The sequence below is a fragment of the Ambystoma mexicanum genome, chromosome 1q (genome assembly GCF_040938575.1).
Source record: "Ambystoma mexicanum isolate Mex_15411 chromosome 1q, UKY_AmexF1_1, whole genome shotgun sequence".
Classification (NCBI taxonomy): Eukaryota; Metazoa; Chordata; class Amphibia; order Caudata; family Ambystomatidae; genus Ambystoma; species Ambystoma mexicanum.
In genome coordinates this window covers 713,838,635-713,910,723 of record NC_090922.1, presented here as the reverse complement: position 1 = coordinate 713,910,723, position 72,089 = coordinate 713,838,635, and positions in this window count along the sequence as shown.

Sequence of the window (72,089 nt, the reverse complement as noted above, 5' to 3'; positions counted from 1 at the left end):
CATACACAGATTCCATATTTTATGCAATATCTGTTTATCAAAATCCCACAGCATTTTGTTCATTTCTTCATGAAAACAATTTCCAACCTTTCTCCAAATTTCCACCAATATATGTGTTTACCATAGGGATTGATGTGAACAGTATAACAATTCTGGCATAAATACAGTTCCCATTAAATCACATATATCGCCATTCCTGTTCAGAATATGCTACACAGTTCCACCACATTTTGAAATGTAGTACCAAAATTTAGACTAACAAATCTGCTCTTTTGATATTTTTCACCATTTCTGATAACAAGTTATGAGTCTATAGCAATTGTTTATTACATGTTCTTAGCAGCAAATGGTACGCCTTTTGTCTCTCCCTGGAGCTCCAGAAGTAGCCCCCATGTTTGGGAACCTTCTGCAAGCCAAGTTTACAACCTCTTCACACGTCCATTTCCTGGCCTGGAGAATCTGCCATTGTTCAGTATCTTCAGGCTGCAGACAAAAGTCTGTCCTACCACACAATTATCATATGTCAGTGAGTATCTGCTGAGAAGAATGCCCTCCCCTTGGGTGGAAAAACCTGTTTTTCAAGTTCTGGCAGGACCGGCCAGCCTAATTTATTCTTGATTTCTTGACTTAAAATCCAGCAGAATACAAACTTGTTGCATCAAATGACATACATTTCTTTCTTATATTTAAACCCGTGTGATCAAAAACAACTGAAATTTGTGTTTCTTTCAGCAACAATCCTTTTATATTTACTAATCTGGCAGACCTTTAGTTTAAATAACTTTAAAACTTAATCAGGAGAGCCCATTTGACAGGAACAGTCATTCAGAGGTAGCCCAGTGTGCTGCACTCAGATTTTTGACAGGAACTGTCATTCACACGCAATCCAGTTTTACTGAAAAATATTTTGCTCTTAAGATTTCGGGACTTTGTACATTTCCAGTGCTTCTTTACGTTAGATGGATTTTAGCGGCAAGCAAGATTTTGAGTGTTGAGAAGTGTTGTTTACAGGCATTTTGGAGTTTTAGCAGCAAAGTAAATGTCATTTACAATCGAATATTGGAGTTTCACTTGCAAAGTGCTGTTTTTCCCTCTGCACTCTTTGTTTATTTGTCACGGAGCCCAATGCAACTTTTTCTGCAGCATGTGCTCTATTCCATCACACATGCACCATGGGTGGCAGGTTGTGCAGCCATCTTTTTGTGTGTTGAAAACGCGGTTTTGGAGGTTTTGGCGCGCACAAGAGTTTTGCCGCCATTTTTGCTGTTTCTTGCACCATAGATAGCAGAGTGATACCGCATAGTATATCAGAGTGGGTCAATACATCCCACAAATCTCCCCTCATGACTTAATTTTGACTTCCAATCGAGATGGAGTTGGGCGATTGGGATGTTCTTTTCTGTCGATGTGGAGAAATTCAGTTGCTTCTCCCATCAGTGATTGAGGCGACTTGCTCTCCTCTCCGCTCCAGGTTGGGATGGGACGATACTCCGGACTCCTTGGGTTTTCCCTCCCGGGCCCCGAGTGGTCCTCCTTGGTGATTCTTGGGATTTAGTGCCAATCCTAGAAAACAGAATATAACACGGTTATGACATTTTTCCCACTCAGTGGAGTAACTTTGCTGAAAATTTTGGGGGGGGCATGACATCTGAAGAAAAGGTGCCCCAGCCAAATGAATGGGGCAAAATAGTGTGCCATGAAAGTTGGGGGGGACAAACACCCCCGTACCCCCCTAAAATTACGCCTATGTTCCCACTACTGTGCCCACATATCTTCGGGGGATCTCAGCAGTGGCAAAGACACTTGCAGTCCCCAACAAATGGCAATATTCCCCATCTATTGTTCATTGATCATTTACTCATTTTCTTAGGTGTAATCCCTGAATATTTAATCATTTTTCTAGCTGTCCGGATTTTTCCCCTCTGGGTTTCCGGTAAGCCCTTCTTTCTTCCGCAAAGTATGCCTGGGGTTGCAACTCTTTAGCTTGTTTATTTGGACCCACTTTACTTCCCCTTCTGTCAAACTGCCCTTGGGCATGCAGATTCCGTAGGCGACTGGTGAGATTATGTCCACAATTTCAAAAGGACCGCGCCAAGTTGGAAGGAATTTGCGCTCTTTAGCTTGGTTCCTTTGGAAATTGTACAAGTAGACCAGTCTCCTACTTGATATTCCTTTTTAGTTGTCTTAAGGTCATAGTGGGTCTTCATACTGTCTGCAGATCATTCTAAATTCCGCTGAGCATGCGCAAAAGCATGTTGAAGGTGTTTTTTCAGATTCTCAACATACTCATGAGTTGTGGAGCCATTTATCAAGGTCTGCTCTTGGGTTCTGTAGAGCAGATGCTGGGGTAACACCATCTTTCGTCCAGTCATCAGCTCAAATGGAGACATTTTTGTTGCAGACCAAGGGTTAGATCAAATGGACATCAGGACAAGGCGTAATCGAATGTCCCAACTTGGCCCAGAATCTGCCACAAACTTTTTTAATATGCTCACAATAGTTTTATTGTACCTCTCAGCTCCATCACTAGAGGACTGCCGGTAGGCAATATGTAGTTTCCTTTTTATCCCAAGTATCTCCCACATCTTTGTCATCACTTTGCTAGTGAAGTGGCTACCTCGGTCTGACTCGATCCTTTGGGGTAGTCTAAAACGCGAGAAGATGTGATTGATCATCAGAGCAGCTGCTGTTTCTGCCTTGCAATTTGGGGCCAGGAGACTTTCCACCCATTTAGTAAACAAGCATGTTACGGACAACATTTACTTGTTCCCCATAGAGGAGCGAATCACGGGCCCAATCAAATTGACTTGCAAATCGGACCAAGGCAGTGCCATCCCCCTCTTTTGGAGGGGAGCACGGTGTGTGAGTGATGTTGGATGAAACTGTGCACACACAAGACACCCCTTCAAGTATTGGTAGAGGTCCTGTCCCATGTGTGCCAGTATGCAACCTCTCGTAAGATTTCTAATGTTATATGAAAACCCCGATGACCGGCTGTGGCTGCATCATGGGCATGACTTAGCATCAGGCTTCGGAATGAGGTGGGGACCACCCATTGGTTATGGCCAGATATGGATCTCCTCACCAACAAACCTTCCTGGATTCAGAACATTTCTGGACATTTCAGCAACACTCTGAGGTCCTCTTTCCCAATGTAATCAGTATCCATCAGGGCAAAGTTCTCAGGGTCCTCAATGTGTTGATAAAACTTACCAATTATTGGATCCCCTTTTTGAGCCGTAGTCAACCAGCATCTGGGGTCTCCTTACTCCATTGGGCAGTTGAGAGTTCATTGTGAGCATTTGTCTGGGACCTAGTGATAGCAGTGACCTGGATTTCCTCCAACAGGGACTTGATCTCCAGTAGATCCCCTTGGATGGCTCCAGTTTTGGCCAGTTGATCAGCTAGGTAATTTCCAGTTTTGTCTGGTCCCTCTACTTTAGAATGACCCTTGATCTTTTTCCAGTAGATGGTCATCCCATTCGAGGTGACCAGATCATCAATATTTTGTATTAATATTTCATGTTTTAATGGTTTATTATTAGCACATAGCATGCCTCTGGTTTTCCAGTTAACCAGGTGCTCCACAAACCCGTTCCATACATAATCTGAATCAGTGATTATGACCAGTTTGTGGAGTTGGTGTTGGACAGCAGTGAGGATGGCTTGATGCACAGCCATCAGCTCTGCCACTTGACTACTATGGGGACCGATTTTGTACCCAGCGGAGGGTTAGAGGGTTCTGGGGCATCATTCGCTCATGCATTCCCCACGCCGACCACAAGTTCCTTTTCCCTGTTGTTGTCAACATGGTAGGAGCACCCATGCACATAGACAGTTGGCATTCCCTCACACTGGTCTTCTTCATAGACTTTGTGTGGGGAATTATGATATGCCTCCATGTTGTCCTTCATTTTAAGACTTTTGTCCCCGAGACAGTTTTCTCTGGCACAATCATGCAAGTCAGCTAGACTTTGCGCGAGGGGACTCTTCTTGTTTTGGCCATATCTGACCTCCACAGGAAAGCCTTGCATTGACAGAATCCAGGAAGCAATTTGGGAATTACTCACATTTCCTGCCCGGATTCTGTAACTTTGAAGATATTGCAGAGGCTGGTGTGCAGTCTCCACTATGATGTGTTCCCCCTGGATGAACGGGTGGTAATTATTCAATGCCCACACCGTTGCCAGGAGTGCCTTTTCACAGTCGTTGAAAGTGTTCCCTCCACAGAGGATAAAGTCTTACTTGCATAGAAGATGACTTTATTGACCTTGTCATGCTTTTGGTATAATACTGCAGTGAAGCATGTATTTGAGAACCCTGTCTCCAAGAAGAACTACTTGTTTTTAACAGGGTAAGCTAGGCAACGCGCTTTTGAGAGGCTTATTTTGATTTGTCTTACTGCCTCGGCTTGTTCTGGACCCCTCTCCCACTTGACCCCCCTTTCAACAGATGGATCAGCGGTCTTGTAATCTCTGCGTAATCCTCAATGAACTGTCTGCTGTAATTAGTCAGTCCAAGGAGGCTCCTAAACTCACACAGAGTTGTGGGGTCTTTTAGCTTCTAAAGTGCTTCTACTTTCTTTTCCTGGATACAGAGACCCTCAGGAGTTATATCATGCCCCAAGAAATTGACACGGGTCCTGTACCACTGTGCCTTTTGGAAAGAGAGTTTTGCTCCAGCAGCCCTCTACTTTGTCAGTACATAACAGATCTCCGCTATGTGTTCCTCCACAGTTGAGCTTTTGATTATAACATCATCTACATAGGCCGAGTTGATGTATCCGAAGGAAGTCCGGTCCAAGTGTACTGCTGCCCCCGAACGTAAAGGCCAGTTTGTATTGTACTGACAGGTACAGTCCAGTACCCATTGGTCAGGTCAATGGCAGTGGATACCTTTGAACACTAGATCAGGGCCAGCCCTTGGTCAATATAGGTAGGGAAGAGGCCATTGGGAAGTATGGACTCGATTGTTGAGCTCCCTTAGGTCAGCACAGAGTCTCCACTGGCCGTTTGGTTTCAAAATCCCCAGCACTGGATTATTGAAGGTGCTGTGGACTGGACGGATTATAGCAGGGACTCAAGGTCCTTAATTATTTCTGTGAGGGACTCAATTAATGTGAGAGGCAAGCGATAATGCTTCACAAACACTGGAGTCATGCCAGGGTCCATGGGAATTGTTGTTGTGTGGATTTCGGTGCGACCACAGTCATATGAGCCCACACGCAAAGAGATCTTGAAAATCTAAGAAAACTTGTTTCAATGTTTGCCTTTGCTCCAGAGACTCACAGGCATCAGCTAGGTTGACTCTCTCTTCAACCATCTCCCTGAAGCCCGGAAAGACTTCTGGGTCGGCCATCTCAATAGCCTCCTGGGTCTAGAAGTCCCTAGTTACAGTACTGACTTGGACTGATGGCTTCAGGTGGGGAAGGCAGTCCTGGTGGACTTGAAAGATCACCTCATCCCTCCTGAAGTCACAGGTCACATTTTCCTTACCATAAGGACTTGAAGAGTACACCAGGAAATTCCCCCATGTCGGGTGAAGATCCTGTCTGATGTTGTGTCGTTGTCGCTATCAGAGTCAAAACAGTCATTGAGGATTGGTCCTACCAGTTCATTACCTAAATCTATGGAAAAATGTCAGTCATCAACCGCCATTCCAATAATGGTGCCTGTGCCCATAGTGATACTCGTAAGGTCACTGTTATCCACCACTACTGGAATGGTGTTGTGTTCTGTATTGACTAGTGGTGTTGGGTTTAACCCCAACCCTTGCTGTTGGAAATGGGCATTGTAGTGAACATATGTGTCAGGATTTCGCAGTTTCTGTCCTCTCATAATTTTTACTTTAAGTGCGAACTGTCGGGTTTGTTCTGGGATGGTGACTTCCTCTCCAATCTGAATTTCAACTGCATATGGCAGCAATTGAACTGATCAAAATGCTTTCTCTGGGTCATCAAAGTCGATGGGATTACCTGCTAATCGGGAACAGACTTTGAAGTTTATTAGGTCCAAACTAATGGCAAAGCGATTGAAAATGTCACTGCCTAAATAAAATGCAGCAGGCACATCTCGCACTACCCAACAATTATGGACTATGTTGTTTATTTGTCAAGGAGCCCACTGGCACTTTTTCTGCAGCGTGTGCTCTATTCCATCACACATGCACCATGGGTGGCAGGTTGTGCAGCCATCTTTTTGTGTGTTCAAAACGCGGTTTTGGAGGTTTTGGCACGCACAAGAGTTTTGCCACCATTTTTGCAGTTTCTTGCACCATAGATAGCAGAGTGATACCTCATAGTATATCAGAGTGGGTCAATTCATCCCACAAATGATTCCCAAGATGAAAAGCCATATATTCTCAGACTAATTAAGAGCACAACCAGCCTCTGCAAGCCAGGTGAAGGACAACCATAAGCCAAAAGACTCCATGAAGAATAACTCAACAGTGTCCCCAGTGGTAAGTGAAAACATAACACTCACATTAATATGACTTACATTCCCAATAAATGAATGGTGAAATAACTCCAAACACAGTTGAATTACACATGACCTTTAGTTTGAAAAACACTGTCTATTCATTAGCAACAAACACAGATGGGACACCTGTCTTACTCACGCGTATCCCCAGACACAAGACTCCAAATCAGGTCAAATACAAAGAGATCACCATGGCTCATGGCATTTAAATGAGGGATGGTATCTTCTTTAATTGAAAGGAAAGCAGGCTATGGACCTTCTCTCCCTACTCCCGTTTGGCTCATGTCTTGATGACCTGGCAGTTGTCGAAGGTTCGTTAGTAAGAAACAAAACAATTAAAGCCTGCAATGTTATGCAGCCAATGAAGCAAGGTCCCAGCCAATTACATATTGTAGAAATGATGTCTTTTTACTATTATCAATGTAGAGGTAGTCGCAAGGGGGAGCCATCAGACAAGTGTTACGTTTTAGAAATGTAACCCCTATAGAATGTATATGTAATCACCATTATTAGCCAATCATCGTACCTTGTAGGGTTTGGTAACTAAGATTACAGTATGATGTCAGCTATTGTTTTTGATAAGCATGTCAAAAGCACCAAGACCTTTATGCTTGTACGCTGTCCCTGCTTTATTTTTATGATAATGCAGCTGGGTTTTGCCTTGCACTTTGTCCATTTCCGTTATTGAGCCGGGTTTGAAATGGCTCCAGAACCCCTTGTAAAATTCCAGGACGTGTTAACACCCTTGTCCTTTTCCACTACCTCCATTGGCTTCTCATACCAGAGCCCAGCTTCTTAATCGATTCCTTCAATCCACAGCTTCTGTGTCCTCCCCGACAATGTCATGTCTCCTTCTCTCCAAACCCCATGTCACCCTTCTATCCTAATCACATTCTTTCTAGCTAAGCTCTCAACTCCTGAGAGCTAAAGATCCTCTAGTTCTCCTTCTCATCCATCTCCAAATTACCTCCTACTCAGAACTCCCTCTAACAACTCAGTGGTGTCGGATTTTTTTATCTACAGACCTCTACAATCTCATTTGCTGTTTTATGTGTTTCTCTGATTTCTCACGTGGAGATCAGCTCATTGCAAAATGTATCTTTTTATTTGGGGCTCTGACCAGCACTTTGCAGAGGTATACAACAATACAGATGCATGACAGGTTGCTTTTCAGAGATAACAACACCACCAGGCCTAGTATTGTGCTGGTCACTCTAAACTTGATCCAGCTTTTGCAGTTATTTTTGCACCCAATTCCACTCAAAATATATTACAAAATAAACATATCACACAATAACCAGCCTTCTGCAGCTTTTGTTATTCTGTAAACCATTTTATAGATAAAAAAGAAAACATAGAAAGAGACACGAAGTGTGATAAATGGGCACATGTACCATTGAAAACAAGCTAAGAAAAAAGAAACATGTTCCAGCGTATCTATTCTTTCACAATCTGTAAATCATGGTGCAAAGCATTTATGGCAAAAGCAAAAAGCTCTCCTTCGTATACAGCAACATAGACTTTGTTATGCAAATTTGGCAGAGCACGCACATTTTTTTTATATCAATCTTGAGCTGTTACAGCTTTGGTAGTGTGACAAATAAATCTGCTCACCAGCAAATGAAGACCAAAGGGGTTCTCCTGGTGTCTAATCTTTCTTTTCACTAACAAGTGTAAATGTATATAACACATGTCAGAATCTCTCTTAATTTGTCACTTTTATGATTAACCGAAATTCTAGAAGAACTCTGTCTCTGCCAAGTGACAGAAACCCCTTTTTGATGCACATCGGTGCTCTCTCTCTCAGCGACTCTTTCTGCCCAGTGAAGCTCTGCAGCCTTGCAGCTCCCCCCCCTTCTTTCAGCACAGCACACATGCAGCTCAGCAGAGCACCCCAAACTCTCTGATCTTTTCTTTTGTATCTCTCCTCTCCTCTTGCTTCCCGTCCTCTTCATCAAAAAGCCCTTGGCTTCTCCTTATCAGCCTTTTAAGTCCTCTTATGCTTCCCTCCTCTTGACCTATGGTTCCCTTTTGAAAACATATCATATTCCACCCCTGGCTGCGATGTCATCCCTCAATCACACTTGTGCCTGGAGTGAACTCCCTGTAATTTTCCACAAGGCTAACACATGCTCCTTCATCCTTACCTTGGAACAGAGTTCAGCTCAATAAGTCCAGATGGCTAGTTTAAACAGTTTCATCATGCCTTCCTGTGTTGAAGCACTGACAATGACTACTTTGGGCAGCATGATCTTGCAAATTCCTCATGCTCTGATCTTTATGTCCCCATCGCAAAAACAGTTTCCATTCATGCATTTTATTTTCGAAGCAACCTCACAGACTCTGTCTACAGTCTGTATACACAACCCCGGTTTGCACCCTAAGTTTGCACCATTTGCTGTGGACTAAGGTGTCCCATTCTAATCACTAATTATATTAGTGGGTTAGGGGTTAGAGGTTATTTGTTAGCATGTTAGTAGTGAATAGTGTTAATCCCTATGCCACACTGCAATGCAGTCCTAGTGTATGCTATGCTATGCAATTGTATTCAATCAATTCAAGCTACCGTATGTTGCTATATAATGCTAAATCCCAAGTCACTATTTCTTTGGTTTGCATGCATTTCCATCAGTGTCTCACATCAATGCTAAGCCACATTCACACTCATGCAATACCATCATCATTTATACACTGGCAAACCCCTTCTATAGGAGTCTGAGTTGTCACCAAAATTCCATATTGGCTAAAATTCGGACTGGTTATCCTACATAACTCCCACCTTTTGTTTCTGAAAGGTTGCAAAATCTAAGGGCCTCTGCAGAGAAAAAAAATAAATATCCTGGCTACACCTTTATCAATACATGTGATCTTGGGCGCATTTGTGAGAACATCAGCGTTTCTGCTTAAAAATCATAATTTATGGTTTACAGTGTCAAATATTCATGAATGTGTATGTCATTAATTAGGTAACAATGTGTTTTGCATATGATTTTTATTTTTACGATCTGCACCTTTTCTCCCATTAATTCGATGTTCACTTCTTTTGTTGTTTATCAAAAAATTACCAATACACCAACAATACCAAGTCCTTCTTTGAGTTCTTCTGCTAAAATAAATCATTAGAAACACGTAACATGTGTACATTTAGCTACTAAATATTGTTTGGAATAACACCTGGAAATAAACTGAAACCAATGTCTGTAGCTTGAAAGAAATAGCTTACATCCACAAAAAAATCATATTGAATGTTCATGATTCAAAAACGAATAAAGATTGAACGAATGGTTTGTCCTGGAAATATTGTTCAGTATTAAAAGTAAATAAAGGTTCCTTTAAGCAACATGGCAAATCCCTCATAATATATAGAGTTGGGCCAGCAGCCTTGCACAATGTGAATGTTTACTAGGGATGCCCATGTTCATGCCACTGTTTTCCTTGACTTGGAAGCAAGTTTTCATTCTCTATATGTGTGTTTCTTTCATGCTCATTAGTCGCACATCCTCTTCTCCCCTTTCCGGATTACGGGGTCTTGTGTCCTATGGACTCGTGTTCATCTGAGGCCTTCCTCCATCGACACTTGGCTCCAGAGGTGCTGGTGAAGAAAATCAGTTAACGTCTAAATTAAAGAAGAAACAGACAGTTTATATAGCCAGGAAAATAAAATGCATCTTTTTTTTTTGTTTACCCGCAATTTACCTTGAAAAGAAACCCTGTGGACTAAGCAACATAAAATATACAACCTTTGCAAGAATATTTGTAATATTTATGAAGTTTTTATAATGACCTGGAAATAAACATGTGGGTTAAACACTATAGCAATATAGAACAGTAACATTTTTTTTCCAACTTGCTGGAAATGAACATCTGGGTTACACATTTTAGCAATATTGTATGAAATATTTTCCTTTGCAACCTTTTAGAATGACCAAGTGAATTAAACAACAATTTGGAACATCTATCTACCTGGAAGTCTAATCTTTCTTCTACTCTTTGCTTTCGTCTTTTATCCACACACCTTGCATTCATATTCTCATGTACACATACTCACCCGTTTTATCCCCCCTTTGCAACTTAAATTAAGAATTCAATTCACACCTACTCACCTGCTAAAGTGCATCTACTTACCTGTTATGTCAAATCCCTCCAAAGTAGATTCCACATATTTGTTTATACAACTGTACCTTTCATTCACTACCAGTTTCTCCAGATGGCTCTAGCCTTGTCACGACATGTTTCTGGTGAAATGGCTTTATTTGATTAACATGGACAAATTGTTCCATGGTTAGTTCTCCTTCTTTTATTACAATTCCATAGACAACAGGTGAAACCTTGTCCGCAATTGTGTATGGGCTGTGGCAGGATGCTAGAAATTTGGCATTCTTGTGTTTACCTTCTGTAAAATGACTTGGCACTGTCAGCTCTCTCAGGTTTTCCACATGTTCATGAATTTTGGCTGCATTTACCAAAACCTGTTTCTTTGGTCCGGTATAGTAAATGTTGTGGCAAAACCATGTTTGTGTCTGTCGTATTTCTGTGTGGACTGAGGTTTGTGGATTTTGACGGTGTTGACCTAAAAGCCATCGGCACCAGAGGGAGTTGCACATCTCAACTAGATGCTGCTTCAGCTACACATTCAATTATAACATATCAATGATTGGTCTATTGCAATGTTCCACACCTTCAGAAGAAGAAGGGCAATATGAAATGTGCAGTGTCCTTTTCACCCCCAAAATATGGCACAGCTTTGTCATCATTGCACTGGTGAAATGGTAAAATGACTTTTATGCTCTGATTCTATTCTTTGGGGCAAACCAAACCTAGAGAAAATATGATTTACTAGCAATGTGGCTGCTGTTTGCTTACTGCAATCGGGTGCTGGCATGCATTTCAACCATTTGCACATTTATCAGGTGACTGTCAGCTTATATTTGTTTCCCCATGCTGATCTTTGGACAGGACCAATAATGTCCATTTGCAAATCTGACCATGGGAGGGTGGTTTCTGTACTCCTGCTCTCTATATAGCAGAGTAGAGGCAGAGAACATCCCAGCCAAGAGTCTCTATTTGATAAATGTGGACAAGCAATCAAGGCATAAACTCTCAGGAGGTGATGTGGGCTGGTTCCTAAGTACAGTGTAGTCCCCAATCCCACACCAAGGAATATCCACACACTATGTTAGTGATTACACAGTTCTTTATATAAATAACACACTTTATGCTCAGGCAATACCATCATGATAAATGTACAATTTCTATGTGGTACCACAATTACTCTATACTCCATTAAAATGTATCAACTGCTGACAGTTTCAAATGTCATACTAATCAATAGCAAAAGGTATCACCCATAGACTTTTGGAAGGATAACAAATGGTTAAACAATTGGCAGAATACTGGGCCCGTACCACCAGCCACAGCTCTGTGAGAGGATCCCCCCCACCTGGGCAACTTGTAAATAATATAATGTTACGACCCTCAGCCCTGATCCCCACTGGCAAGCCCATTGGCCAGGTGGAATCACGGCTCGGATTACTAATAAGGCCTGGCATCCACTTCTCAGGCCCTCTTGGGGCCAGTCCTCGCACCTTTGGCGCCAAGCTCATCAGTAAGAAAAGACATCTGCTTGAGGAACTACTTTATTTAGGCTTTCAGCCAACATGGAGGCATCCACATAGCTTGATTCCTAGAACCAAGCTATGCGGTCTAGTGTTTTTGGTGTGGTGGCCTAGGGACTACTTTACCTGGACTACTTTACAGTGGGTATTTAAACCACACCCGAACAAGACAACACGCTTCACGTTACTTTGCTTCTAGCAAAGTGATGCTCACTGTGTCCAGCTTTCTCACGGGCCTGGTGAATTCTGGACCTGCAGAAAAACCAAGAAAATCGTTAGCAGCAGAATTTTACCTGCATTCATCATCCTTCACTGCTCGCAGTCCCTGAGCAGCTCTGTTGGTGGAGTTCATCGCCCGGATCGAAGGACCTGAGAAAAGGAGGAAGACATCATTAAAGGAGGTAGTGGAGACATTACAACCACAAAGTGCTTAAAGACTCACCTGGTTGGTTGCTTTTCGGCCGGCATAGCTCCAGAACTCCATCTGCGCTGGGAACTCACTGTGACCTACGAAAAGAGAAAAGCACAGGTCAGTGAGGACAAGACATCGCTGTGCTACGCAAAGCGCCTCCTAACCACATCATAGCGCTATAGCGCGCCATCATCTCCTGGTGAGAACCAGCATATCCAGTTCTCCAAGCGGACACTCCGCGCTCTTAGGGAGATAAAAAAAGAGACATTTAGAACAGAGAAAAGGCATGCAAGAATTATGAAGCCATCAATCGCAATAAGACCTACCTGAAAGACACTACAAGGGCAGCAGTCAGTGAAGTAACTGGACTGCCCACGCCCACAAAAGACAACGCGCCCCTGCCCAGAGAGCAGGACGGAGAGCCCACCGATTCCGACAACCAGGTGAGAAGAGAACCTGGAGGGGCTGGAAACACAAGGGAGGTGGGGGAAAACTTACCTTGGTCGCCCAGTCCTAATATAGTCTTCATTTTCAGGCGGAATCCCATCGACACGAGACCACACCAGGGAATCATTGGGAAGGGCACCAACGACCAACTGGCTGGGTGGCGTCCCCGTGGATACCAGGTGAGCGTAACATATAATAAACAAGCCCAACCATATATTTTTCAGCAGCGTCTTATTTCCATCTACAAATGTTCTACTACCCCAATGTACATGGTTTAGCAAAGTTCAATGCTGGGTCGTCGACGGAGCCTTCTTGAGTGAACTCCCTTTAAGGCAGGAGCCACGGATTGTTGAGATCCCTCGAAGAAAAGAGTGAACAATGGCATCGAGGCAGCAGCTTCAGTCCTGACGTCCTGCGAAGATGAGCCATGCAGTGCACCTTGACGACAATAGTTAGTTGCCGCAAAGAGTCAATAAAGAACATAGGCCCAGCAAGGGCGTTGGGTCGTCGGTGTCTTTGTGGACTTTGGGTGGCGGGAAACCCACCAGCAGATTCTCCTCCGAACCTCCGTGACCTTGACTTTCTCCGGCGGGACAAAGCGGTCGACGGTGGTGAGCAAGGGAGTCTTTGATTCAAAGCCTTCTTAGGCAATGGAGTGTTGAAGCTCCAGTCATCGGCGGCACAGCATCAAGCTGTCCCTGCTTCTAGGCAACACGGCTTCAACGGGCCTCCAGCAGTTAAGGCGATCCTCCAAACCCTGGTTGACGCTGATGGACTTCGATGGCCTCGTTGTCTGGGTGCTGCGCTTTGAGAATCCTCGGCAGTCCCCATCTCCAGTGGGCAGCCTTTTTGCGGACTGACTTCCATGGAGCCTTTGCGAAGGTTAGCTGGTGCACGATGGTCCCTCGTAGCACGGGAAGAGGCCTCCTAGCCAGGTCCTCTCTTGGATCATTTTCTTGAAGGCACAGCAGCTTTCAGATTGCATCAAAGTGAAACAGCAGTTAACCTTGTTCTTCCGGCTCGGCTTCGAGATCAAGCATCAAGTTTCTACTTCAGCTTCTAGACAATTTCCATCAGTGAGCGGTCCCTAGATATACTGTTTGGTCTCTCATTCACTCTGCTGGGTCACATTCAGGCAACCAATCATTCAGAAAGGAATTCAGACAAGCAGGCAGCCAATCAGGCTTGCATTATATTTAGGCCATTCTTCTCCCTCCAGACACTGACAACAAGGAATGTGGATTGGGACAAGTGCCCAGCCATTCAGCACTCCACACTGCATTCATACCAGTTCCGGGCAGGGACTGGTATGAAGGTGTGGACATTCCTTTGTGGGGGCTTGGGGACTACACTGTACTGAAGAAATAGCCCACATCACCTCCTTAGAGCTTAGGCGTTGGTTGCTCCTCCATGTTTAACAAATAGAGAATCTTGACTGGGATGCTCTGCGCTTCCACTCTGTCATATAGAGGGCAGGAGTACACAAACCCCCTGCAGCCTTTACACTGGTGGCAGCGGTGGCATGCTTATGGTTTTAAGAATCAATGTGTAACCTTGCCACTTACAAATTATCCACACTATGTGAAATTGAGGTTTTGTTGTGTACTAGATAACTACATTACAAGCAACAGAATCTATTGCAAATTGTAAATTGACTAGGATGAGCTTAGAGGCTCTCAGGAGTGTGTGTGAATCCAGGGATTTAGACTTTGATGATAACTCTAGGGCTGAGCTGATAGCAGCCGTGGTGGACTACGAGACTGATTGTGAATCTCTTAATGAAGGGGGGATGCAACCACTGAGGACCCTGCACAAGGGGTTGATGCTGAATCTGTTTCTGGGAGTGCCACCACTCCTGCTGCCTCTATTTGGAATCCCAGCAGTGTTACTTCAAGGAATCACTTGAAACTGGAATTATTGAGTATTAAATTGGCCTTTGAATATAAAAAGTTGGAAACAGAAGCTGAACTTAAGAACAGCAAGCGATACACAAAAATAAGGATCTTGAACTCAAAGACAGAGACCTTGAACTTAAAAACAAGGCCACTGAATGTCAGAGAATCCAGCTAGAGAAAGCTTGAGCGGAGACTTCAGCAAAACCAGTTGAGAGTGTCAGGTCCCTTGCCACCAAGTTTATAAAAGATTTGGTTGGTTTGTATGTAGACGGTTCTGATATCCTCCAATGGATTGAAGCATTTGAAATGGCTTATGGAATCCATGATGTGGATAAAAAGAGATTGGGCTAAGTGTTTGTTAAGCAGAGTGCCTCAGACTGGTTATTAATGTATTCTGAAACTGAGTGTGGAAGAAAGGTGTCAGTATGAGTGCATGAAATCTGCTTTGATTTCCAAGTTTGGCAAGACACCTTCCCAATACCTTAAAAGGTTCAGGGAATATAATAAAATAGAGAATGTGTCTTGGATTGAATGGGTGAGTGCTGCACATATGAACATGATGGGATGGATTGATGGTCACAAAGTGAAAACCTTTGTTGAATTGTTCCACCTTTAGTTTTTTAGCATTTTTCTGAAGCCTGTTCACCGGAGCTTTGTCAGTATGTTGCTGACCAGAACAGGCTGGCTGACAAGTGGGTCTCCCACTGGGTGTACCCAAAGGAACCCAGTGGGATGGACAACGACAAAGAAAAGGGAGCCTCTCAGAAGTCTGAGGAGTCCCAAAAGCCGTCACAATCGGGACAACTAAACCTACCTCTCCTAAGACCCATAAATCTAGTTGGGATACGTCCTATGTGGGTGGGAATAAGAGTAGTGGTCCTCCTGCTGCAACACAGTCTCCCAGTGGCTCCAGTACCATACCTCGTATTCCTGGCACTTGTTGGGACAGTGGAGATCTGGACCAAAAGAAGGGCGACCCCAAGTGTAAAGCCTGACCTACCCTTGCTCCATGTCTGAGGTGCAGGCCACTGTGCTCCCCTCCTCTACAGGAATCACATTCAGTGCTCCTGTAGAGACGTACTTAGTTTCCCATGGGGCCTGGGACCAGTACGCAGAAGTACTGGATACAATCCCACAGAACACCGGTAGGTTTTTGAGAAGTTTCCTCCTGAATGACCAGCTTCTACTGGTTTGAGAGACACTGGGCAAGTATGACAGTGGTGGACAGGATCCTGCTCATGCCAGGGGACAATGTAGGTGCTCCTCTGAGAAGTACCAGGTTAGCTGGTGGGCCTCCCAAATTATCTCCTGTTGCCCTAGTCACATTCACAATTGGAGACAAGAAAGCAAAGCTTTCTGTACTGGTTCAGGACAATGTACCTGCTAACATTTTGTTAGGCAATGATCTAGTGGAGTTGGGGTTGATCTCTGATGGTCTCCCCTGACTGCTGCTGCAGTCACTAGGTCACAGGTAACACCAGGTCTGACTGGCAGTCAGGTACCCAAGCCAAAAGGGAAATCCAAGGCAAGAGTAAGAAGGCCACCTCTGTGAAGGGGGCTCCTTCTGTTCCTACTGCTTGAGCAGCACCCACTGGGATTCATGCTCAGGATGGGCTGGCTCCAGTGGTAAACCCAGACTCAACTCCTGAGGGAGAAGAGCCAGAAGACCCTCCTGTGGGAGAGGTGCTCAACCCAGAGGATCACCCCGACTTTCAATGCCTGCTGGCTGAATGGGGGCCCTCTAGGGGAGACTTCTGTAAGGGTCAGAGAGAGTGCCACTCTCTCGAGGGTCTGAGGAAACAGGCCCATGCACAAGGTGAAGTGCCTAGGTCTTTCCAGATTTATTGGGAGGGTGAGCTTCTTTGCAGTGAGCCCACTAAGCCTGAACCTGGTGCCCTCAAAGGGTTGGTGGCACCCCAGGTTTACAGGCCCTTTGTGTTGCAGTTGGCACATGAGGTGCCCTTAGCTGGTCATCTTGGGACCAAGAAGGCTCTCTGCCCATTTCTACTGAACCCAGATGGGAGTAGAAGAGGAGTCCCACTGCAGGACCTGCCCCACTTGTCAGTTGTCTGGCAAGACTGGAATCAGTGTCACTTTCCCACTGCAGCCGTTGCCAGTGGTTGGCACACAATTTGAGAGGGTTGGCATCGACATTGTCAGTCCCCTTGACCCTCCTACGTCAGGTGGACATCGGTTCATCCTGGTCTTGGTAGATCATGCCACTGGGTACCCTGAGGCTATACCCCTTCGGACTGTAAGTGCCAAGGTGGTTACCAGGGCTCTCCTGGGCATGTTTACCAGGGTTGCATTCACTAAGGAGGTTGTCTCTGACAGAGGATCCAACTTCATGTAGAGTGCGGCGTAACCTACAAGTTCTCCACCTCCTATCATCCCCAGACCAATGGTCTGTTGGAGAGATTTAATAAAACTCTCAAGGGCATGCTGGATGCTTTGATGCTTTGGAAGAACCCCCAAGGAGGAAATGGGATCTCCTCCTGCTATGCCTGCTGTTAACTGACAGAGAGGTACCTCAAGGGGGTGTTGGTTTCCACCCCTTTGAGTTGCTCTTTGGACATCCTGTGAGTTGGCCCCTTGCATTGATCAGAGAAGGTTTGGAAGCCACCCCTCCAGGTACTGACAAGCAAGTGGGGGGACTATGTGTTAGTCCTCAGACGGAGGATGACACAGATGATAGGCCAGGTGAAAGCGAACCTTAAGGCATGACAGGAATTGAACACATACTGGCATGACCTTAAAGCATCACAAGTAGATTGGATTCCAGGACATGAGATCCTTATGATGGAGCCTACCAAGCCTAGAGCTTTGGCAGATAAGTGGACTGGACCCTTCAGGATAATCCCCAAGATGGGCAAAGTCAATTATATGGTTGACATGGGAGTCCCTGGGGTAGCCCCTCAGGTATTCCACGGCAACAGGCTCAAGCCTTTCCATAGTGCAGCAAAAGTCTCATGTCTTTTGCTAGCTTAAGAGCAAGAAGAGGATGAGAGAGAGCCCTGTCCTGATTTGCTGCATAGCAACCCTCAGGATGGCTCAGTGGAGGGAGGGCATCTCTCTTCATATCTGACCCCAGAGCAGCAGAGGGCCTGCAGGGCTTCGCTTCAGCAGTAAGCCCCTCTCTTCTCACTGACACCAGGCCTCACCCCGTGGTGCAGGCACAGAATTGACACTGGTAACAGTGTTCCTGTCAAAAGCAGGTGCTACCGAATGTCAGACGCGCTAAGAACCACATCCAGGCTGAGGTTGCCAAGATGTTGGATCTGCGTGTTATTGAACCCTCAACCAGTCCCTGGTCCAGTCCAGTGGTCCTTGTCCCCAAGGCAAGTCCCCAGGCAGGGACAAAGGATTGGCAGTTCAGTGTGGATTACAGAGGGGTCAATGATGTCACCAAAACTGACGCGCACCCACTGCCAGGTCTGATGAGCTTGTGGACACCCTAGGTGCTGCCAAAATTGTGAGCAGCTTTGACCTTACCACAGGCTATTGTGCTCAGGCAATAACATAATGATGCATGTAAAATGTCTATGTAGTACCACAATTGCTCTTTGACTCCATTAAAATGCACCAAGTGCTAACAGTTTCAAAGGCATACTAATCAATAGCAAAAGGTATCACCCATAGAATTTTGGAAGGAAAAAAAATGGTTAAACAATTAGCAGAATACTGGGCCCCTACCTCCAGGCACAGTTCTGTGTGAGGATTCCCCCCCTGGGCAACCTGTAAATAATATAATACACAATCCCTGTCCATATATTTTTCAGCAGAGTCTTATTTCCCTCTACAAATGTTGTACTACCCCAATGTACCTGGTTTAGCAGAGTTTTACATTGGGTCGTCGATGGATCCTTCTTGAGTGAACTCCCTTTAAAGAGGAGCCATGGATCAACGAGATCCCTTGAAGACAAGGGTGAACAATTGCATAGAGGCAGCAGCTTTGGTCCTGGCGGTGCTTGTCGATGATAGGTCATAGACATCCTGCGAAGATGAGGTGTGTGGTACACCTCGACAATGATAGTTTGTTGCCACAAAGAGTCAATGAAGAACGTAGGCCCAGCAAGGGTGTTGGGTCGTCATTGTCTTTGTGGACTTTGGGTGGCAGGAAACCCACCAGCAGATTCTCCTCCGAACCTCTGCGACCTTGACTTTCTCCGGCGGGACAATGCGGTCGATGGTGGTGAGCAAGGGAGTCTTTGATTCAAAGTCTTCTTAGGCAATGGAGTGTTGAGGCTCCAGTCATCGGCGGCACAGCATCAAGCTGTCCCTGCTTCTGGGCACCACAGCTTCGACGGACCTCCAGTGGTTACAGTGATTCTCCGAACCCTGCTGATCTCCGATGACGGACTTCGATAGCCTCGTTGTCTGGGTGCTGCGATTCAAGATTCCTCAGCAGTCCCCATCTCCAGTCGGCAGCCTTTCGAGGACTGACTTCCAGGGAGCCTTGGCGAAGGTTAGCTGGTGCACAATGGTCCCTCGTAGCTCAGGAAGAGGTCTCCTAGCAAGGTCCTCTCTTAGATCAGTTTCTTGATGGCACAGCAACTTTCAAATTGCGTTGAAGGGAAACAGCAGTTAACCTTCTTCTTCCGGCTCAGCTTCGAGATCAAGCATCAAGTTTCGACATCAGCTTCTGAAAAATGTCCATCAGTGAGCGGTCCCCAGATATACTGTTTGGTCTCTCATTCACTCTGCTGGGTCAAACTAAGACAACCAATCATTCAGAAGGGCATTCAAGCAGGCAGGCAGCCAATCAGGCTCACAGTGCATCAGGCCATTCTTTTCCGTCCAAACACTCACAACAAGGAATGTGGTTTGGGACAAGTGCCCAGCCATTCAGCATTCCACACTGCATTCATACCAATTCTTCGGAGGGCTGTCTCAGTCTTTGTGTCACATACCAGAAACCAGCCACCTAAAACATGAAATGCATATTGGTCACACACTCCATTCACCCAGGTCCCACCCCAAGGGTGTACCCACAACATACAGTCATTGGGAAGACTTCAGCTAGTCTGACCTGTACTTCCCTACAATACCATATATGGAACTTCCACCCAACAGCCAGTCAGGGGAAGGGACAGAGGCAGGGCTTCCCAGGACTTTGGGAAAGCAAGGTAACAGGCAATAGAAATCAAGAGGCCACAGAGGGAATCTTGTCTTCTATCAGGAATCAACTGATTCCAATTGCAGGGCCTGGGTATCAAAAAATGGAGGATACTCAGAGCACCTGTCAAATTCAGTATGGAGCTGCCCAAGCCCATACAATGCTCTGTGGGCCACATACAGGTGCCCAAAAACATACACTAGGGATACAGGGTTGTATCCCCACCCATTGGTGCCATAAGGGTATCACATGGGCCTGTACATCAAACCAAAAAAGGGGAAGAGCTGCACTACCAGGAGTCACACATGGACTCCTGAGCAGAAAATAACACAGAACACACATGATAAACGGAGTACAGGACAAGGACATGGAGGCCCTGTCCCTCCAATGCATTTGCAGCATCACAGAGTGTCAGACGTCTTTTCATTAATGGTGACCTGTGAGTTGGAGATGTATGTTAAAACTGTGCACACACCAGACATCCCCTAGTATACATCTCTAGATCTTGGGACGTATGTGTGCAATAAGCATATTCTTTTAAAATGTCCATTTTTTTCAGTGAACCCCTGTGTCCTGCTGTTGTAGCATCATTAACATGATGTAGCATCAACCCCCGAAATGACACAGGTTCCAGCCACTGGATTTGGCCTGACACGGACTCCGGAACCATAAGCCCATCTTGTAATCAAATTATCTTTCTATATTTCAATAACACTCTCAATTTTTCTCTCCCTTTACAGTGTTCCTCAGACAAAGGATGTTGCTCTGCATCTAGTAAATGGTTATAGAGTATACCCAAAATGGGATATTATTGTTGTGCCTTGAGCAAGTGCTGATCAGGGGTATCGAAACCCCACTGTACCGCAGGTAGTCAACTGTTCCCTGAGATTTGGAGCGTGTTGTTGCATCCACCTGGATTTCACCAAGTAGGTGCCCTATGGGAACTAATTCCCCCATCAATTCTGCATTATTGGCTAAGTGATCTGCCTTGTCATTGTCTTCTTTGTCTTCCCCTGGGGTTTTCAAATGGCCTCGTACTTTCCTCCAGTGAATGATCACGTCATTCTCTGACACAAGCTTATCTATGGCTTGAATCGTTTTGTCATGTTAAAGTGGCTTCTTGTTATATGTGACCATTGCACTCAATTTCCACCCTGGTTAATAGTCCAGAACACTATTCCAGGAATAACCAGAATCAGTAACTAAAACTATTTCTTTCAATTTGCTGTGGATAGTGCTTTATAGACGGCAGCCAATTCTGCAACTTGACTCCTTTTGGAACCTAACTGTATGCTTATTCTTGGAATGCCATTACACTTCACCCACAAATTCCCTATTCATGCCACCAATTATTTTTCAGAATCAACCCCTACGTGACATGCACATCCTTCTACATACATGGTTGGGTGATACCTAAATGTCTCTTCAATGAATGCCTTGTGTGGAGATTGTTCACATTTGATTACAATCATTTCTAATTCTGTGTCATCTGAGGCACAGACAGCTGCACTATCATGTAAATCTGCCAGCCCCAGGACAACTGGGCTCATTTTATTCTGTCCATATCTCACTTCCACTGGGAAACCCTGCAGTGCCAATGTCTAAGATGTGATTCTTGACTGAGCTAAATTCCCTGATCTGATTATTTTACTATGTAAACATTGCATAGGCTGATGATGTGTTTCAACAATCACTCACTCCCCCTGAATAATGGGACAGAAATGTTGTAATGCCCAGACAGTGTTCAATAGTGCCTTTTCACAGTCACTACATTTTGTTTCTACTCATTACAAAGCTTTACTGGCATATGCAATGATTTTGCTATTTGCATCATGTTTTTGGTATAAGACTGGGGGCATACACTGATCTGTGAATCATATTTCTATGAAGAAATCCTGGTTCTTCATTAAATAACCTAAACATGGGGATTTTATCAAACAGTTTTTTTTTTAACTTGGCTACTGCCTCACTCTGCTCCTTTCCCCATTTCCAGGGTATGCCCTGCTTCAGTAATTTAGTCAATGGCTGTGTATTTTCTGTATAACCTTGAGTACATTTTCTGTTGTAACTTGTCATCCCTAACACACTTTAGGCCATTCAGATTGGTGGGATCCTTTCATTTCTGAATAGCTCCAATCTTTTTCATTTGTGGGTTTAACCTATGCTCTGTTACTTCATGCCCCAAGACTTTTACCCTCCCCTCTTTCTACACCACTGTGCTTTCTGTAATGATGCCTTTGTCCCAGCCTTTTGTAATGGACTAAGTACATGACTAATTTCATTAGAATGGCTTTGTAAGTCTTTAATCTTGATCGGGACATCACCCACATATATCTCCGTGTCTTTCTCAGAAATATCCCAAACTCACTCCCACTATTGATATATCCAAAAGGGGTATGATTCTGTGCATACTGCAATCAATTAAACTTAAATTCAAATACATTTTGAATATCTTTAGCTATCGGCAGACACCAGTATCAGCATAGCTCAGAGGCAACGCGCTCGCCTTGGAAGCAAGACAACATGGAGCAACACAGGTTTGATCCACGGGTCCGCGCGTAGTCTCTTCCGGGTATTAAAGATTATAAATAAACAATTATATATATTAATATTATTATAAGATCCAAAGTGGTAAATCCCTTTGACCCTTGAACCTGTGCAAGGCCTTGATCAATAAACGGAAGTGGCTACCTTGACATAGGTACCCTCTTGTTTAACTCTCTCGAGTCTGCACTCAAGCACCCTTGACCATTGGACTTTAGCACACCCAATATGGGAGTATTTGAAGTACTGTCGATAGGCCTAATGATACCTCTGAATTTTAAATGTTTAATTGTTTCTGCTAAGGAACTCTAGACAGGCCAAGGGTAACCTTTAGTGTTGCACAAATACAGGTTCTCTGCCATATCCTTCTGTTCAGCAACATGCAAATCAGTAAGTCCACAATCATAGGCATGTTTAGAAAATAACTTGTTGAACTCCATGAATATTTTCCTCAACTGATCTATTTCATCTTCATTTGTGCAAGCATCTGAAGCTTGAATGTGTTCCTCCACCGTCTTAGAGAATTCTGGGAATCCTCTAAAGGAAGGACGTCTATGCTTTGCTCTAGCTGTGTGGCAGTGTCTCTTTTGGAGAGATGCCACTCTTAAATATCTTGGCACATTAGCTTCCATTTCAACATGCTGTATTTGAAGTTTTTTTTCTCGTCTTTTTCAGATTCAACCACCTTAAATAAAATGCAATTATCCTGATGACAGCAGATTACCTCTTTTGATTTATAAGAGTAAACAGCCTGCATCTTGAACACCCCCTTTGGTTTAGAATCTAATGACTCAGGCAGTTCACCTTGTGAAGTGGTGTAGCGTTCAGGGTTGTTACCAATAACCAGGTTATTTATATCAGCAGTGTAGTAATATTCCTGCACTGCCATCCTTAATGCTGTATTTTTTTCCTAATGAATTTCTTGGCACCCCTTGTTATTTACGGGTATTCAAATGAGGTCATCACCAATCTCTACTAATGGTGTATATTCACATTCTAGCCCCTGCTGTCTCATGGATTCATTGAGACAAACAAATGCAACGGGCACTTTCATCTGCTGCCCCTATCTGTCATTTAATGCAATAGCAACTTGCTGGGTGAAAGCAGAAATAGTGACATTGTTCTTTACCTGACGCTCAATTGCATATGGCATCATTTGGGCACAATGATTAGCTTGTCTTTTGTTCTCAAAATCAGGTGCTGCTCCTCCCAGCCTAGACCAAACCTTTTGATTCAAAAATTCCAGGACCATACACATTCTGTGCCTGATATTATTTTCCCAAATAGAATTTACTTTTGGTCCCACTTACAATCCATACATTGTGATGAATGCTTTTGTAACCAAGTGTGATTCTCAACATGCATCTTCCCACATTTCTTTTCCCCACTTGAGGACCATCCAATCCGGAGATCTGTTGATTTTTTTATTTTAAAACATGGTATTTCCTTTCTGTTAAGCATTAGTTTAAATGTGTTGACATTAATAAAATTCTTTTTCTGTTATAGGGTCAGCACTGTTTCCATCATTTCTGGATGCCCATTCACATGCACAGGAATCCAGGCCTGCCCTTCTTCCATGTGCATGTTTGTAATTGTTGAAATATATTTGTCCTGATATGACTCTGAAGCAATATATTTTTTACAGTTGTCCTCACTTAGATGGAATCGCAATGTGTTTTCATCTATCTGTGTCTGCCAGTGTCTTGGGGTCCAAATAAATCTCAAAATGTTGCTTTTCTTTTTCTCCTTGTATTTCACCCTGGAACATGAGAATGCCAGTGACACTAGGCACACAACCATTCTGAAGATATACTTTCACTGCACTCTCTGATCTAGCAATGGTGTGGCATTCTTTTGCAATGTTACTTTGGCTCATTACCTTTTTAGGTTTCAGGTTTCTTGGGGGGATTTTACCCCATTTACCCCATCAATAAGGGGAGACAATCTCCTCAGGCAATTTGTTCCTATAAGGTTTGGTATCTCTTCATTGGGTGTAACCACCACCCCCCTGTTTCATTCTGTACCTCCCTATCGTGATGTCATCCTCAGTGACACCCTCCACTGGCATTTCTTCCCCATTGAAATTATGCAAAGGACCTTCAATTTGTTTCAAATTCAAAATGTCTTGTGGGGATTTCCCTTCATTTATGCTGCTCAAAAATGTCTTTGACATCACTGTTACCTGGGTGCCCGTGTCAATCATTGCAAACATATTACACCTCTCTTTGCAAGTAATAGGGGCATTACTGATTATAGGGCTTATCTTCTTTAATCCTGCCTGGCTTCTTTCTAGCCAAAGAGGCATATGAAATGACATGTTACCCCCTTTATTGCTCACCTCTCTTCTAATGTCTTTGTTTATGTTTTGTGTTGAACATTCATTTGAAGTGTTGCCACTGACTGCCATTCTGTCTCTGGACCACCAGTATTCATACCCCATTCCTCTTCTGCCTTTTACCCATTGTCTGGATCTCTTCCACTTACCTCCACTCTGGAACCCACTTGTTTCTTATTTTTATAAGTGTAATGTGGCAGAACATCAGTTTCTAGTGTGCCTGTTATTTCTGCCTCATGAAACATCTTTAGCTCGATATTCTTCAGGGAATTCATGTTAATCTGGTCTTTGCAATGTTTTCGCTCCTCCAGGAACGTGATCAGTATTAGAACAGTAAGGCAATGCAATCTCTTCACTTCCTTTTATAGCATCTCTTATCACTTCAGTTGTTTCATATCGCCTGCCCCTTTTGAATTGTCTTTTGATTCTTTGTTCTTTGGGCTGTGTTCTTACCACATGGAGTGAGAGGCAGTGGACACTCCACATGGAATGTATCTGTTGTATAATGTTCTATGTTCCCGTCATAACAGTTGGAGAATGGAGCTGATTTAACTTAATAAATTCAATATCAAAAGCCAATCCGTGTCCGAGCCATCATCATATCAATTGCGACAGGGATTACTGAACTTTAAGAAGAACCCCTGGTGTGTGCAGTCTCTGTGAGATGTGAGTGACTTGATTTCGTACGCTCCATCCAATGTCGTTGAAGTGGAGTTGCTCCTGTGAACATCCACAAGCTGGCGTGGTAATGGTGGTGATTGCCAAGCAACCCAAGTAAGTGCTGCAACAAGAGTAAATTGCTGTCTTAGAGGATCGGTAAAAAGGAGAAATGGCAGCTTTCAAGACAAATATAAGGAGAAGCACAGCGTGTGCACAAAACAGAGCCTGGTGGCTTTCAAGAAAGAAGGACTGTGAGCATGTGCGAGCCGCGTTTAGCGCATACAGGAAGGAAGTCACAGTGAAGCTGTGCCTGACCATTGGGACAGTTATGCATAGCGGAATGCATGAGTAACGTATTATGAACAAAAAACACCTTACAGTGTAAACTACTACAAAAGTGTACCAAGATTGTGGATCACAGAGAAAAAAAACATATTTAACACAGAACTAATTAACTAGTTAACACTATCACTCCTGAACAAAAAAAATAGAGAACTGTTAAAAGGAAGATAGTATGGCAATGCCTGGTGTTCCTTGTACCCCAGTTTTTATGGCTTTCCCCCGGTCCCGCTAAAGTGAAGTGGGCTCAGTGGAAAAAATGATGTATTCATACCATTAAAGCAGTTTTTGTTAACTCATACTCCATTGACAGGAAGTTTTCTCTCCTGATGTACTTTTTTGGTTATGAAGGACAGCGTATTTATGATACACTTCCCCCTCTGGTGGGTGAGGAGGGGGAGACAACACAAGTGAACTGGACTTGGCCTTACTTAAATTGGACCGACCTACAGTTCAATCCTAAAATGAGTACCATCCTAGAAAGGTACAACTTTGGAGTACGGGTTCAAGAACAAGGAGAGGGTGTGAGACGTGATGTCAGGCTAAGTGGGACTCAAGTATGGAACAAGAACAGGATTGCAGTGGTGAAGAGGGGTTTGGTTGGTTAAACAAAGGAAGATGTGTTGTAATGTATTCTTACCATGTGGATTGTGAGGCAGTGGACACTCCTTGTGGAATGTATCTTTTGTAGAATGTTCTATGTTCCAGTCATAGTACTTTGTGAGGGAGATGGAAGGAAGAGGCTGTGCTGGGGGTTTATTAATGGTTTAACTTAATAAATTCGATATCAAAAGCCAATCCATGTCCGGGCCATCATCATATTAGTTTGGTTTAACTCTAAATTAAACTATTTGTGTGGGTTTTAATTTCCTATATCATTGTCAATTAGTGGTTTTCTTGATTTAAAATCGCTATGAAATTCAGATTGTTCATTTAATGGTAAATTATTGTCATTTGCACTTTCATTGTGGGAAGCATGGCTAAGTAGTCATTCATTATCACTGTGAAATTCTGCAATTTCACTCAGCTCCTGCTTCTGTACTGCACACAATTTTCCAATCTGCTCGGACAACCTTTTCACCTGTGCCTCCAAGCACTGGAATCTGTCCATATCCCTAAACACATCCCTCTGCGCTCTAGGCTGGTACTGATTGAATTCACCCTGATCACGTCAGCTCGGGTACCATTCAAGAGATTGATATCTGTGTGTGTTTCCCCTTAATTCCCATGATACAGGAGGTGTGGGGCAAGGGGTGACCACCCTCTGACCATGGTCAACCGGTGGTGAAGACTGACCTTATTGGCAAGGTGCATAGTTTACATTCTGTCTCTCACTTTGCTGAAATTGTTCCCTGTGTTGTCTCCCAATTCCAATGAATCTATTCTACATACCTGCGCCTTGCTTGATTTCCATATACCATTGTGGCAGGGTCAAATCTACTCTGGGGACTCAAGGCCTGGTATGGCCTGTGATATGCATCTGATTCTGGGTATTATTCGGCCCCAGCATATAATAGCAAATACCCACCTTTGGCGAGATACCAAATTACTGAGGAGTAATGTATGAGCTTCTGTCACTGGAATATATGTATTGGAACACAGGTGCTTGGGGTGTTGCTGCCTTCCCTTGCATGGCCACACCCCTCTGATTATGTGGTATGTCATTCCTTATTTGAATTTGAGCTCTCTCCAATGACATTTTCCCAGATGTTACCTCTAGATTGGCAGGCATGGATTCTTTTTTTTGTTTAGGTTCCTTAGTCTTAACCTCTTCCTTCTCATAAGATATTATTTCATAGATTTTTCGTGACCTTTCAATGATCCATTCTAAGGTTTTATCTCAATAAAATTCACAGGCAAGCTAAGAAACTGTGTCCAGTTTCAATCCGTAGAGAAACGTGGTCCTAAATTCTATTGAATTACAGTCACATGCCACATAAAACGTGAGAATGCTCTTTTCATATTTTGCCAGAACTGACGTGGCAACTTATCTAACTATGTCCTGCTATATCCAGCCGTTTTAGCATCTTGGCAAGAATGATAGTGAAAAAAATGGTTTCCTACTCTCACTTCCAGGATAGGTTTTTCTGTTCATGTAAACCTCAAATATAGTACGCAGAAAACAGAAGTTGGGAGCAATAGTGAAATGGAAAATCCTTCTGTATTGGGTTCTAGGGATTTCAAGCGTCTGAAAAATGGGAGTCACACTTTCTATATGTTCTTCTATTGATATGCATGAATCCTTTTTGAAGGGTTTGATAAAGTCTTGATAGACTTCATTATCTTTAGTGCATTGAACAATGTATTGTACGATGGGTCACTTTGCCCCCATTTGCTCTGCTCTCGGTAGTCCGACTCGGCCTCCAGCATTGGAGAGTAGCCAGCTATTGCTGAGTAAACAATAGCTGGCCCATTTCCCAGACTGTGGCTGCATTCATCCTCAGTGAGGGAAACAGCCTGCTGCTCACGGGGTATGAACAGTTCTGTATTCCTTTCACCCCTGATAGTTGAATTGTGCTGTCTTATCTCTGCACTGTGCTTGGAGACCCTGAATTTGACCGTTAAGTACAGAATTTGTGTTCCTTAATTGGACAATTTCCCCACGCATTTCTGTGATTTATTTTTTGCAATGATCAACTGTGTGGATTCTTTTATCATTCTCATCCATTAGCCTAAAATTCTCATGTTCCATTGCCTGTAATTCTTAGGCTGTTTGACTATCACTCTTTCTGAGTGCTTGTACTTCTGATAATGCAAGTTCTTAATCTTTCTGGATGCTTTTCAAAACAATTTTTACATGATACATTTCTCTCTAAGTTTCTGACAACTGTTTTTCTTTCTGTGCCAACTGTGCACTTACATCATCATATTTAGCCTGTAAATCTGCATCAAGCTCTCTCTGTTTCGAACACCCTTTGACTTGTAACAGTCCCTTACGCGCCTCTGACAAATCGCACTGTAGTTCTACAATAATCCAGTGTCTTTTGCCTGCCATTTAACCATCTTATGTAATTAGAACCAAAGTTTGCCACCTAACCAAATAAGATGGTCAATCTGCTGTTTATGATCACCTGCCTGTGAAGGCCCCTTCAGCAAACAATTTGCTGAAACCTTCCTTATCAACTACAGAGATAATTCTCCCCCACCAACCTTGTAAAATCTCAGATGACCATGTCTCAAAAGCAAACATTTTAGCCTCTTAATGTAACGGTCAGCAAATCCCACTTCATCTTCTGTCATATTTGCAAACTAATAAACACACAATGCCACCAAGACAGTAAAGAGAAATTCAAAGTGCACCCAGCACAATCACCGCCACTTTCCCACGCAATGTAATTCAAACAGGGATAGAACAAAAAAAAATTCAAAGTGTACCTAGCACAATACAATATGACCTTACAATGTAGGTCCACTCCCAACAACTTTACAGTAAGTCAAACTGCCCAACCAGGAACACCAACAATCTGTCAGATATTTTTATCTTCAGGTCTTTACAATTGCATGCACTGTTTTATGTGTTTCTCGGATTTCTAGTGTGGAGATTAACTCATTGCAAAATGTATCTTTTTATTTGGGGCACTGATTAAGATCACCGCCAAGCCTAGTATTGTGCTAAACTTTTTCTGGCTTTTGCAGTTATATTTGTACCCAATTCCACCACCTACAAATTACAAAAGTAAACATGCCACACAATAACCAACCATGTGCAGCTTTATTTCATTATTCTGTAATCCACTTCATAGATAAATAACATAAATAAACTTAGATTGTTAAAAGAAAACGAGAAAGAAACAGGATGTGTGCTGTGTGAACATTGGGCACATGTAACATTGAAAACAAACGGAGAAAAAAAAACATGTTCCAGCTTATCTGTTCTTATTATTTTCACAATCTGTAAATAATGATGAAATGCATTTATGGAAACTTTTTCAGACTCATTCCCTGCCTGCTCTCCCACCAAGCAAAAAGCTCTCCTCCATGCACAGCAAAACAGACATCCATCTGCAAATTTGGCACAGCACACACATTTTATTTATATTAACGTTGAGCTGTTACAGCGGTGGGAGTGCAGCAACTCCTTTCTCTTGTAAGCAGCTAGCAGTGAATGAAGAACAAAGGGGTTCTCCTGGTTTTTAATCTGACTTTTCACTGTAAATGTATCTTACGCTTGCCAGAATCTCTCTTCATTTGTCACTTTTGTGCTTGCCTGAAATTTTAGAAGAGCTCTGTCGCTGCTGAGTGACAGCAAACCCTTTTTGACACACACAGGCTCTCTCTCTGCCACTCCAACTGCCCAGTGAAGTGCTGCAGCCTTGTAGATCTCTGCTCTTCTTCCAGCACAGCACACAGGCAGCTCGGCTCAGCACAGCACCCCAAACTCTCTGATCTTTTCTTTTTTTCCATCCTTTCCTCTTGCTTCCCATCCTCTTGATCAAAAGGTCCCTGGCTTATCCTTCTCAGCCTTTTAAAGTCCACTTCTTCTTCCCTACTCTTGAATTATGGCTCCCTATAGAATGCATATCATATTCCAGCCTTCGATGTGATGTAATCCCTAAATCACACTTGTGCCTGGAGTGAATGTCCTGTCATTTCCCAGAAGGCGAACACATGCTCCTTCGTCCTTATTTTTGTACAGAGTTTAGCTCAGGAACTCCAGATGGCTAGTTGAAACACTTTCATCCTGTCTTTCTTTGCTCAAGCTCTGACAATGACTACTTTGGGCAGCATGATTTTGCAAATCCTTCATATTCTGATCTTCACATCACCATTACAAAAACAGTTTTAATTCATGCATTTTTATTTTCTAAGCAACATTGCAGAATCTGTCTACAGTCTGTATATAAAACCCCAGTTTGCACCCATAGTTTGAACCCTTAGTTTGCACCATTTGCTGTGGACTAAGCTGTACATTCTAATCACTAATTATATTAGTGGGTTAGGTGTTAGAGGTTACTGATTAGCATGTTAGTAGTGAGTAGTGCTGATCCCTACGGTACAATGCAATGCAGTCCTATGGTACGCTATGCTATGGTATTCTATTCAATCAGTTCAAGCTATCCTATGCTACTATGTAATGCTAAATCCCAAGTCACTATGTCTTTGGTTTGCAGTCATCTACATCAATATCTCACATCAGTGCTAAGCCACATACACACTGTATGCAATACCACCATCATTTATACACTGGCATACCCCTTCTATAGGAATTTGGGTTGTCACCAAAATTCCCTCTTGGCTAAAATGCAGCCGGGTTATCCTACATAAACTATTCTTATTGTATGTTGTCCTGACCCCAACGTTGGGCTTGGATTTCCTTCTATGGGAACCAGGTGTCAAAAGTTCAAGATTGGTACTAGCAATTGATGTTTCCCTGTACCTGGGCTGCCACCGCCATTGGGTTTGCCATCATGAAATGGTTCTCCCCAGCATGTACATACTTGCCAGCTACTATTTCTGTAGGATGTGATTGGTCAAATTACTGAGGTTCACTTGCCTCAGCTGTGCTTGTTGCAGGTATGTGGGGTTGTTCTGGAATGCCATATAAGCCTATAAGAAGCTAATCCATCATCGTGTTTGTATCATATGTAGAAGAGGAGCAGGCATGTCATCTTTGCTCAGTGCATTCTCCAAATCAGTTTGCTTTGCCTGCACCAGCTCCCCTCCTGGATTCTCCTACTTGTATTGCAGGATGTAAATTCTATGTCCATCTAAAAGGATGTATTGCATAACTATCACTTTGATCGTGTGCATCAATATAGTTCTGCATAGTAACATTTGGGGAATCCCTTGAAAGGACAGGAGCTTCTTGGGCAGCGATGTGGCAAGCCCTTGACTACGCATGCAGCATGGTGGAGTTATCCACAGTGTAGACAGAGGATCCTCCCCATGTTGGCCGCCGGCTTAGCATCACCTGGTTTATTGTGACACAATCTCCCCCCTGCTCCCCTCAGTGACTTGTACTAGCCACACTAAGCAATTAGCAGGGGAATTCCTCATAGAACTTAACCACCGTAAATGACCTGATCATTGTCTCAACATTCTTGCACTCATTTACTCCACATTTAGACTTGAAAATATCCTATCCAAGGATCCAAGCACCTTCTCTCAACTGTTTTCTTTCATTTTTAATCAGTTTTGGGTATTTTTACATATGATGGCTTTTCAGCCACGGTGATAGGTGGTATCATCATGTATCCTTGTTATGATCCCTTAGCTTCAACTTGAGCCAACAACTGGGGCGTGGGCCAATTGCACCCATTACAACCCTCCAATATGGGCTATAATTACACACTGAGAGTTTTCACAGTTGTACTTGCCTATCATTGCCTTTTTAGAATGCCCATAGGCTAAAGACGTGCTCAGATTTACCAGATTGACTCTGGTTGCAATCTTTTTCACAGATTGGATTTGTGCAAAGCTCGTTTCAGTGAATTAACCATTGGAACCTTGGTCAACTCCATTTCTTGATTTCACATGATGTTAGGGTTGTGTTGTCCCTCCTGTCGGGGGGAAATTCTGCCGGGGTCGGCCGGGCCGTCCGTAGACCTCCGGGCAGGGAGGCCCCAACTCCTCCCGTATATCCCAAAAGAGATAGAGTATGAGACACACGCAAGAAGCAAGGTGACTCTGCTGTTTATTAGACAAAACGGCAGGGATGGGTCAAGGATCGTACGCGTCCGTCCTGACACACACACAATCGTGGGGCTCGCAGGCCCTTTTTACCTTAGTATGACGCGCTACTTGCGTCACTTTAGAAAGTTTAGAAAAAACCTATTTCCACTCTGGATTGGTTACTCGAGTGGTAGGGTTAGTATAGCATACATATAGAGAACGGTGTTAGTGGTTGAGGGTTAGTCAGGTGGTATACTTGGGCTGTCCCTTCAATTTGATACATGAAAATTGTTACATGAAGACCTCTGAGGATTGGTCAATGTTAATAGCGTCAGTGATAAGAGCCCCATGTTCTGATTGGTCCGCTCGCGAGCCTCCCAGTCTGAGACTATCGCTGTTCTCAGCTCGCGGTGCACCTGTCATTTGCAACAATGTTTTACTATGGGTAGGTGTAAACAATGTGAGGATTTATTCATATGTTGGGAGGTCGACTACTCCCACTGCTGCAGATGTCCAATGAGTCTTTTAATTGTATCTGCCTGTGTCTTGAAACGTGGGATTCAGGCGTCTCCTTCCTCCTGGGCTTGGCATCCTGTCAGGTTTGGTTTTGTCACGTGAGGTGGGACCGTGTTTGAGGCAAAATTCAGCACAATTAATATTGTTTTTCCCACTGTGTGCCTGGTTTATCTTGCAGGTGCGACCTTGGCGTTGGCTTGCGGCTTGCGAGATTGGAACATCGTGCCCTTGGCGGTGTGCTTTCACCGGGCTCATTCTGCAGGGTCAGCAACCGAGCTCTTGCTCATTCAATGTTCATGGAAGCTTTTGCTTGCGGCCTACTTGGGCCTGGTGCATAGGTGGAACCGTTTGATGCAGAGCGCTTTAGGTTACGGTATCATATTGCTCTATCCTCAGTATCGTGTCTCCGTTATATTCTTCATTATGGTACATGGTTCTTAGAAGAAGCGTGAGCAAGCCTTTTTAGATAAGTTCATTATGCGTCTTGCGTTTCTGCATTTTGAGAGCCTATGTGGAAAATAATAAAGATGCACGTCCGTGGGTATGTCTGTCGCCTACGTCATAGCACTGAGTATGTTCTTCGTGTGGATTGGTGTGGGAGTGTCCGGTGTGCATGTTTGCACAGGTGTGCTGACCGTTGGCTAGGTCGTCATGGCATCTCTAACGACGTGTAGGTTTAGTCGAGTTGATCCATGTCGCAGGTGTCGGCATGGACAGGGCGGGCTGCTGGGCAGGTAGGTGGGCACATCCGTATGTTCCTGTACCAGGGTATTTGGTCATCTGGTAGATAGGCAAACTCCTCTCGTGGCGGGTGTCTAGGCCGTGATCCTCTAGGCCAAGCGCGAGAGGGGAAGGGCAGGAGCCTGTTCTTCCATTCTCCCACTTCAGTCCCCCCTCTGGTCGACTTGTCGACCACAAACATATCCTTTTCTTTATCTCCTCTTACTCTCCATATTTTAGTTATTCCTCCCAAATGTCCATAGTGGTTAACATGGTCTTCAAATGACCAATACATATATGCACAGGTTCCTCCAGGAGTGCAGTATACCTATTTCCCTATGTAGCTCCTTGGGTTTCTTGGGTTTTCGAGCTTCACAGATGGTGGGTCCAGGTGGTTGGTGATGATCTGGTTGCGCAACTTCTCTCTCTCTTTTATGATTGTGCCTGTGTGTTTGCCGTCATCTGTTGGCATCAAGAGGTGCATACCAACCATTTCGATCATCTCGTCTGTGGTGCGTGCCTTCCGGGCCTTCCAAAATCTTATTATGATCAGTGTAGCTCCAGCCAAAATAGTACATCCAACTATAATCTTCAGTCCATCTGACAGCCAAGATGGCATCCATGACCATAATATTGAAAACCAGCTCTCATCCTTTTTCACACCTTTACTTTCATCCACCATTTTTGAGTGCATCTGGGCCAATTGTAAAACTGCTTCTGTCAGTGTACCATTGTCAGCATCATTGGCAGGGATGAATGTGCAGCATGATTGTCCTATCTTAGCGCAAACTCCTCCTTCCATTGCTGTGAGGAGGTCCAGTACATATCTGTTCTGTAGTGCTACCATCCTCACTGCTCGCAATTCCTCTTTTATTGCGTTGAATCCATTTACTGTAGAGTTAATTGTCATCATTAGTTCCCATCTAGTTATCTGGAGCCATTTTGCGTTTGCGTAAGCCTGTAGTCCCGGATGTATTATTGAGGAGAAGAACATTGCTGCTCTGCTGAATAGTCTGTGTTCTGGCGGAATTGAAGTGAGTGCTGTTTCCGACCTTCCCCATAGGTAATTTCCTGTCAGAGGTTCTCCTTGTCTTTTCTTTCTATTCAGGACAGTATTATTGCCATCGGTTTTGCTCTCTGGCCCCTTCTGAGGTTGTACAGATCTCTTCTTCCTTTTGTTCCCTTCATCCATTTTGGGGAAGTTCGCCATATTGACATGTTTCTGGGGTACCACTAGTGATGGTACATTAACGTGCACCATTGTGCATATACCATTCCACAGAGGGGGCAGTGTGTGGTATGCCTTTTTTCCACAGGCCCAGTAATGGTCCATTACTAGTGCTGTTCCTGCTCCCCCCTCAGGTAACTCCATCACGCTTTCACAGTTGGTGTTGTATCCTACGTCCACCTCCCCTTTATGTTGGTAGCATACCTTAGGCGCAGTTAGCGGCAGTATTGTTATTGGGTCTTCATCCTTCTCCATCCACGTGAGCATGGGTACGTACTTGACCCAAGTCATCCAACATCTATGGTTGTGTCCATCAATAGTTGAAATATTTTCTCTTGTTACCATGTTGCTGCCAACCACTCCTATGTCCCATTTGTTGTTCATGTACACCTTCCCTGTTATTATCATCAGTGGTCTTTCCCAACATCCGTTTTTACCAGGGACTTCAGTGGCGTACCAATCCCATGGTAGGTACTGTAGTGTTACTTTCTTTGTTTCTCCTTTTTCAGGACCACTTGTTATGTATCTGAATCCTTCAGCATGTAAACTGCTCTTGTGGTAACTCAAATAAGTCTTGAGGAAGTTGTTTTCATATGGATATGTATCTCGTGTTTTCCACACCAGTTGCACCACTGTCCCTTGAAATCTTCCTTTCGTCTGGAACAGTGCCAGGTATATTATACATCGTGCTATTTTTCATCTATCTCCGTGGCAACAAATGTTCGAGAAGCGCTCATGGCGTATGGGATTAATGAGCAAACGTAGCAGCTGTCTTCTGTTGTCTGTTTACCTATGTGGGTCATGTGTTGGTACCATATGTTGTTTGAGATGTGTGCTGAATCTTGTATGTAGTTGTCAATACCTTTATTATCTGAGTATGTGCTGCGTTTAACTCTATTTTCCTTTTGTGGGATTTTACTATTATCACCTGACGTAACACCTGTTGCAGCTGGGGGTGGGGCTGTATTAGGTTTGGGTACAGCAATAATATCGATAGCATAGCTGTACTGCCATACAGAGGCAGCCAAGAACCCGGTGATCATTAAAATCCCTATCAATTTTATTACAGATGCTAATTTCACCGGCATTTTGCTCTTACCTTGGTGCAGTCCGGCAGCTTATTCTTGCGACGTTACAGTTGCCCGCCTGAAAATTCTTAATATGCTTGTTATTAGTGTTAGTTGTCATTTTTAAGCTCTCCCTATCAAGTAGTCATTCAGTGCCCAGGCGAAGAGCTGTTCCCACGCCAATCTAAGCGATCTATCTCTTAGGGCAGGCAAGTATGGTTGGAGGTGGGGCATTGAATGTTCTATGGCCAAGAGGAATGCTGTGTAGTAGACACGTACCCTCCTTCTTTTCAGGTACGTTGGCCTTTTTATTTCATATACAAATTGGTGTGACAATTCTTCCAGGTAATTATCGTCTGAGGGTACCATCTACTCCTGGGCAGTGAATTGGTTAGTTATCTACTTTCTTAGCAGTACAATAATACGCTGTACCTGCATGTGCGAGAGAAAAGAAAGAGAACATTCAGGTGTTTACATGTGTATATGTGCAAGACAATGTCCTTCAGTTCAGGTATTACTACAGTGGGTAGGGGGTCAATGGGCAGAGGGTTTGGGGCTCAACTGGCGGAAGTCTCTTTACTCTTAAATCGTGTAACCATGGGGTGGGCGGTATGGGGATCACCCTTTTCTTTTCTAGTAGTTGTCTCTGGGGAATCTGAGGGGTGGCAGGGTATGGGGACACTTAGGCCGTTAGTTGTGGTAGAAGTCTCTACCTCCGTTGGTGACGCTGTTGTTGTTCTTCCAGTGGCCCTGTCGGTGGCGCTGGGGCAGGTCTGGAGTTTGTAGATCTTTACGTCGTGTAGGTGGTTCCAGGCACGTTTGTCCTGTAGCTTTACTGCTCTCGTTGATACCTCCTCTACCAGATGGGGGCCAGTGAAGCGTGGGCTGTTCCACTTTCTGTTGAAATTGCGAAGTAGTACGTGGTCACCTTTGGCAACTTTGCACAGTCTTTCCTTTTCCAATTCTTTATCCGCGTCTTCTTGTTGATCGCTGTTAGACCCGCCCCGCGTGCGCTCGAGCTGTTGAGACACAAACACTACACTAGTAATCAAAGAAGACACATATTGGTACATTTCATCACCAAGGACATTTGCAGCACTCTCGTGGTCGGTAAATGCTCTTGATGTTGGCGTTAGGGGAAGGAGCATCTGACGTCCAGTAACCACCTCGTGAGGGGTGAGGTGGTGGTCGGAACCTGGTCTATTCCTTAGCTCAAATAGGGCTAGTGGAAGGCAATACAACCAACTCTTCTTTGTTGTTTGCTGTATTTTTGCAATTGCCTCCTTTAATAGTCCATTCAGGCGTTCACATACACCATTGGCCTGTGGGTGGTATGCACATGCAAATTTATGCTTGATGTTCAGTAAGGATGTGATGTGCTGGAACATTTCGTTTGCGAAATGTGGGCCATTATCTGACCGCAGTACCTCGCACACTCCCCACCTGGGGAAGACCTCCCTCACTAGGAATTTAGCTGCTCTGAATGCATCTGGGTGTGAACAGGGCCCTGCTTCAATCCACCTCGAGAATGGGCATACTACTACAATCATATACCTATTTCCTTGACATACGTTGATCATATCAACATAGTCAATATGGAGATGTCGGAAGGGTCCCTCTGGCCGGGGTATAGTACCTCTTATCACCTTCAGAGTGTGACCGGCCGTAAACTGTTGACATGTAAAACAATTGCTGATAAAATTTGACACATGAGAATTTAACTCGGGGCAGAACCAGTCTTCCCTAATTCGTGCTGCAATTACTTCCTTGCCTGTGTGGGCTGGGTGGTGTAGTTGGCTCAGGGCGGTGTTCAATAGTGCCAGTGGTATTACAATCTTTCCAGTGTCACCCTGGCGCCATAGTGCGTCAGTTGGTGACATTTTGCATCCTCTTTTCACCCATATTTCTTTTTCTGCCATTGGTGCAGCCGCTTGTAGCTCCATTATCTGTGTGGCTGGGAGATGGGTGTACCCTTCTCTTATCAACATCTCCTTAGCCATTCCCCTCCCTCTCCATCTCTTTGACTCTGGGGGGTTCCATATCTCACCGAAATATGCAGCATACTTCGCATGTGCGTCTGCTGCTGCATTCCCTTTTGAAATGTGGTCTTCACCATTGGTGTGTGCGGTGCATTTGACCAAAGCTAATTCTTGGGGGTCATTTATTGCTTCAATTAGTTCAGCCAATAGGAGAGCATGTTGCACTGGAGTGCCATCAGCTCTCCTAAACCCTCTTCTCCATTTCGACAGCCCTGAGTGGACAGTGGACGTAACATATGCGCTGTCAGAATATATGGTCACTTGTTTGTCAAAGCTTTCCTTCAACGCCAAGATTAGTGCAATTAATTCTGCTGCTTGAGCGGGATAATGCTGTGGTAGTTGTACACATTTCATTGCCACACACACCGGTGCCTCCATCATTTTTACCACTGCTGCCCCAGTCCTCCTTATACCATCCCTTTGGTCGATAGTTGATGACCCATCAATGAACAGGAGCTCACCTCCCTCTAGTGCGTTTTCTTCAATCTTTCTAGTACATGAGTACATTTCAGTTAATTTCGTACAATCGTGGGCATAATCTCCTTCCTCAATTACTTCTGCTAGGAACCTTGCAGGGTTGACCGTGCTGCATCTAACAATTGATAGTTCAGCTCTGGATAAGATGATCTCATAACCTGATGCCCTTTGCGTGGTTAGGGTGGACTTAGGTTTATTCAATATTGCAAATAGTGCATGTTCCACAAACAGTGTAGTTGGGCACCCCATGGTGATTGCTGATGCTTTCTCTACCGCAAAGGCAGCTGCGGCGAGACCTTGTTCGCAAGGGAAATGACCTAACATCACAGGATCTAAGTGGCCGCTGTAAAATGCTACTGGTTTGTAGGCCATGCTTGTTTTTTGAGCCAACACTGCTTTCATTACTGCTGAGTCGCAATGTGAAAATATAAAGAATTGTCGCTCATAGTCTGGGGTTGCCCAGTACCGGAGCAGTTGATATCGCATCTTTCAGTTCATCAAAAGCCTCTTTCATTTCCATTGTCCACACCAACTTTTTCTCCCCTTTATTAGCTTCCTTTAACGCCTCAAGCAGGGGTCCTATGTATGAGCTGTAATCAAATACCCATGCTCTACAGTAGTTGCACAGACCCAGGAACTGCTGCAATTCCCTCACTGTTTGTGGCACTGGCGTTTTTGAAATGGCCTGTGCTCTTTGTGGTGCAATCTTTCTTCCATGTTGGGATATGAGCTGACCAATGTAAAGTACCTGTTCTTGACAGTACTGTAACTTTTCCATGTCTACCTTGTAACCTTTTTCAGCCAATATTGTCAGCATCTTTAATGAGTCCTCTCTGCATGTTCTTTCGTTTGTACTGCAAATTATTATGTCGTCGACATACTGCAACACTGTGCTTTCCACTTCAATGTTACCCAAATCCATCTGTATTACTCTGTTGAAGATTGGGGGCGATTCGCAGTACCCTTGTGGCAATCTGGTGTGTTTCCACTTTGTGTTTCTGTAAGTGAAGCTTGTCAGATCTTGTGAGTCTGGGTGCAATGGTATTGAGAAAAAAGCATTTTTAAGGTCGATCACTGTAAATTGTGATGCTTCTGCTGGAATGCCACACAATATTGTGGCCGGGTTTTCGGCTATGGGGTATTCTGCTTCTACTATGTTGTTCAAGGGCCTGAGATCCTGTATGAAGCGCCAAGACCCCCCTCTAGCCTTGCGCACTGGGTATACAGCCGTGTTACATGGTGATTCTGAGGGGACCAATATGCCATTATCTATAAGGGCCGTTATGGTTTCATATATGCCCTCATCTGCCTCTTTTGATAGTGGGTACTGTTTCACTCTGGGGAGTATTGCACCTTTTTTCAATTTTATCCTTACTCCCCCTATACTTTTTATGCACCCCACGTCATAGGGGCTAGTAGTCTATAATGATGTGGGTACTTTTGTCATATCCTCCTGAAAGAAGGGAACTGGGGTGGATGTGGGTGCCTCAAGTGCCATTGCAATTTTCTGTGCCACTTGTTTGTACGCCACTCTTAGCCATACTTCCACACTCATCATAAACACCATTTCACCTTCCTCCTTTTCTTCTGAGAACAGCTCCTCATCTGACACCTGGGTGAGTCTACATCCTTCTGCTAGTGCTATCACTGCCCTCCATGCTCTTCCTTCTCTGTCTTGGGCATGTACAGCAATGTAATCAGCTGTTGCTATAATGCTCTCAATGTCCACTGGAACCACCTTTCCTTCTGGTTCATTTACTGGTGTTTCTGGTCTGAACAAATAGGCTGCTGGCCTTCTCCAGATCTTTCCCTCTATCCCTGGCATCCATGCAAATGCCATGTCTGTCCCGTACTGGAAGAGTTTGCCATCTACTGGCTCAGCCCTAATCGCTGTCTGTCCGCAGTATGCTTGCATAATCTGTCGTGCTGTGAGCATGTTAATTCCTGCAGTAGAGCAAATTATGCCGTCCTCCATAAAGGAGATCGTCATATTCAACCTGTTCATAATGTCTCTCCCCAGTATATTTACTGGTGAGGCACTATAATATAAAAGTGGGACTGACATGTCATAATCTCCTATAGATAAGGGAATGTTATCAGTAAAAGGAACCAACCCTCTAGCCCCAGAGAATCCTTGGTGTTCATGGCTTCGCCCGGAATCTTAAATTTACCTTCCCTTATGCAAGACCGGGTCGCCCCGGTGTCAACAAGGAATGATAATTTTTTGTCACCTATCGTTACCTCTATGCGTGGTTCCTCCGCACTATTAGGAGTTACCGACAGGATGGGACACACCAAGGCCGTCTGTGGCCTGTCCTATTGTGGGTACAACGATTGACCATTTCCTGTGTAAGGGTTGTGTCCCAGGACCGTCACCCTACCCAGTTGTGTTTGTTGTGCTTGGGGTTGTTGTGTTATCGCTACCTGTTGTTGTGGCAGTGAATATGTCTGTGGCTGTTGTTGTGTTATTAGTTGTTGCTGTTCATTTCCCTGTTGCAACGTCTGCTGTTGCTGTATGCCCTGCTGTTCCTGTGTGGGCCTTGGTTGTCCCTGTTCACTCCATGATGGTGTTCCTGGTCTTACTCTACACGTGCGCGACATGTGCCCTACTAATCCACAACTCCAACACACCGGTGGTTCCCTACTCTGCCATGGAAAGCTTCCTGTGTTGTCCTGGTATACTGGTTGCCCGGTGGGGTAGTAATTTCTAAGTCTTCCCACCTGCTGTTGTGTGTTATATCCGTATCCTCTCCTTCCCCTGTTGTAATTATAATACCCAGCTCCTGGCATTGAGTATCCTCCTCCCATGTTGGTCGTGTATGGTTGGAGTGGCGGCACCTGTTGTGTTATAGTCTGTGAGGGTGGTATTTGGGAGGGATCTTGTGCAGCCACTACTTGTGTGGGGCTTTGGGTCATTGTTGTAGGTGTAGTTATTAGTGCCCCTTCCATTGTGTATTTAGTAAGTTTTTTCTGTACTAGTTTAGCCTCTTCTGTTTTCCTGTCCTCTTCCTTTTGTTTCATTTTTCCTTGCCATGTCCTGCAATGATGCACTATTGTCAGTTGTATTTCTGGCCATGCTTTTGCTTCCATTTCCACTACTTTCTTCAGTTGTTTCTGAACTCCTTCTGGGAGCCCTTGTACTAGTATATGATAAAATATTGCTGGTGTTTTGTCCCATTGTTCTCTAGTTTCCATGCGCCACTTCTCTTGGATTTCCTGGATATAATCAACAGGATCTTCGTTCTCACGCATCTTGCGTGAGGTAATTGCTCCTATGTCTGATGTGTCTGGGTACTGTACCCTCAGTGCCTGCCATAGTGCATGTCTGCAGTTTGCGAATGGTGCCCCATTGTGCGATGTGTTTACTATTGTTACCCCAGGGAATCCCGCTCTCTTCCAAATGTCATCCGCTGTATCCCCTAAAATCGATATTAGAAGGCCCTTTACATCTCCCACTGCCAGTTTCTGTCCTGCGGTATGTTTTTCCATTTCATATATCCATTTACCCGCACCTCCACTTAATGATGGGAGCCTGCACTTTATATTCTCTTTGTCTGTATGCTTCCAAGGGACGTACTGTGGTCTAACCCCTCCCCTCTCCAGAAGTGGCATTAAGTTGTGTCTCGTTTTACCCCTTGGGTTCCATAAAATCGAGTCCTCACACCCCTCCTCTTCTTCCCTCTCTCCTACATCGTCAATTTCGTCCGTATTTCCCCTGCTCGTAACTCTTTCTTCTCCATCTTTTCCCCTTCTTCCATCATTTCCTATATTTAATGTGGGCGTGTGTATTCGTCCTTCCTGCCTGCGTCTAGGGAGGTCTCTAAGCCGACATGCATAGGGTGTCAGTTCGTTTGTGAAGGGCGCAAGTTTGATTGTACGTAAGGAGCGTGAGGTGGTTGAGCATGTAGGGTGGGATGGGAGAGGGTGTGATGGTGACGGTGTGGCTTCATGTGTCTGTCTTTCCGCTATTCCTTGCTCTTCCTCCTCACTTCTCTCCAGTTCATCCTTTCTCCTACAGATCCATGGTGAGTCTGTATTGGTCCGGGTGGTGTATAGTTTATCTAGGCTTTTCCTTTCACTGTTTCATCCTTCCTTCTCCATTCCTTCTTCTTCCTCACTACAAAAGTCATTCATAAACGGCAGCCCCCACTCTGTCTTTTTCCCCCTGATTGTTACTGTTTTTAAGTCTATTAGGTCCGGTTCTCCCTTTTCTCCTTTACCAACCGCTCCCCTTTACGCTGATGTTGTTGCTACTTCTGTGTCTCTATATACATACCCCCTTACTTCACTCTCCCTTCTCCTATCTTCTTTTTCCCCTTCATTTCTCTCCTCCATCTCTCTACCAATTTCCTCCCTTTTCCTTTTTAATTCCTCCATTACTTCACTACTCACCTTTTCCAATATCCTTTCATCCTCTTTCTTCCTTTCCCATCTCACCCTCTCCCTTTCTAATATACTCTCTATTACCCTCCCTTCTTCGTATTTCTTAGTCGTTTCTGATAGTAATCTCTTCTTCCACATTGCCATTTCTTTTTCTTTCTCTTCTTCTTCCCTTTTCCTCTCTCGTAGCACTGCTCTTGATACCCTTTCTGCTGCTGCTTTTACCCTTTCAGCTTCTCTCCTTTGCTTCTCAGTTCGTTCCCTTATTTTTTCCAATTCGTCTTACCTTCTTTCCTTTCCCTCGCTCTCTCTCTTTCCTCCCTCTCGAGCTGTTTGATCAGTTCATTCTGTTCATCCCTTAACTCTGCTAGTCGTTTCTCCAAAATCTCTTACTTTTGTCGTAAAAGCTCTTCCCCTCTCATTCCACTCTCCCTGGTATTATCCTCGTCTATTTTCCTTACTACCTCCTTCTCTTCTCCTGTTAATGAACCTCGTAATTTTAATAGTATCTGCGCAGCTACCCACTCATCATGTCCTATTTCCACAGTTTGTTCTTCTCCAGTCCTCCCCTCCCCTGCTGGCATCTTCCTATGAGCCACATATGGTGGCGGGCTGTATGCCGGGTTTGAGTACCCCTCAGCCGCCCTTAACTGTCCTCTTTCTATTTCTCCTAATTCTCTTAAAGGGTACAACCCCCCTCCCTCTGTTTTCACTACCTTTGCTAGGGGTATATTGTTGCTCTGTTCCTTTTTTATTTCATTTTCTTTTGAATTATTATTCTTTTCTCCTCCCTCTTGTCCGTTCCCCGTGTTCTTTGGGTCTTCACTCCCCTTTTTCCCATTCTCTCCTTCCTCCTTAATCTCTTTTTCTTCCGGTATTTCCCCCGCAGTGAACATTCCATTTGGTCCTGGTCGGGACCCCTGGAACATCCTCCATAAGTTAAACACCTCCACGTGGTGTGGCAACTTCTTCCCTTTGTATGTATTATGCAGATGGTTTAATAGTGAATGTTGGGTATATGGATCGAAGCTACCATTAGGCGGCCATGGTGCTATCATTTTGTTGTCCGTCCCCTGTGTCCATTCTATGCTATACTTGATCAGTTTCTCCCTATGGGGTGACAGTGTTGTACATATGTGTTGTAGTGGGGTAGTGAGGGTGTTCCCCCACCCTCCCGATCCTGTCCCGTATGACATCGTAGCGCTTCACTTGTTATCCTTCCCCTATTTGGTAGCTATTATCTTACTAACACTTACAATACACAGCCTTATACCTTTACCTGGCCCCGTAAGTTTGGGGACTTGCGATAGTCCACTAAGGAAAAATTATTAAAATATAGTATTTACATTTGTATATTTTCTTCTTTCTTTCTTCCTTTACACAACACCCTTACGGCCCCCTGCGGCCGAGGCGCACGTAGCCCCCTGCGGCTTTGTACCCCTTGTGACGTTCTTATACAGTCGTCCTATGTTCATTTGCTCCTCCTCCTTCTTCTACACTTGCCGTGGCCGCCGTTCTCCGTGCGCAGCCACGTCCCCCGTTTCGCCTTTCCCTGATCAACTCATTACCGTTTATCTCCGTTTCCACTCCCTTACCACAGTTCTCTTCCCCAACACTCTCAGAAAGAAAGATGCCTTGTGCTCGGGATATCCTATGAAAGCCCTACTGGTGACGTCACCGATCTCTTCGAACTACTGGTAAGTTCTTCATATATTCTTTAAGTCCAAAATACACTTGCAATCTACCCCCGTTAATCCTCACAGCTGTCTTCCTGTCACTCCTGGAACAAGGTAATCAATAATATAATCGGACTGCGCACACTGCGTCGCCTCGCGTGTGATACGCCCCTCGACAGGAGGGCTTAACCAGCCAATTATCTTCCGTATTGGGCAACTAACTAGCTACCGCCTACAGGGAAACGTCATCTACCTATCGAGTTTCTTGCTCGAACAATAGGGATCCTCATCTACTCATTGATCAATAAATGCCAAATCGTAGGAAACCACACACACATACCCTTACACGTAGTCGCGACCTAGGCCAATCAGTGTCTACAAGCGGCCGCACGTGATGTTTTCGTGCTCCACTTCCCTCTCTCGCGTAACGTAGCCGACTGCTCTCGCACTCGTTCGGCTACCATTCATTTCATTGCCTACACTAAATTGTCAAACCTTCGCCGCGCACCTGTACAACACCTCCCACCCCCCGTATTTAATTCCTCCCCCCTCCCTCACAATTTCACATTGCTTGTTGTGCGTGGCATGCTCACCAAGTTCTCTTGATGTGGGGCCGCTCGACTGCGTGCACCCCTCCAAGCGGCTCGCCACCTCCCCTCGTCTGGACACTCGCTAACCGCGGGCGGGATACTTCTCAACCGGCTCCCGAAGGCCAATATCCGGATTGCGCTGTCCGGTCTTCTCGCAGTTCCGCAATGGTCCTGTAGTCCTCAGAAGGGGGCAACGGCAGAGGGGGCCGCGCCGCCAGGCCTCCTCGCAACGGGATTACCTGGAAAAAATAAAAATAAAAAAGCAGATCTTAAACAGATCTCAGCAGTGCCTCCAACTTGTCGGGGGGAAATTCTGCCGGGGTCGGCCGGGCCATCCGTAGACCTCCGGGCAGGGAGGCCCCAACTCCTCCCGTATATCCCAAAAGAGATAGAGTATGAGACACACGCAAGAAGCAAGGTGACTCTGCTGTTTATTAGACAAAACGGCAGGGATGGGTCAAGGATCGTACGTGTCCGTCCTGACACACACACAATCGTGGGGCTCGCAGGCCCTTTTTACCTTAGTATGACGCGCTACTTGCGTCACTTTAGAAAGTTTAGCAAAAAACCTATTTCCACTCTGGATTGGTTACTCGAGTGGTAGGGTTAGTATAGCATACATATAGAGAACGGTGTTAGTGGTTGAGGGTTAGTCAGGTGGTATACTTGGGCTGTCCCTTCAATTTGATACATGAAAATTGTTACATGAAGACCTCTCAGGATTGGTCAATGTTAATAGCGTCAGTGATAAGAGCCCCTTGTTCTGATTGGTCCGCTTGCGAGCCTCCCAGTCTGAGACTATCGCTGTTCTCAGCTCACGGTGCACCTGTCATTTGCAACAATGTTTTACTATGGGTAGGTGTAAACAATGTGAGGATTTATTCATATGTTGGGAGGTCGACTACTCCCACTGCTGCAGATGTCCAATGAGTCTTTTAATTGTATCTGCCTGTGTCTTGAAACGTGGGATTCAGGCGTCTCCTTCCTCCTGGGCTTGGCATCCTGTCAGGTTTGGTTTTGTCACGTGAGGTGGGACCGTGTTTGAGGCAAAATTCAGCACAATTAATATTGTTTTTCCCACTGTGTGCCTGGTTTATCTTGCAGGTGCAACCTTGGCGTTGGCTTGTGGCGTGCGAGAATGCAACATCGTGTCCTTGGCGGTGTGCTTTCGCCGGGCTCATTCTGCAGGGTCAGCAACCGAGCTCTTGCTCATTCAATGTTCATGGAAGCTTTTGCTTGCGGCCTACTTGGGCCTGGTGCATAGGTGGAACCGTTTGATGCAAAGCGCTTTAGGTTACGGTATCATATTGCTCTATCCTCAGTATCGTGTCTCCGTTATATTCTTCATTATGGTACATGGTTCTTAGAAGAAGCATGAGCAAGCCTTTTTAGATAAGTTCATTATGCGTCTTGCGTTTCTGCATTTTGAGAGCCTATGTGGAAAATAATAAAGATGCACGTCCGTGGGTATGTCTGTCGCCTACGTCATAGCACTGAGTATGTTCTTCGTGTGGATTGGTGTGGGAGTGTCCGGTGTGCATGTTTGCACAGGTGTGCTGACCGTTGGCTAGGTCGTCATGGCATCTCTAACGACGTGTAGGTTTAGTCGAGTTGATCCATGTCGCAGGTGTCGGCATGGACAGGGCGGGCTGCTGGGCAGGTAGGTGGGCACATCCGTATGTTCCTGTACCAGGGTATTTGGTTGTCTGGTAGATAGGCAAACTCCTCTCGTGGCGGGTGTCTAGGCCGTGATCCTCTAGGCCAAGCGCGAGAGGGGAAGGGCGGGAGCCTGTTCTTCCATTCTCCCACTTCACTCCAGTTACAGACTGCTTGCAACGAGAATCAAAGTATCTTCAGAGTCCCATGCCACAAGTGGGAAGAATTTGGGAGGTGCACCATTACACTGACTGATATTTTATTGTAATCGTTTAGCATTCATTTACTCTGATAATGTGGCTCAAAAGGAATACAGTGCATGCATCTTAACTATCATTTTGTTTACCATTTTAGCCAATGTTGGTACTTACTTTTATGATTTTGTAATGTGTATGTTTATTGATTTGAGTTTTTCTCATATTGTGCCTCAAAGTATTTCGTTATTTTATTTATTGTTTGCTTGCTAGCTACTAATATCCAGGAAGTAAATACTGTTTCAAACCACCCACAGGGCAGCAGGGAGCAGAAAAGGGGATGTACACACGATCGAAATACATACACATATCAAAAACAGTGGGAGGGGGTGAACCTTCATGGTGGAGAGTGAGCCAAGGCAAGTGTTGAGGATAGACAGAAGCTGGGGGGATTCAGTGTGGGAGGTCATGGCCCTGGGGATGCATAAATGCCATGAACACCAAACAGTGTTGGAGGGAAGGCAGAGGCAAAGGAGCTTCCGGAATTTAAGGGCGTCCTGCTCAAGAAAAAGAGGGAGGAGGAGGCTGTTCCAAAGAAGGAAGTCAGCTGAGGAAAGAGAGCAACCTCTTGCCCTCTGTTTAGCAAAACACTTTACACATAAAGAGTTGGTGCCAGAGGAGTGCAGTGGTCTAGAGGGGGGTTATTTAGTGAGAGAGAGTTGCAGATAGCGTGGCCACCGGTGCCAGAAAGCCTTGTGGATGATTCAGAGGTATTTTTATTTCATCTCTGAAGCAACTGGGAACCAGTGAAGACTTTTGAAGGCAGGAGAGATGTGGTCCCTGGCCTTGAAGCCAAGGATAAGTCTTGCTTCCCTATTCTGATTGGGAGGAAATACCCTCTGTCACTCGTTTTTCTGGACCACAAGAGCCCAGGTAGTGTACCACTGGACGAGTTACTGTAGATCCTCTTATATTTTGATACTGTGTGATTGCCATACCTCAAACGCCTTCCCTATAGCAGTTAAGGGGAGGGAAAACAGTCCTAGGTACTCTGATTTGAAGGTTAGATATCTTTGAGCACAGAGCTCTCTCTTTCTTTCCTATCACTCCTACAAGGAATAATATACGATAAGTAACGTTTGCCAGTTAAGACAGTACTTGAAGTGCTTAGCAAATATGGAAGGCTACCCTTCTGGCTGTCGCCCAGTTTAGGAAAATGATGTCATTGTCACAGATGCATTGCCTATAAAAGAATGGTAAGAAGTTCACCAAAGCAGACAGATTAACATGATTGACTGTTTAAAATGCTGCTTTGTAAATTAATGATGTTGCATGAAAAACTGGCGGTACTTACCTCTCCTTCAATCACATTGCAGCAGATGCAAGAGTGTGGTTCTTGGAACACACGCGTATTGCCTGTGCAGAAGTAAGGGCATTTGAGGTGCACATGAACAATGAAACCTTGGGTTTTAACAAACACAAAGGTACCTAGTTGAACTCACCAGGCATGAGATGGGCTGCCTCGTTTTCCGCTTTTAAGAAGAATATGAGAAAGTAACTCGCCGTGGATGTCCTGGTGGAACACATTGGGCGAAACAATATTGTGGCACAGGGAGTGCATCATACTAAAGAACCATTAAGGACCACACATCAGCTGTTAGAGGACACAGTGATAGAATTCTCCCAACGATTTCCTAGAAGAATGGCGAGGTGCCAAATGAGGGGAGGCTGTTATGCACTCCAGAATAAAGTTCAAGAAAAGGTTGGAGGAAAGTATGAGAACACAAGACAGGCCTCCATGATGCAGAGGAAACTGGTGTGAAACAGGTACGTCGCAATTGGTCAATGGAGAAAAGGCACATGTCTGATGACGTGAAGGACCTATTATTCTTATATGTCTTTCAGGACACTTAAAAGGGCTATATTTCCCTAAGTGGGTAGGGTGGTGAGTCTGATTGTTTTCGAAAATAGACGTTGGGGGGTGCAGCAGGTGGTCACTCCCAACGTTCTGCAGAATTACAGGGTAATCCTAGCTGAGGAGGAAAGATGTCACAGCTGTCATGTTCAAGGATGGTCCTCCTGGCAGCAACGGGGGCAGGACAGGAGTGGCAAATTCCCTCTTCTATAGGGTCAGTTTGACACCCCCAACAGATGCAGAGTGTCTTCGGTTGCACTTCTTAAGAGGTATGTGATTGAACAGTCGGTTTCTGATAGGAAGAAGTTTTCTCAGAAGTGATGAAAGTGACACCAGATGTAATTAACAGCAACACTCACAGACGTCCCTAGATATTAAGGCAAGAGGCCACCCAGACGTCATCTTTAGGCGCCTGGTTCACTTTGCACCAGGAATTTGCTCAGATCCCTTATACGGTGATCCTGTAATAAACGCGTGCACATGATTGGTTGTAATTATAAAGTGTCTTCCCCACCTGTGGCCTTAATTGGATCTAGGGCCTGCTGAACAGATCACTCTCATCATTTATAGTATATAGTATCAAACAAACGGATATGTTACGTCTTGATACGACAGCTTTCTCCCAAATGCCTAACTTTATTTTTCAAGGTGTAAAGCGAAATTAATTGTTTTCACGTCCATGACCCGCTCACACAAATTCCACACACACCATGTGACATTTATCCCATGGCCGTAATGAGCAGTGTGAATTGCTGTGGGAACATCTGCTGTATAACCAAATGCTCCAGTAGCGAGGACTGTGGCAGGAGACGGTATGGATAGCAAGGTAGATAGGAAAGCAAAGGGCATCCATCTTCAGGCGTGTGTCAGTGTCCTTCGCAAAACTCAATGGAATCTGTTTCCGTCACCCTTCCGTGGTGGCAAGGAATGAAAGGGATCAGGTCAGCGTAACTTGCTGAGTACGTTTTAATCCTGAGCATTGTTGCACAACAATAGACTAAGCTTTCATATCAAGGACATGTTTTTCATCCGAGGCTTTTAAGTATAAATGTGCTATATATTTTTTTTAATACTTTTTTAACTAAGGAATACAAAGCGCTGTTTGTCTTGAAAGAACAACTTGTAATGCTAAGTGACTGTGCAAACGTATTGCATTAGGACGATTTTACAGCTAAGAGATTAATACAAGAAGTTTGACGAAACACATGTTTTTTTTTTAAACCTAATTTTGAAAGCTTTGTGATTCTAGATAATAAGACACGACAAAGCATTTAGTACATAAACCGGTACACCTTAATATTCCACATTGTTGGCGAATTGAGATGTTCGGAAGCTTATCAGAAGTTTGGGTAAAGTGTTTTCAGTGTGTTCCCCTAAAATATGAAATCTAGGACGGGCGTGGTTTGGTTTCGGGTTCAGTCTTGTTAGGCTTAGACTGAAGATAGTGGGAGCAGCTGAGCGGTTCTGGTAAAATGAGAGAGAGGGAGAAAAAGAACAGAATTGAGCTGTAATAAAAGTGTCCCCGCATACAGAATAGGTAGAGCATCGCAATAAGTTGATGAAGGGATAGATCATTTAAATAGGATTTAGATATGGGACAGGTAGTGTGAAATGGGATAGGCTGTATTTTCTTTACTATTACTAAATCACAGTGACCACTTTGTATAACATAAACACACTTAATTGCTGGGAGGCAGGCAGGGGATTAAATTACAGTCAGATGCTGTGATTGACGGTGCCATTGTTCATACCAAATGGTAGTAAGCCTCTGCTTAGAAAAAGTTTGTTGTTCTTTAGTGGCCTGGCCATACCAAAAACAAGTTGCAGAAAAAAAGCCTAATTTTTGGTAGGCAGGAACAGATGATTTTCATTGGGCCTCATTATGTGTTTGGTACTAAATATCCCCTTATGTTTTCAACTGAACTTTCATTATTCTATACCTTCTCCCTCTTGCATTATTCTCCTCCGTCCACTTCCCGAATTTCTTTCTTACCCTCTAGGATGTAATCTCCTGCAAAGTACTTCATCTATCTCCAACCATTCCAAGCTCTTTCCTACTCCAAACACTCACATCACCTGACTGAAGACTTGGTGGCACCTCGCTTGCCACCAACAGCTGCAGCAATACATTACAATGGCAGGAATAGCAGAAACAACTGGATGAGTAATAGATCCTATCACAAGAGAAGAAGAAATTGATTGCCTTCCACAAGAATAGGAGGGCACACGATCTCAAGTGGCTCTTTCTCCACAGCCTCACCTGTGATAATCAAAGTTGCAAAACACTCAGACTTCCCATTACCAATGACCATGCCCTGCAGGCAGCCAACACCACAGGGGACCCCCCATCACTAGTGACCATGCCCCGCAGGCAGCCCACACCACAGGGGACACCCCATCACCAGTGACCATGCCCCGCAGGCAGCCCACACCACTGGGGAACCCCATCACCCGTGTCCATGCCCTGCTGGCAGCCCACACCACAGGGGACCCCCATCACCAGTGACCATGCCCTGCAGGCAGTCCACACCACAGGGGACACCCCATCACCCGTGACCATGCCTCCCAGGCAGCCCACACCACAGGGGACACTCCATCACCCGTGTCCATGCCCTGCAGGCAGCTCACACCACAGGGGACCCCCCATCACCAGTGACCATGCCCCGCAGGCAGCCCACAACACAGGGGGCACCCCATCACCCGTGACCATGCCCCACAGGCAGCCCACACCACTGGGGAACCCCATCACCCGTGTCCATGCCCTGCTGGCAGCCCACACCACAGGGGACCCCCATCACCAGTGACCATGCCCTGCAGGCAGTCCACACCACAGGGGACACCCCATCACCCGTGACCATGCCCCGCAAGCAGGCCACATGGCACCATACACCGCATTGCCGGCCCCGACACATGGCCCCCATCAGTGACGGGCACCTGCAAGCAGGCCCCGAATCATCACCCCCACCAGTGACAGGCATCTGCAGGCAGGCCCCGAATCATGACCCCCACCAGTGATGGGCACCTGCAAGCAGGCCCCGACTCATGACCCCCAACCAACACATTGTCACAACATACATTCATGTAGCAAATGTCCACCCAAATGCCACCTCACGCTGCCCCCCCCCCACAGTTTAACTCCACACCCATCCATTGTCCCGACTTCCCAGTACAGACCCCATGGCATTTCATTCACAGAAGGACACATGCATGCACCCAAAGTCACGCACTACATGGCCACACAGCAGTGACACCTGACTGAGGCAATGACGACTGACACATGCACCAAACAAATGAGAGCAGACAACACAAATATATGACTGCATGGAAATGTATTAAAATAAATGAAATAGACCAAAGGAAAAGCAAATAAATGAATGTCAATTGAAATGAAATGCAAAATCCAAAGGAACATGAAATCCAAAAAAAATGCAAATGCTAAAACTGGTCCATGTCAAAAGTCAAATAATACACATCAAAACGGTAAACCAAAAAAAAAAAAAAACATTCCTCCATGGGTAAAAATAATAAATAACAAAATCCACAATACTCCAACTATGTATAACGAAAGTTTGAAGGGTCCATGATCCCAAAACAAAATTAAACTTACAAAACACCCAATAAAAATACAACTATATACAAAAAGTGGGGCAATGTCCATGGACTCCAAAGAAAAAAGAAAAAGAAAGGAAACCTAACCCTAAAGAACTATTTACAATGGCAGAGGGCTAGTCCTACAGCTCACCGTTCTTACCAAGTGTTTTGGGCAGGGCATCATCGAACTCTGAGTTAATGGTCTGGAGGCGGGACTGTGCTCTATCCTCGAGGGCTTGCAGGGATGCCGCCATGTTCTCCACCAACTCCCTGCGAGTCTCCTCAAGGAACGTGTCTCTGCCTGGTGGAGGCATCCCCACCACTTATCTACACAGCACCGTCTCCGTCCTCTTCCTCAATCACAACTGTAGATAGGGAGAGATTGAACACAAGCATCAGGGTACCGAACAATAGTCTGCTGGACACAAAGCAATTGCACATGAGTGGCACTGTCAAACGTCACTACCATCATCACCCTCCACAACACATGGGTCAGTGCAAAAAACACACATCCACAAACACGCATGGCACGTGCAACATACATTTGCATCTATGTCTAAGGCACTGTGTGAACATCAGAACGGGGCTGGACCTTACACGCATCATGGGACATGCACATCGGATGCACAGACACCACCGGACAGTCATGCATCTGCCCATGTCTACATCCTGTCATAGAGCACACATTGGCAACTGTGCTGCATCAGTCATTCAGGCATTGAGATGGCCATGTGTCATGCATCCATGGTTTTTCCCAGTCACACACCCACCACTCACACACACGCACATGTACACTGTGCTCGTCCATGAAGGTGAAATAAGCATCCATATCTCACACCCCAGACATGGCCTGGTACAGACACAGGCATGCAAACATGTTTGCGTCGTCACATGCTGGTGCACATCATGCATTCCAACACAGACACCATTAATGTGGATCACGCTTGTCTGGACTCACACCATCATGTCCCTGCACACAGACATCCATAAATGGGGCATGCCAGACATACAGCCGAACTGCACACTCCTGCCACACCTCAACATGCACTGTGCTGGACATGAACACATGGTCACTTACCACTCAACTCCAGATGGGTCTGCATCTCGAGGACCTGGAGGTGAAGTGCTCGGTGTGTGCGCTCCAGGACCAGCATCTGTATGTTGGTCAACTGGTCCCGGCGCCCCACTTCTCCACCAGCCTCAACAAAGCACCGGCCTTGCTGTGGGTCCAGGAGCTGAAGTCCTCTCAGCATTTTCCGATGCGTTGGTAGTCGCAGGATGCCGACCCCTCTGCGTTGATGGCATCCACGATGTCCGACCAGATCCTTCTCTGTCCTTCCTTGTCGAGGCGCGATGTTGAGAAGAGGGCATCATAATGCCCCAGGACTTGCTCCACCAGGATGTCAACTTCATTTTCAGTGAAGCTGACAGCCCTCTGCCTCTCTGCCGGGGGTTTGCCACTTGCCCCAGATGGTGTTGAGTCGGACATGGCAACCCCTGAGGCAGGTTTTGGTGAGCAACTTGGTCCTGAGGCTGGGCTGTGGAGCGATGGTACACCAGTTGGGAGTCTTCTGGGTCAGCAGAGGTGCTCTCAGGAACAGGATCCCTGGCAATGGCTTCTGTGCAGGAACCAAATAGCAGGGCACATTGGCAGCAGGCAGGCTGGCAGCGGCAGATGGCTCATAGGAGGCTGCTCGGGGCTCTGGGGGACAGGTAAATGGCCTTCTGGGCAGGAGAGTGGTCGTCCGTGTGTTGTCGATTGCCCGCTTAATGCAGTTTGAGTCCGCACATGAAAAAACAGCACGTGAGCGTGTAGTTCGATGTGACGTGCGCGGGCGTTGCCTTCGGCAGGGTTTAAAGGTCAGCGCGGCACAGCAGGTTGCTGTACATGCTTTTTGTGGAGTTCGACGCATGTGTTTCTGCTAATTGTGCGTTCACACACGACATCTTCACAGCGTTTGAAGTTCGTACTTCTTGTTTTGGCGGGGGAGTTGCCTACGCGCACACTTATTTTTGCACGCAAGGCAGACGGTGAGTCGCGCATGTTTTTTTCCCACTGTAGTTCCCCTTGTGTGTTGCGTACCCCGTTCTCGAGGTCAGAGTAGCCTGCGTGTTCCACGCGTATGCTTTTTTTGTGTCCCTGGGTGCCACAGCATACTGCAGGAGTTTTATTCCATGCACGTGGGCTACAAGGGGTTGTGTGCACGTTTGTTTTGTTTACTTGGGGTGCCTGAGCGTTGCGTGGCCCGTCTTTAGTCATCAGGGGTCACACACAGCCTAGCAGGAGTGCAGGGATGTGCCTAACATCACGTACTCTGCCCCCTTCACCCCAATTGCCCAGGACAATTGTTGTGTGCACCTCCCATTGGCAATAATCCATCTGTGCCATGGTTGGGAGGCCACCAAAAGGTAAGAGCTGTAAAGCTGGGTGACCTCCCAGGGCTGGGCATGGTGAAGCACGTGGCCAGGGTGGCCAGGGAGTCCAGGGAGGCCAAGGGGGGACATTGCCAGGCTGTTCCGCAGGGGCAGGATTTCCAGCCACATGCGGGAACAGCCATGCCACCACCCCCAGCGCCTCAGGGAGATACTGCTTCTGCAGTCATCCCTGGTGCACATCTGACCCCACAGCCACTGTCATCTGCTGGCACGGACCACCAGGTAGTGGGAACTGTAGGTGCAGCCAGATCAGGCTTCCTTGGCACAGGAGGACTCCCCGGCAGATTTTCAGGTCGGGAAGGCCAAGCCACGTGTGCCTAATGTAGCTGTGACCAAGGCACATGTATCTGGGGCAGTGGTGTCATCTGCTGCCCTGAGCAGCCGGGTAGTGGGAGCTGCAGGGGCAGATGCAGCCAACACCCCCCAGCAGTGAGTCTGCCAGCCAGGACTGTGTCGGTCGCACCCCTTGGCACTGAGGTAGTTGTGCTGCTGGGACCTGACAACAGCACCCAACAGCCAATAACACAATCCATCACTTCCGTCCTCAAGCCAATTCCCACTCCCATTGGCCAGTTCACCATCACCACTGCCCCTACTGATCAGAGTGGCATATGCCTCTCAGGATTCGCACAAATGGCCAACCGGAAGCCGTGTGCTTCTGCACAAGAGGCTGGGATCGCAGACACGGCTCCGGCGATGGCACGGCAAGGAAGAAGCCTTTCAATAAACAGGAACTGGACTTCCTTGTGGACTACATGTCGGCACACAATCGCGATGAGCTGGTGGGCTCAGGTAGCCATACTGTGCCTGCCCAGTGTCAGGTCCACTGGCAGTTCTTAGCGGATTGTTAGGGAGAATTCCAAAGAATGTGCTAATTTCCCTTACCTTTTGAGACCCTCAGCAACGTTGCATTATTTCTAGGATTTTATTTTTTACCTGGGAAGAGTGTGAGCCTTTCTTTCCCACTCGTCCATGTATTTTGATGTGTGTTCTACTTTTGTGTTCTTTGGTTACAGAGTTTTAAGACAACTCCGTAGACATTATCTTTTTCTATGTGTCACACAGCACCTTCTGTGCAGTGGCACAGGGATGTGTTTCAGACCTCCCAAGGTTTAAATACCTTCTCTGGGACAGACTACTGTCTCCCAGAGCATGTAAAGTTAAATTGGCTTTACTAGTCTCTTTAAATGTACAGACCCAGCACACACTATCTTCCTATATAATGCTGGAGGGGTTGCCTAGCTTCCGCTGAGTCAAAACACTCATGTAACAGTCAAATGTACCCTTTCCTACTTGAAGTGGCTGGTGGCAGTGGTTTAGATCAAACTACCATGATTATTCCCGACCGCGAACAACGATAGTTAAAATTCGGATCAGCCATGTTTTTCAATATGGCGCCCAAGACCTATCTGTAAAAACAGACTCTGGTCATCTTTTATCGCCATTTCTTTTAGGAAAGGTCCTTCTTGTATTTGTCTCTGTGCGCCAAAACAGGTTTGGTCCCGTTGTGCATTGGCCTTTGGCGGGCTTCAGTGCTGAAGCTCTCCTCTGACGCTTGAGTGTCTGGGTGGACAGGATGTGAGAGAGGTGCCCGAAACTCCCTGTTCTTAGTCTCCTAGGAGACCTGAATGCACTCTGGCATGATTGGCAGCCACCCTGCTATGTGATTGACAGCCAGGCTGAAATTAATGGGGGAAAACTGTTTAAAAGCAGGTCTCTGGGACTTGGAAAGCAGAGTCGACCACTGGAACGAAAGAACCAAAAACGAGCTGATGGAAGAGGACTGCTGCAACTTGTGGACGACCTGTGAAGCCCTGCTGCAGGTCTGAATTGCCTGAAACTCCAATGACAGAGAAGCCTTTCAAGGTTAACTTCTTCCCTTGAGTTTGGTGGGAACAACCAACTCGTAAGCCGTCTGGACACCGTCCCCTCCTGGTTGAATTTTCTGCAGAGTGCTGTGGAAAACCGGATAGGCAGTGGGAAGGATACCAGTTTGTGGACTTTAAGGCACTCACACCTTAAAACCAATGTTTTGCTAAGCTTGTGGCCTCATCCCAGGGCAGTGCAGGAACTTCGCAAGGTCCTCCTTCTTATCCCCACGACTGAAGCTCAGGAACAACGAAATTTGCTCGAACTGCCAGGAACAACTGCCTCAGCTACAGCTATTCTTCAAAACAAAGGTACTGTGCAAACGCGGTCCGGAAATCTTTTCGGACATCACGAAAGTTCGTGGAACTTTCCCAACTTCAAAGGCTTTTCCTTCCCTAAACTTGCATCAAACTTTTTGCCTAGCTAAATTCTTCTAAACTCTGTGGCAAATACTTTACTGGTTAATATCAGAACTGTGCTATCCTAGGATTTGTTATAGAATTTGATTCTAGAACTCTGACTCTGAACCATTGACTTTGGCCCAGGCCTATGAACTGAATTTCTGGTTGTAGTTTACTGAAACCCTTTGCCCTGCCTATGAAAGTATTTGGGCTGTGTATTCTTATAACCTTGCCTTTTTACCCCTTTTTAAAGTTTCTGAAGTGCCACTTTGCTCCCACTTCAGGGGAGCTGAACTTGTTCTGTAACTTATTGGTTGTGTATTTGTAGTATATTAGTGTCTGATATTCAGATGTTCTTGCTAGTGTAATGTTTTCAAACTGACTGTAAACAATTGTATATTTGTTTACCAAGAAACCTTGAGTAAGTGTATATTTGAATCACTGTATTTGTTGGTCCTATGTGTAACATGTTCTACTGCTCACTCATCTCTTGAGATAAGTCTGGCTGCTCAGCCACTGCTACCACATAACTGTGTAGTACAGGCTTGTACCAAAGGTGAAATTGCACTGACACTTGTAGTCTGCATTGATTGTAGTGTTCCCAAAGGGTACTGCAAGTGATTCTGCTTAACACTGGTGTACAGTGTTGAGGATAAAGTATACTTGTTACATTTAGAGTACTGCTCTTACCTTTGTTTAAATAATCCTCACAAGGATAAGCAACACTAGAGAAGCAATTGTTTTATCATGACTGATATGGAAAGCTACAGCAGGAGACCCTAGTCACTTTAACAGCTGATCAATTGAGAGATATGTGGTGAAGCTAGGAATCTCACTATAAAAGGCAAACAGGTTGAATTGATAGAAAGGTTGTTGGAATACCAAAGTCTGAGGAGTGGGTCTGAACCCCCCACCCCTGCTGCAAATGTGGAAAATGTTGATGAGAATGATAATATATCAGAGCCCAGCTCTAATATTATAGTTAGATGAGGCAGAAGAGTCTCAGAATGTAGGCCCTGTCTTACCTCTACCTGCTCACAGGTTTCAATCTTTGAACACACGGACCCCATCAGGTCCAACATTAAGCCCTGAATGTGTCTCTTTAGAAAGAATGAGACTGGAGTTAGCGTTTAAAAGAATCCAAGCTCAGTCTGAAAGCAAACATCAAGAACTTAAACTCAGAGAAATGGAGTTGAACCATGCACTTGAAATGAAAAAGTTGTCTCTTGAAACTGGCTCTCTCCAAGAGTCTTCTAGGTCTTCCAGTCGTAAGAGGCCTTGCATGCTCAAAGATGCAGTAAGTATGTATGTGGTTAAGCTTGATCTTATGGATTGGTTGGCTGTTTTTGAATATAACCATGGGATACAAGACATTACAAGGAATCAATTGATTCCTTGGCTTTTTTCTAGGCTATGCCCTGTTGCAACTGATGTGGTAATGGAGATGGGGGATATAGAAAGAAAGGAGTATGAAAATGTGAAGCTTGCTTTGATATATATATTTGGGAAGACCCTGTCAAAGTATCTTAAGAGGATTCAAACCCTCAAAAAGCATGATGGTACCCCTTGGACTACCTGTGTGACTGAATTTTTGAAAAACTTAGATGGATGGGTTAAGGGTTACAGAGTTAAAACTTATGAAGGTATGAGACATCTGTTTATGTTGGAATCTATTTATGATGCTGGCTCTCCTAAGCTGAGACAGCACTTGGCTGACTCTAAAGAAATTGATCCAAAGAAGTTAGCAAGGGCTGCTGACTTGTGGGTTGCCAACAGGGCTACTTACAAGAATTCTGGGGTAACTCAGAAGAAGGATGAGGGAAAGCAGCACAAGAAAGATACCAAGGAAAATTCAAATACCTCCATTCCAAAAGAGGGCCCTAAACATAAGAAGGGTACGTAACCAGGGAAACCAAATCAGATCAGGCTAGTGTAACTCCTGGTGCCAAACCAGAAGGAGGCCAGAACAAACCCCCATTCATAAAGACATTTGGAAAATGTTATGCTTGTGGGTCAACTGAACATGTGAATGAGGATCCCAGATGCAAGGGTAAACCTTCAGGGATCAACACTGTCTCCTTAGCCTTCTACCCAGAGGATGAAGTACCAATGGCAAGTGGAAACTTTAACTTACTGGCTGAGGAACCCATGAACGTTTCAGCCAGTGTTTCTTTATTATCCCTGGGTCAGTGGGAACAACAGAACTTAGATGTCTACAATTCCATTTCAGAAAATACTAAAGAGTATTACAAAGACAGTGTTCTTGTGAATGGTCAGGAGACCCCTGCTACCAGAGACACTGGGGCTAGCATAACTGTAGTTGATTAATCAATTTTCAAGGTTGAGGATGTTGATAAGGCACCCACATCCCTAACTAAGCTTGCTGGAGGCCCTGTCCAAATGCTTCCACAGCTACCAGCTCTCATCCAGTGGAATGACATGACTGTTAAGATACATGTAAGTCTGCAGAGTGAAGTTCCTGGGAGAGTCCTGTTGGGGAATGACTTAAACACTCTTGGAGTTGTATAAAACACAGCCAGGCCTCCCAGCAAAAGGAAAAAGGTGCAGACTAGGAAGGCCAAAGATAGCACCTTAAAAGGCTCTCAGGAGGAGATTATTGTCATGATGCCTACCCCCAGGCATCCAGACCAAGTCCATCAGCCCCGGGAGCAGGCATCTAGACATTTAGTAAAACCTCAGCAGCCCCGGCTAGGGGCTATCTGGGTTCAGTCCTGGCGCCTTAGGCGCCAGGCTCATAGTAGGAATCAGTCCTGACGCCTCAGACCCCAGGCTCATAGTCATTACTTACCTCAGGCAGACCATGCTGCAAATGACTCCAATCCAACATGAAGCCTGAAAGGGACTATATTTCTACAGGGACTATTTTTTACTCGGGTGTGGTTCTAGGGACTTCTTACCTGGGACTACTTATGAGGCTATTTAAACCACACCCGACCAGCAACACACGTTTCGCGTTATTCTGCATCCAGCAGCGTAACACTCACCGTGCCTGCAGCCTGCATCCAGTCTTCTGCCACGACCGCCTCAAATCCGGAGCTCCTAAAACAAAGAGGAAAGAAAGGGTCAAGGTTAGAAAACAAACTTATTTCTATTCCACACCTGATTCTGGATCCAACTTGTCTCCGGACCTGTAAAGAACATCATTTCTGCACGCGCCGCACCTCCAGCTGCACCGCTGTGCCATACTCAGCAGTCTTCACAGCATCCTTCGGGTCGGTGCTGCCTCCATCATTTCTTCGCCGAACTTCAGCACCTAGGAGACAAAAGAAAACCACAAGGTGAGCCGAGGGAACCAACAAATATAATTCTTACCACCATAGACTTACCTGATTTACCACCGGAGGCATCCTTTTGTGACTCTCCATATGTTCACATGCCGCATCTGTATAGAGAGACAAAACAACACGTTTTCCTCATGCAACATTTACCGGACAGCGCCGGGTAATACAGACTCTTGCCTGAGCGCCACCAGCTGCCACGAGAGCATCTTTTCATGAGCCAGCTGCAAGACAAGAAAGGAGGGGGGGAACAAGAGTGAACATCGGACATATTGAACTCTATGAACTTAATACTTACTAGTCCTCACCAGGAACCTCAGAGTCAATACTCTCTGGAACTCTCCCGAGCCTTCAAACCAGTGAAGTATCTGGAATCGATGTGCCCCTGCAAATCCACGCAGGATGGAGAGCTCATCTTTCACGAATATAAGGTGAGATTGCTGTGAGGGCATTTCGGAGGTGATTAGTTGGGGAGGACTGTGGGGGTGCCATCACTTGAATCCACAAGTGGCTAAATCCATCTCTCCACTTGCAGGAGAATATTTCTACGGGTTAAGCAGACAAGATTAGGAGGGCAGATCCAGTCAGTCATCGCTGCACTACGCATCACGTGGGTTGAGACCGCAGCTGTCCGAGTCCGACCGACGCCCCTGTGGGAGCCAGGTGAGCGTAACAATTATAGAAGATATATAAAATATAACTCCCAGTCCACAGGACTTACTAACTGCAATTTCAAAGAAGAAGGAGGAAAAGGGGAAACCTAAAACCCCTGGAAAGAAACCAGCCAGCACTCCTGTGTTACCAACAAGGACATCCCCGAGATGACTGTCCAAAGTCACACCTGTGACTCCTCCACCAGATGAGGCTGAGTGTGTGGAACAACCTTGTGTGGTTAAATCAGCTACTTAGGAATCAGAGCTGGAAGAGGACCTTGCTCCCGTTGGAGATCTCGATCCTGCAGACCACTGGGCTGCAGTCTTTACTGGCAGAAGGTGGACCCTGTAGGTCAGACTCCAGCAGACGTCAAAAAGAGTTTCCTACTCTTGAAGGTCTTCATCAACAGGCAGCTTCCCAGCTGGATGGGCAAGAGCCAGGGAAGCATAGGTTGTACTGGGAAGATGGCCTCTTCTACAGTGAACCAACTGAGTCTATCCCAGGGGACTACAGAAGACTTGTAGTGCCTCTTGAAAGCAGACTCCAGCTCCTACAGTTAGCCCATGAGATACCTTTGGCTGGTCACTTAAGTTTTAAGAAGACCAAGGGAAGGCTCTCTTTATATTTCTACTGGCCTAAATTGAGGTCTGATGTAGATAAGTTCTGTAGGAGCTGTCACACTTGCCAAACCTCTGGCAAGAGGGCAGCCAAGAATGTGGCACCCTTGGTGCCTCTCCCACAAAGTGGGAGTCCCTTTTGAGAGGGTAGGAATCGACATTATTGGTCCCTTAGACCCTCCAACATCTTCAGGAAACAGGTTTATCCTGGCTGTAGTAGACATTGCTACTAGGTATCCTGAAGATATTCCTACGAGAACTGTTACAGCTCAGGCTGTTGCTAAAGCCCTACTTTGTATTTTTCCCAGGGTGGGTTTTCCTAAGGAAGTTATTTCTTACAGGGGATCCAATTTTATGTCCCAATACATGCAGGCCATGTGGAAAAACTGTGGAGTAACTTACAAGTTCCCAACTGCCTACCATTTTCAGACAAATGGGTTGGTAGAGAGGTTCAACCGTACAATAAAGAACATTATAGGTGCTTTAGAGGAACCCCTTAGAAGAAAGTGGGACCTTCTCCTGCCATGCCTTCTATTTGCTTAGAGAGAAGTCCCTCAGAAGGGAGTTGGATTTAGTCCCTTTGAACTTCTCTATGGCCATCCAGTTAGAGGCCCGTTGGCCCTAATTAAGGAGGGGTTGGAGAGTGCTCCTTCCCCAAGCCAATGAGAGTCACTGACTATGTGATAGGTCTCTGGAGGAGAATGTCACACATGATGGCAGAATCATCAGATAACTTGAAAGCAGATCAGGCTCTGGTGAAGCATTGGCATGACCAGAAGGCCAACATGGTTGAGTTTTCTCAAGACAAGCTAGTTCTGGTTATGGTACCTACAAGGCAGAGAGCCTTACAGGACAAATGGATAGGACCTTTCAAGGTTGTGGGTAAACTTGGAGAGGTCAACTATCTGGTGGACTTCGGCAATCCTAAGGAGGCTCCCAGAGTCTTTCACACCAACTGTCTAAAAGATTATGTCTCAAGACCAGAACTGGGAGCTTTTCTTCTAGCTTCAGCTCAAGATGAGGAAGAGAGTGAACCTCTACCTGACCTACTCAGAGGCCAGCCTTTTAGATAAGAACATAGAAGGAGTTAATCTCTCTTCTAACTTGACACCTGAACAACAGGATGGGTGCAAGTTTCTGTTAAATCAGTTTACCTCCCTGTTTTAACTATCACCAGGCTTGACCACTAGGCGCCAACATCATAGTCTCACTGGTGACTGTTTACCTGTTAAAAGCAGAGGTCACAGAATGTCAGACCATGTAAGAACCCACATAAAATAGAGCCATCTACCAGCCCATGGACTGGTCCAGTTGTTCTAGTGCCAAAGGCAGGATCCAAGGAGTTGAGATTCTGTGTGGACTATAGAGCTCTAAATGCAGTCACCAAGACTGATGCCCACTCTTTACCAAGGACAGATGAACTGGTGGATAAACTTGGTTCAGCCAAGTACCTCAGTACATTTGATCTCACTTCAGGCTATTGACAAATAGCACTGACAGACCATGCCAAGGAGAAAACTGCATTTTCCACCCCAGCAGTCTTCTAACAGTTTAAGATAATGCCTTTTGGACTAAAGAATGCACCTGCTGCATTCCAAAGGATGGTTAACCAGGTTCTGAATGGGATGGAGGACTTCTGCATGGCATACTTGGATGACATTGCAGTGTTCAGCCCTACTTGGAAAGAACATGTTGACCATCTAGGATATGTTTTGCAGGCTCTTGAGCAGGTCCATCTGACCATAAAGGCTAGAAAATGTCAAATTGGTCAGAGTAAAGTGGTCTACCTTGGACGTGAGGTAGGAGGAGGTAAAATCAGGCCATTGCCTAGCAAAGTACAAGCTGTACAGAACTGGACCACCCCTACAACTCAAACCCAAGTGAGAGCCTTCGTAGGCCTCAATGGTTACTATAGGAACTTCATAGAGAACTATGGGACCATAGCTTCTCCCTTGAATGTGGTCTCCTCTCCCACATTCCCTAAAAAGGTCAGGTGGAATGAGGAGTGCACTCAAGCATTTAAAGGCCTAAAGAAAGCCCTTTGTCAAGCTCCAGTTTTAAGAGCTCCTGACTATAACCAAACCATCATTGTGCAGCAGACAGATGCTTCAAATACAGGTATAGGTGCAGTTCTGAGTCCGCTGGATGAGAAAGGTAGGGAGCACCTCATGCGCCTCATCAGCAGGAAGCTTAAGGAACCAGAGACAAGGTGGGCAACCATTTAGCATTAGCACTTTGCTATTTTGTGGTCACTGAAGAAGTTTAGACCATACTTGTATGGATCTATTTTTGTGATGCAGACTGACTACCAACCCTTGGGATGGTTGATGCAAATAAAAGGGGAAAACCCTAAACTACTGACATGGTCAATCAGCCTACAAGGTTTTGATTTTACCATTGAAAAAAGGTCTGGGTGTCACCATCAAAATGCTGAGGGTCTCTCCAGGATGTTTGACCGACTGGAGTAAGGAGATTCATCCAGGAGTGGATTAAATCCTCCTGTCCCTTAGTCTGTGGGGCACGAGTGTTAGGGAGAATTCTCAAGAATGTGCTAATTTCCCTTACCTTTTGAGACCCCCAGCTACTTGGCTGGATTTCTATGATTTGATGTTTTACCTGGGAAGAGTGTGAGCCTTTATTTACTACTCTTCCATGTATTTCGATGTGTGTTCTACATTTGTGTTCTTTGGTTATGGTGTTTTAAGACAACTCCATAGGCATCATCCTTTTCTGTGTGTCACACAGCACCTTCAGTGCAGTGGCACAGGGATGTCTTTCAGACTTCTGTAAGAACCCATCCCCGTATTACCACTTGCAATACAAATAAATGAGACACACCCCAGGTGGGGAATAAGGCTAAGAGGACATGTTGCGAGAGTTAAAATGTTTTATCTAGAATTGGCATCCAGAGGACTCTGCTGCCCGAGAGCACTCTGGCAAACATTGCAAGTACATGGCAATATAAAGTGAAACCGTCATATATGACACAACTAACATAGGGTGCTAGGCCAGTTCAGGATTGGATAGGCAGTATGGATGCATATAGTCCCTTGGGCGTTGCTCCGTCCGGGTTGGTTGTCCAGTTAGTGGGAGGGTGGACGTCACGAGGTCCATCTGCCTGTGTCCGGGCGGGGTGAGGGTCAGGTCACTGCGAGGCGGGGTGGCCACTAACTAAGCTAACATACTACAACCTAATAAAACATGTGCTAGATAAAAGTCAACACAACTCCTTTGAGCAAATCATTGTAAACCTATACATTTAATTTGTATATTTACATTATGACTTATTGGGACTTATGTGGGGTACCAGGTTAAGGGTTTTGACCTGTATGATAACATTGATTTCGCCGTAGGTCTGGATTCATCAAAGAGGCTGAGGCAGGTTGGCGTTTGTTAGTAGTGGGAGACAATATATTGTGACAGAGGTCTCATTTTAGCTAAGGGCATGCTGGGGTGGGCATCATGACATGGTCACATATCTGCTACATAAAGAGAATACCTTGCAGGGACACAGGGTTATACTGGCAGTAATTTTCCAATAGCGAGGGTGAGGGGGCATGGGCAGGTTTGTGGAGATGGATGAGCTACAGGGCCTGGCTCAAGCCGGTTCACACATGGGACAGTGATCTCAGAGTAAGAGTGAGATGATACATTTGTTTTTATTGCAATTACCTCCGGCTCGAGCGTGAGAATGGAGCTGCGAAGCGTTCAGACACAGTGAGAAAGGGTGTAGGCCTTGTGCACGGTGTGCACGGCGCTGCTGAGGGGAAATAAGCATTTTCGTATTATCGCAGTGAGGCCTAGTCAGAAAGGATGGAGTCGAGGGTGCACAAAATGGATGCCACATGTCCTGCGCAACAGCCCCATCGATGCAAATGCCAGCCAACGCTGTTACTACATAAGGGCGATGGAGGAATTCCCCACCATTGGAGACACATGGACCAAGCTGTACTGAATGCCTGGAGGTACGGGGGGGGCCTAACGGCCCCTCGCTCCCACACATTTCCCCCTTACATCTAAAGTAACAAAGTATTAGCTCTTTTGTTCTCACTTCGATAGTACTCAGCTTCAGCTATCGTTTCATCCCAAGCAGGGGGACCTTTTATGGGCATCCATGCTCTACATACACTTTTCAGGCTGTGGCCATTCCTTGCGTAAATCATCTGGGGTGCATGTCATGTATATCCCTCCATCCCCATCCAAGTCCACCCATACTTCATTGCACCATTGCAGCTCTCGTGGTTCTTTTATGGTGGTGTGATATAGGTTGTCAACCCTATCCCCATTCTGGCGGTATACAGCTGTCATGCAATACTTTGGTGGGTTAGGTTCTCCAGTTTGCATTTGTACGTCTATCATAGTTGTTACTGTTGTCTGTCGGCCCATCGTTACCATCATCATAGTTGAGTTAGGCATAGATTTTGCACAGCATCGGATACCTAACTGGCACACACAGAAGAATAGCAGAATGAAGACGATGACAGGAACAACATTTTTTATCACAGCGTTGAACCAGGATGGTACCCAGCTGAACATGTTGTCAAACCAGTTGCTTGGTTCTATTTCTCCCTCTTTCGACATTCTCTCCCCCAGGCTATGTACTGCTGAGATCACATGCGAGAGGGTGCCATTATCTGCATCTTTAGTGGGTGCGAATGTACAGAATGCACTCCCGATTTTTCGGCAAACACTGCCGTCCATTGCTGTGAAAAGATCTAGGACGCACTGGTTTTGCATTGTCATTAGGCGTAAAGCACGAAGTTCTACCTTCATTACATTGAACCCTTCTTCAGTGTCGTTGGCCAGTTGGATCAGCTCCCAGTGGACGATTTGTAACCACTTGGCGTTAGTTCGAGCCTGGAGCCCTGGCGTTAAGAGGGAAGCAAAGAATGTCTCTGCGGAATTGAAGAGTTTATACTTCACCGGGATCTCGGCAAGAAGAGCAGATGATTCAGTGGAGATATAGTTTGATGTTCTCCTTTTGCGAGAGAGTCTTTCTTTTAGTTCATTTTCTGGCAACAGTTCGTACGAAGGAGGCTCTGTTACTGCTACTTGGGGCATTTCTGATGTGTCAGCTGATTGCCCTGCTGCCGATATCCCAGCTGATTGCCCTGCTGCTGATATGCCAGTCGAACCTTCACCTCCTTGGATATGACTTTCTGGGATTACCATCAGAGCTGAATGTAGGGTGACTAGGGCGCACGTTCCTCTCCATGATGCTGGGAGATGCAGATAGGCTTGTTTACAGCAGACCCAATACATGTCCATCAATGCGGCTGTACCTTTTTTCATGTCTGGAATAATGATTGTTTTATTTCACTGCTTGCTGACACCCATAGGCACCTTCCCTTCTCCGTGAAAGCAAAGCTCATGTGGTATTTCTTGTTGCGTCTTAATGGGCTTTTCTAGTGCGGTGACCAAAGTGAGTTTTGCAATGTGCTGGGACAAGACAGGAGCACACATTTCTTTGACCCATTGAACATTTTCTTCCGTTAGTCCTCTGAGTGCTTCAGCTTTGCACTCAATCGTTTTGTCATGCCACTTGTTTTCGTTATCCAGCAGCTCTATTGTAACTGTGTGTGCCTGGAAGGTGCTCCGAATCCTACATAATACGAGATGAATTAACCACTGGGTACCTGACAAGGTACTTCTTGTGGCACTAGTATTTGGGTGGCCTGACGCATGCGGTATGAGCGAGCAGACATAGCAGCTCTCATTCGTGGCTTGTTTTGCTGTAGCACTCATATCGGAGTACCATTTATTTGATTGGTTGGGGTGACGGGGGTCTTCAATTTCGTCTAATCCCAGGCCATGGTAGATATCATATCTCTTCCCTCCCACCCCCTTTTCCATCTCCTCCTCCCCCCTTCCCGGTTATTCATTTGTTTTTCTTTTTGGATAGTGTATGGGAAACACTCCTGCCCATGTTGTGTCATTAAGTTCGTTCACAGTGTACCCAGCTGATAAATCCGGGGACTCTTGGGTAGCAGCAACATGAAAGTGCATTATAGCTTCTTGCGAGTTAGGTTTTCTGGTTGTCTGTGCATTAAAATGTATTATGTTAGATTCGTTTACCCAAAAGTAATCACCATCATATTGGTTTGTTTCATTGTCATTTCTTACACTTATAGCAGCAAGTGGAAGGAGGGGGGCTGTTGCTGTGCGATTAATATGCAACGTGGTGAGGTTTGTATTGGCAGGGTAATCATTAACAGAATAATGATGTCTCCACATTGTTTTCACACCTGCTCATATAAGTACTGACCCTTCTCGTATTAATTGTGTCCCGGGCCCCCCCTTTTTCATGTCCTCTATAATGAAAAACACAGTGTAGTACTAAGCCATAAAAATAGCATTGTAGAAAACAATATTGCCGATTTTTTCAGTCCACATTCAATATTATAATATTTATTCGCTTTATTTACTGCCCTATCGCTAACTAACATTGCGCTGGTGTCTGTGAGTGCACTTCTTTCGGTTATTGTGTTACCTGGAGGGACGATATAAAATTGTTAAGAGACAAGCAATCATTTCATTCTTCATTTCATTATTATTATTATTGTTTTTTATGCTATTTATTAATCTCTTTTTTGTTGCTATGTTATACTATCTGTGGTGTGCACACCTTGATACTACATTTCTATATTTCTGGTACTTTCGATTGCTGTTATACTTTTTTTATAATGAACATCATTATTTCTCAATTTTAAGCATCATTCCAGTATACTGGTTGTTACTTGTATTTTTCACCAAATTTAGTAAAGAGATGGAGAGCGATAGATAAAGTGAAATGGATAAAGAGACAGAGAGAGAGAGAGAGAGAGAGAAAGAAAGAGAGAGAGAGAGAGAGAGAGAGACAGTCGCACATGCATTCTTATTCAGTTTTTGTTACTTCTTCCTTTTGTCATTTTATACTGTTTCCATGATCACTCTTCCTACCCATTTGCTACTTCATTGCTAGTTGTTTGTTCGCATTGAGGGATTGCACTATCACGTGCTCTTCTCACATCTGAGAGATGCACCCAATATTTGAATCCTTTCACTTTTACTGCCGTGGATGTGCAATAAATCACCTCATATGGACCATGGAATCTTGGAAAGTTCCACCTCCGAACAAAACTTGGCACGTACACAATTTCTCCTGGCATCAATGGCCCTTCTGGACTGTCTTGCGCTGGCATTGCTGTATCTGTCTCAGCGTTTTCTGTAAAGGGTGGTGTAATTTGTCGTGCTATGCTACGCACTGCGCATGTGAACTGTGTAAGGTATTCCTTAAATTCTTCCCCCAGCACTGTGGCAGCCCTGGGTGCATCTGATGCTTTTCTTATCAATACGCCTGCCCATCACTATTTCGTGCGGGCTCAAATGATGGTCCTTGCTTGGCTGCGTTTTGAGAGTTGGAACAGTGCTAGGGGCAAGCAATACACCCAATTCTTTTTGAGTGTGTTGCATAACTTTGACAATTGACTTTTAAGCTGGCCATTGATCTTTTCCACCATCCCGTTGGCGATTGGGTGATAAATCGAACACAGTTTGTGCTTAACCCCTAGGAGCGATGTCACTTCTTCAAAGAGGTCATTCACAAAGTGTGTGCCATTGTGTGATCTTATCACGTCACAAATGCCCCATCTTGAGAACACTTCCCGCACCAAAAATTTGGTGGCACATTTCGCGTCCCAATGGGTACATGGTACAGCTCCCACCCACCTGGAGAAAGGGCATACCACCACAATCAAGTATCTTGCTCCATTACAGCTCTCCCCCATGTCCGCAAACTCAATGTGAAGCTCTCTGAACGTGCCCACTGGGCATGGCAATGTTCCTGAACTGTATGTTTGACAAGTGATACATTCTATGGTAAACTTTGACAAATGTTTCTGAAGGTTCGGAACGAGCCAATCCTCTCTTATGTCTGATGCAATATGCTGCTTAGTTACATGTGTTGGGAAATGCAGCCGCTGAAATGCTACTTCCAACAATTCCACTGGCATTACTCCTTTTCCAGGGAGTTCCTGTCTCCATATCAAATCTGTTGGTGACTGCTTGCACCCTCTTTTGACCCACAAGTCTTGCTCTCCTTTGCATTTCCATTTTTTGTGTTAATGGTGTATTGGTGTACCCCTCCTCCAATGTATCAGTACTGGTAGTTTTGATAATACATTCAATGGTTGGGGGCACATTGAAATATGCGGCATCTTTCGCTGCGGAATCTACTGCTGCGTTTCCCAATGAGATTGCGTCTGTGTTGTTGGTATCGGCCTGGCATTTCACCACTGCCACTACTGATGGTTCTGCTAATGCTTCTATTAGTTCATTTAGTAATGCTGCATGTTGTACTGGTGACCCATCTGCCCTCTGGAACCCTCTTTGTCACCATTGTGACAACCCTGAGTGTACCGTTGTTGTGGCATATGCTGAATCTGAATATATCGTCACTGTGCATCCTTTTGCAGTGCACAGTGCTTCAATTAGTGCTAACAATTCCGCCGCTTGTGCAGAGTAATGAGAAGGAATTTGTTTTTGTATAATTATTTCATATCCTTCATCTTCCATTCTTACAAGTGCCACTCCCACATGTTTTTCCCCTGTTTCACTATCTATTGATGCTGAACCGTCTATGAAGTATATTTCTCCTTCTTGTAGTGCATTTTCACTTGCTTTGGGGATGTCGTCCTCCTCTCCCTCATATGTAGCACAGTTGTGTTCCTGCATGTCTTCTACAGTGCATGGTTCGGTAATGAACGTGGCTGGGTTTACTGTTTTACATCTGACCACATGGACATTTCGGCTGGAGATTATTATTTTGTAGGCTTTTGCCCTTTGTGTTGTTATGGTTGATTTGGATCTTTCTAGAATTGCAAAGAGTTAGTACTCCGCGTACAGTGTCACTGAGCATCGCATCACGATTGTGGTGCTTTTTTCAATGGCAAAGGCCGCTGCAGCGAGAGCTTGTTCGCACGCAAAGTGCCCTTGCATCACTGAGTCCAATGTTCCGCTGTAATAGGCCAGGGCTTTTGGCCTAGTGAAGTTTTCTGTGTCAGCACTGCAGTCATTAACGTACCATTGCAGTGTGAAAATAAATAAAATTCCCTGTCATATACTGGGTTCACGAGAACAGGTGCGTTTGCAATCAGATCTTTCAACTTGAAGTATTGCATCATCATTTCATTTGTCCATTTTATTGGGACACTATTCTTTTGTGATTCTTTTAGCGCTTGCAGCAGTGGGCGTGTGTATGCCGCGTAATCAAGTATCCACGCGCGGAAGTAATTCCAGATACCGAGAAACCTTTGCATGTCCTTTACTGTTTTTGGTATTATCAAATGGCGTATGGCAGCTGCTCTGTCAGGCAGTATCCTCTTGCCATCTTTGGAAATTAGTTGCCCTAGGTACAGTACTTCTGCTAGGCAGTATTGCAGTTTTCCTTTATCTACCTTGTACCCTTTCGTGGCCAACAAATTCAACTCTTGCTGCAGACAAGTAAATCAGCTATGTATTGTATGATTGTGCTTTCTACATCAATATTTCCGAGATCTTCATGCAGTATCCTATTGAAAATGCTGGGGCTTTCACAATATTCCTGCAGTAGTCTGCATTGTTCATATTTGTTCCCCCTAGCGTGAACGCCGTGAGATACTGATAGCTTGGGTCAATTGGAGTCGAGAAGAAAGCATTCTACAGATCCACTACTGTGAAGCATGTGGCGTCTTTAGGTATGCTACACAATATTGATGCTGGATTAGGTACTAATTGGAATTCTTTCTGGATGATGTCATTGAGTGGGCGTAAGTCTTGTATCATTCTCCATGCCCCACCTTTCGTGTTTTTGATTGGAAAAATCACTGTGTTACATGGGGAATTGGATGGCACTATTATTCCTTATTTTTTTATTGCATTTATTGTCTCTCTAATTCCTTCCTCTGCTTCCCTCGATAGTGGGTACTGCTTAACTCTTGGAGGTATGGCACCTGGTTTCAATTTTATTTTTATTGGTGTTACTTCATGCAATAACCCTACATCATGTGATCCAAATCTCTGGTAGGACCCTTTCTCAAATATTGTGGGTGGCACCTTGACACTAGCCATGCCATGTGTATTTCCCTGTGTTGGATCATGATGTCACATGGTATGCTTATTTCCATTATTATATCCCCATCACCTTCACTGTCAGTGAACAACTCTTCATCAGTTAAGTCGTGCAACATTATGTTTGGATCTATGCATAGTACTGTTCTCCACTCACACCCATGTGTGTCCAGTCCTATCACTGCGATACATTTGCTCGAGACCTGAACCCCCTCTAGATCAAT